The following is a 62515-nucleotide window of genomic DNA, read 5'->3' on the forward strand; positions in this document are numbered from 1 at the left end:
CCCGACTGCCAGTGCTGGGCTGGATGTTTAAAGGAAAGGTTCCCTCAACCCACCATGCCACTGACGCCACATGGAGTAAATGGATTGCCCTCATCACACAACGTGCCCGTATTGGAAACCCGAATCGCCCTGGGATTTTGGAGATTATTACCAACTGGCCGGAAGGGGAAGACTTTGGCCTTGCCGACGAAGAGGAACAGGAACAGGTGACCCGGGCCGAAGAAGCCCCACCATATAACCAACTGCCAGCAGATGAAACATGCTATGCTCTTTTCACTGATGGTTCCTGCCGCATCGTGGGGATGAACCGGAAGTGGAAAGCAGCCGTATGGAGCCCCACACGACAGGTTGCACAAGCTACCGAAGGAGAAGGTGGATCGAGTCAACTTGCTGAACTCAAAGCTGTTCAGCTGGCCCTGGACATTGCTGAAAGAGAGAAGTGGCCAAAACTCTACCTTTACACTGATTCATGGATGGTAGCCAATGCTCTGTGGGGATGGCTGGAAAGGTGGAAAAAGGCTAACTGGCAACATAGGGGAAAACCAATCTGGGCTGCCAATGAATGGAAAGACATTGCCACCCGGGTAGAGAAGTTGCCTGTGAAAGTCCGTCACGTAGATGCCCATGTCCCCAAGAGTCGGGCTAATGAGGAACACCGACACAATGAGCAGGTAGATCAGGCTGCACAGATAGAGGTGTCGCAGATAGATTTAGACTGGCAGCACAAGGGAGAGTTGTTCCTGGCTCGATGGGCCCATGATGCCTCAGGTCATCAGGGCAGAGATGCCACATATAAGTGGGCACGAGACCGAGGGGTGGATCTAACCATGGACAGTATTTCTCAAGTTATCCATGACTGTGAGACATGCGCTGCCATCAAGCAAGCCAAGCGGGTGAAGCCCCTCTGGTATGGGGGGCGATGGTCCAAATATAAGTATGGAGAGGCCTGGCAGATTGATTACATCACACTGCCTCAAACCCGCCAGGGCAAGCGCTATGTACTGACCATGGTGGAAGCCACCACTGGATGGTTGGAGACCTACCCTGTGCCTCATGCCACTGCTCGGAACACCATCCTGGGCCTGGAAAAACAAGTTCTTTGGAGGCATGGTACCCCTGAGAGAATTGAGTCAGACAATGGGACTCATTTCAAGAACAGCCTTATAAACACCTGGGCTAGAGAACACGGCATTGAGTGGGTGTACCATATCCCCTACCATGCACCAGCTGCAGGGAAAGTTGAACGGTGCAATGGCCTGCTTAAAACCACCTTGAAGGCACTGGGTGAGGGAACTTTCAAGAACTGGGAGATTAATCTACCAAAGGCCACCTGGTTAGTGAACACCCGAGGTTCCACTAACCGAGCAGGCCCTGCCCAATCTGAGCCCTTGGGAATATCGAATGGAGATAAGGTTCCAGTGGTACACATGAGAGGTATGCTAGGAAAAACTGTTTGGGTGAATCCTGCCTCCAGCAAAGACAATCCCATCCATGGAGTTGTATTCGCTCAAGGACCAGGTTGCACCTGGTGGGTGATGCAAAAGAATGGAGAGACCAGATGCATACCCCAAGGAGACCTTGTTTTAGGGTGAAATACCTATAGTACTGTGCCTATGTCTCTAACTGCATGTATGTATATATAATGTAACAGTTTAATTTGATATAGCATATTAGTATGGGAGAAATTCAGGGGTGGATAATGTTGGGGGTTGAATGCTTCGCTTTTCTTTCTGTGGAATTTCTCCCATTGTTATGCTAATTAATTGTGGCTACACCTTAAAACGACAGATAATGTTCTCTCGTAGGGGGGTGGCTGGAGGGGGAGGGGGGGGGGAACCGGAAAAGGAAAGGTGGGATAGGGGGGTCTGGAGCGGGGGACGCTCTCTTGCTTGGCTCCTGGAGTGGGAAGACAACCTGGGCTCTGCTCTGGCATCTTCCCCTGTCATCCCAGCGCTGAGATCCACGCTCCCTGCCTTTGGACATCGCTCCGCGGCTCTCCCAGCTCACCCTACTACCTCCGGACACTCTGCTGAGCACCACGACCGACACCGTGAGGGGGGAGTCACTTTCCCCATCCCCTCTCTCCCCTGGGCCGTGGCCGCCATCACCCAGCCCTCTTCAACTGCGCAGGACCTGCCCTGCCCCCACAGCACCGGTAACAGCACAGGGAGACGGCCTGCGGCCAGAAGGGACTGGAGTGGAGCTAGACTGTTTCTGTTGCCAATTTTTATAGCTGTTGTTGTTTTTTTTCTGCTTTGTTAAATACCAGTAAAGAACTGTTATTCTCATCCCCATATTTCCTGCCTGAAGGTGTCTGAATTGGACCTAAAATAATTAAAAGGGAGGGGGATTGCACTCTGCATCGCAGAAAAGGGGCTCCTGCCTTCCCTTAGACCATACCTGTCTTTCAAACCGAGACAGGCTGCTGTAGTCAGTAAGTCAGGAATTTCTCTGAATCCTTCAGAGAGATCAGAATGCAGGGATTGAGTTAAAGCCTTTAGATGCATTGAAGTATGTTAATCCTCTCACACATAAGGCAGAGGTGAAGATTTAGGTTGTAACATGAAGGAGCAAGTAAGTTAACAGATGGAATGAGTAAGTGAGTAGATGGAATGAGTAAGTGAATAGATGGAGCGAGTAAGTAAGTAAGTAAATGGAATAAGTTTTCAGTGCTTTTAGTGAGTAAAAGGACTTAGATGCCTGAGAAGTAGTACATGTTCGTGTGAAGGTTGAAAAACATACTAGTGTTTCCTTAAAGGCTCCAAGAACGTAGCTTCAGATGTAATGGAGTTAGAGTTAAGAATATTGCTTACATTTTTCTTTTAGAACAAGATAGGCCATGAATGTAGTGTATACATAGCCTGGCGAGCCAAGAAACTACAATTCTAATAGGTTAAGAAGTAGTGATCCTAGTCTGGTCCAAATCTGTGTCTTAGCTTGCTTGTAAGTTTCTATAAAAGAACATGCTCGGAGAAAGCCATTGCTTTTTGCTCCATTGCTTTTGCTTTGCTTTTGTTCCTGCTCTCGCCGCTGTCATCAACACCCAAGAAGAAGATAGGAGCTGATCGGTTCCTCCGGCCCTGCTGGAACCACGGGGAGCTTCTGCTTCTGTTTGGGACTCTGAGCTAGAACTTAGCATGGACTTTGTTGTCTGTGACTTTTGCTTTTGAGACTGATGTGCTCCTACAATAAATAACTTTACAGCAACTATTAGCTGCTTCACTTTTTAAAGAAGAATATAACGTGACAGTGTGGGTGCCCCAGAGGCACCCAGAGGTCCTTCCAAAACCTCACATTTGTAAATAAATAGATCACCAGTAATTTTGAGTGTGTATTGGAGGGTTACCTCACACTGCTGCTCAGCACTGAATAAACATACACTTTCTAACTTTAAATTATTAGAGAGACTTTTGTCCATCACAGTTAAGTATCGCTATTAGACCAATACTTGATATTTTGGTAAATCAGTCTGTGGGAAGAATCCTTGGGCAAAAACATGCTCATTTGAAAAAAAAAAGCAAACTGCTCTTTAATTTTTCTTAAAAGTGAAATGCAAAGACCCTTATCTTCTATAGTTAAATAAGGAAGATGCCATTTCCATGTGCAATAAAGCCCAGGAAGTCCTTCATGGGCTAGTTGAAGTGACTGCCAATTCAGTTTCAGAGCCAGCATCCCAAATAGGCAAAACAACCACACTGATTTAAGATAATGAATATAAACTTTAATATTTTTCCTCTGATAGCAAATAAAACAGTAAATTACAGCTGAAATAAGACATTTCTTTAACTTGACTCTGTCATATTTATCTGAACTGTATGTTCATACAACAGTTAAAGAATTGCTTTAATTTCTCTGAGTGTGGGAGGAGGTGCTGGGAGACAGCAATAGCTGGAGGTGAACCCTACCTTACTGTAGAATCATAGTAAATATCTCTGTCTTGTAAAATTATTTTAACACTTTCATAAAGTGACAAGCAATTGGAAAATACTTTAGGTATCTGTACATTAAATCAGACTCAGGACAGGAATGTTAATTCTCTATATTCATTTCCCAAATGGGGACTTTGGGGGGGGTGTGAAAGGTACACTCCACATACATTGAATGATTTGAGAACCTATCTTAAAATAGTTAAAAAAAAAAGAAAGAAGAAAAAAATAATCAAATATTTGTGGTGGAATAATTGTTAGACAAGGGGACACAACAGTTCTGCACTAGAAAGAGTTAAATGTTCTGGGGTAGTCCTATATACACCTAGATATAGAAAAAGAAACAGTCTTTCAAAAGACGTCTATACCACTCTGTATAAATATACCACTCTGCACCCAGATGAAGACAGTAGCTGTATTTTAAGCACAGTTCTTGATATTAGAAGGTTCTGTAGGAATTTTTTCAACACTTTAAACAGTTCAAAACCTGCTTGCACTCCTTACTGCTGAACTGGTTTAAAACATGCCTTCACTAGGCTTATCTGACAATTTTATTCACTCCTTATTGCTTGTCCATACACAATTCATTACTGAAATTATTCACTAATTTAAATAAAAGTTCTTCTTCTGTTTTAACAAGACTACATTTAATGTACACTTGTATTTAATGCAGATTCTTTTAATGAAGTTACCAAAGGAAAACATTAAGGTTTCAGGACAAAATAAGAATGATGCTCCACAAACTTATATGTTTTGTATAAAAACACCCAGAATTCCTCCCTATACACTTTCAGAAACCTATCTGAAAAATAGAATTAATCCCTCATTCACAGCCTTCTAAAAGCAGATGCCACTTCATTCATGTTCTGATAAATGCAATGATCAGTTACAAAATAATGGAGAAAATCTTGATCATTTCAGAAATAAAATTTCCAATTAACTGGCAGGTAAAAAGCCCATTCACATATACATAGAGAGGGTTCGATCTATACAACCACATTTTTAGCCTATTCAGGTTATCTTTTCAGTGTTATTTTCAGTCTGACCTGACAATCTTTGGCTTGAGTTGTCATGACGTTGTTTCCAGAATTACGGACATGCGCCTTCCAAATAAAATTTAGTAATTCATCTACCTTCTTCACAGGCGTGAGAACATGAATTCAAGAGAGAACTTAGCTTGCTAGTAAGTGCTCTGAAATAATCCTTTTCAGAAAATGGATTGTAGAGTTTAACCAAAGCCCTAGTTGGTGTATTTATATCTACACCTGTGTAATACACACCTACCTGTCCATCTGTATATGTATCAATATACATTTATGTTTACCGTGGATTATGTCCTCTTTTTAGTTTCCTAAAAATTAGTCCTATCAGCATATACAACTTTAATTCAATTTTAATGAATTATTTAAAATTATATTTTCCTTAAGAAAACAGCTTTAAACAGTATAATCATGTTTTCACAGAAGATGCTATCTGAATTTTCAAATGATGACAGAATAGTCTTTACCTGTTTAAAGAATTTTCAAATTAATATGTTCCCAGCTATTATATGCTTTCATATAATTATTAGCTGTTCAAAAATAATTATTTCTCTGTTAAATATACTTTAATTCCCAAAACTATTTCAGTCATGAGAAGCTGGAAAAAAAGAATAAACAAAATCAACAGTAACAGCATCACTTATAGCAATAGGGCTTGATTTGGGAGCCGAACACACACCATATAGTAAAGGAAGTCTTATGTACACAAGTAGTTAAGTACATTCCCAACTATGTGCAGTCAATCACACCTATCAAGGTCAGTGTAACTTAAAACTTTTATTAGCATAAACAGAAAAAATTACTGTATTTTCATCTATTATATAGGAATAAAATCACATATAAACACATTAATATATTGCAGAGATTGACTGATAGTATGGGTTTATTTACAAGCTTGATTGGCATATATAAAGCTTGATTGCCGCAATATTCACAAGCTACTTTCAAATATAACTCAATTTCAGATTTCAAAGAGCAATATATATATATTTTTGCTGTATTCATGCTAAATTGTATCAGATACTATGGGCAAAAGAAATGCAGTAATCACACAATAAGAATTTTAAAAGTCAAGTAGGCAAGAGAAAACTCTTGGTTTTGGATCTGCCCACATTCTGGATCTGCAGCTGTGTGAAAATGGTCTGTGAGCCAGGTGCAAACGTGCACGGCAAGGACAGCACTGTCACACAATGTGAATACCCCAGATTTCTTTATCAATAACACTCAAGAGTAGCAGAATGTGCAAAGTTTGCAACAGAGATCAATTTTGAGAGGAGAAGGGTCTTTCTTGAGAGAGAAGAAAAATCACAGGAGTCCACCCTAGACTACATCTCCATTTCATTGTATCCTTTTACAGAGAAAACCAATGATTCTGACCACTTGAATTACAAGGATACACAGAACCTATTTCACATCTTCTCTCTGAGGCTGAGGAATGTCTTGTAGTGAAAAGGAAAGGAGAAATACTGGGAATGCAAATGAACTGAAACAAAAGCAGCTAATACATACCTCCTTTCCTTAAAAGCAGTGCTAAGAATTTAGTGTGAAATACATTTAGGCTTGGTCCACAGTAATAATTAATTAATTAATTAATTACAATAAACACAGCTTAATTTTTTCCATCCTTCCCAGTAAAGGATATTTTTTGGGCTTAGTCTTTCAGCATTTTGCCAGCAGTATGCTCAATGGTAGTTTTTTAACAATGAAAGATGTAGCATATTATTACAAAGCGTTCGGGGAAAACTTAGCCATGATTATCAAGTTGCAACAGACAGATATTCATAGGCTTGAGGAAGTGGTGCACAGCCCTTGGACTTTATCAGGAAAGCTGGAGATAGGCTCCCCCTTACACCTTCAGTGTTGCCGAGCTCTGTAGAAGTGAAGGCGGCCTTCAAGTATCCCTTCTGCAAACAGCTTGGAAATTAGGCATGTCACACTGCAGCTCTATATCGACCTTCCTCTGATGGTCGTGCCGTCCTGTTTATCACCACCACAGCTCCTTTGACTCCGTTGTCAACTTTCAGCCTGTGGTTCTAATAAAGAAAAGGCTCTAGAAGCAAAAGCCAGTGCAGTGCTGCACCTTCAGCTTGCCACACAATAGCCATGTCGGACTCAGTGGCACCCTCTGTAGATCTGTTCTCCACTGCATCTACCATGGCGCTCTCTGGATCTCAACGTCTAAAGCAAGGGCAATTGTTTTCACATGTAATGCTGGGAGAAGACAAGGGAGCAGCACAAGCAGCTCTCGTTTAACTTTGTCCCTCTGCCTGCTAATGTAAATTTGGCAAGGGCAGAACAGTGGTAACTATGGTCCTCTGGAAGCCGATGAGCTCGGCAGCTTCGTTCTTTGCCTTCTGTAACCTGTCACGCTTTCATCCTCCCCAAGGGAAATCCCTGCCTTACGTCTCGCACAAAACACTGTGCTGGCAGCGAAGCCAGCTCTGGGACACCACTTCATCCCAAAGGTTCTCGGGCCAGTCGCTTGCCTTCTCAGTGCTACATCGCCCAGTGTTCGGCCTCACATGTCTTCTGAAGCTATACAGAAACCTTTCTGGCCATGTCTCGAGCAGTGAACTGGATCATGACAACAAGCTTTTGCGGAGCCTGCCCGTGAAATGTGTGAAGGAAAACTTGTACTTGCACCACATTGAAGGGGCACTCCTCTTACTTTTATGACCTGCGAAGCGCTCTCAGATCCCTGCTCTCTCGGCAAGGTCCTTGTCATGGCGAAATGCCACCATGCACATTACAGCTGCCCCCTGATCTGGCAGTGTTCCTCCTCTTTCCCCCTCCCCGCCCCAATCACCAGCCAGGATGTAGCCCACCAACCTCTCAACATTACAATGGGGAAAATTCCACTGAGACAACCAACCCCCAACAACGACATAATATGAAGAATCAAGTGGAAGAGAACCAAGCTTGTGTGCACTGTGGACCAAATTGCAAGAGACCAGAAACAGCTTGTTCACTCTTGGAGTCATCTGAGAATGCTCTTGTGGCTTGAGAAAGTGGCGCACTGCCCTTGGACTTTGCCAGGAAAGGTGGAGAGATGCTCGGGAACATGAAGGAAATGTTTATATCCTGGAACATTTTTCCATGTGAGACATATCTCCGGGGCTCTAGTCCTTGCAAGGCTGTAATTTGTGCCAACATCCTTCAAGCTGAAAAGAAGCTTGCAAAGAAGGGCCACGATTTGGTGGCGCTTTGCAGGTGGCAAAAGAAAGAGAAGCACCCCTTGAATGCCGTGCAAACACAAGTTTCCAAGGCAAGCTCTGTGCAAGCTTGGTGTGTAGGCGCAGTTCTGTTATGCAAGTTGTAGCTGAGAAGCAGTTCTGTCTCACTCCCGATGACAAGACAGGCAGAATGGCATGGTATGCAGGGTTGAGAAGAAAAGCGCACTTCCCAGGAGTGTTTGGGCAGACGCAAAAGCTAGGAAGCAGAGTGCTCTCTGTGAGGGAAGTAGACGAAGCTTCGCCTCCGGGAGAATGAAAGCGCAGCAGGACACAAACGGAGGAGAGAGAAGCCACAGAGCAACAGGCTGGTGTGCACAGCGTACTGGCTCTAAGTGGCAAGTGGCAAGGGGGCAGTTCAGCAAGAGCTACCTTTACTGCTACCTATTCCTCTTGCAGCGTTGTGTGGAAAACATTGCTCTTGCCAATGTTAGGCTCCGAGATGCAGAGAACATGTATGTAGGCACAGTGGAGAAAGAAAGAGCACAGTTGCGGGGTGCCTTTGATGTGACTTATGCAGGCAAAGGAGAAGGTGGTGCCCTGCACTGGCTTTTACTTGCAGTTTCTTGCTAGGACAGCAGCTGCTGAAAGTTGGCAACTGAGCTGGGAGAGCACAGAATGTAGAAGGCATGCCTCGGCAAGAAAGGCGACACGGAGAGGCAGTGTTCTATGCGCTGTTTCAGAGCTCTTTGGACAACATCTACTTTCAGAATGTTTTCTCTGTTCTGCAAAAATCTACAAGACTGAAGGTGTAAAAGAAGAAGCTGACCGCCGTGGGCAGAGGTGGCCAACAGATGCGCTTTACTTTTCCAAGCAGCAAGAGCATTCTCAGATGACGCCACTTTTGAAGGAGCTTTTGTTGCACACTGACGATTTGGTTCGCTGCTCAAATGAGCCCGATGCTCTGCCGCTTTCACTCCCTGGCGGCAACAATTGCCGAAGCGGCCACACAGAGTGAGCAGTGTGCCAGCAGCGAAGCACTCGAGAGTGCTGCTTCTGCCGAAGCACGTCTGGGGCGTGCACCTTTCTTCTCAGAGCTCCGTGCAACAGTCTGCCTCTCTCATAGTGGGAAATGAAAAGGAAAGCTTTTCGCCTACACCTTGCATAGAGAACTGTTGCCAGGACGAGAAGGTCCTGTGGCCAGAGCTCGCCCCCGCCGCGAGGAAGCTGCTATTAGCACCGCATTGCAGGGGCACTTCTCACTCCTTGACTACATGCTCAGCACTCTCCGAATTCGCCGCTAGCTCCACGGTCCTTCTCAGCTGCAAGTAGCAGCGCTCACAGTACATAGAGCTTCGCAAGGACTGAAGACCTGGAGGGACATATCGCACACGAAAATGTGCCAGGACAGAGCCGTGTTCTACATTGTCCCTTCTCGTCGGCCAGCTTGTGCTGCTGCTGCTGTGAGGAAATCCTTCCTTGAAAGACAAGCAAGAACGTCTCTCCCAGGGCATTGCACTGAGTGAGAGCTCCCTAGGGACTTTTGGATGTAAAACTTTTTCCACCTCCAAAAATACATAGATAAGTCTTTAAAGTTTTGGTTTTAATAAGAAAAGTCAGGTATACGTATTGATGTTCTAAAGGCTGCGAGTTTCAATCTGAAATTAACAGCTTTTTTCTGGTTTTTTTTAAATTGTTTTGGTTTAATTTGATTTTTTAAAAAAATGTCTTGATTTAATTTTGTTGATTTCAGCCATCTTTACAGTACCTCTTCACTTTCCTTCCATCTAAAAAACTTAGCTCTTGCTTCATTGACTTCAGAATATTTCTTTTTTCCTTTGACTCCAGGAAGGATTGAAAAGTCTGTAAGTCCTATCTGAGCATTGAAAGAGTTAAGATTTTGAACAGGGAAAAAAAAAAAAACCAAGGCTACAATGCTGGAGCTTTGCTAGGATCTCTGAAACCAGCCATACTGGAAGTGGGGTGAGGGGAAGAAATGCGATTGGGATCTTAAATTAGCCTGGGATTTTCCGGCCACTCTCCATGACCAACCCCTCCTCCCTGCCAGGCCATGCCAGCTCCCCAGACAGGGGTGCCTGGCCCTGCCCTCTGCCAGGCCCACAAGCCTGCAGTGAGACCAGGCCGGGGCCATGTTACCTGTACTGCTGCCGGAAAGACAAAGAGACTCAGTTCAGGATTACTTCCTACAAAATGTCTGTTCATGGAGTAAAGTAACTTTCTCCAATTGGCTGTTGAAGATGTCCCAACCCCCCACAGAGGAAGCCCCCTTAGAAAGAACTTCTCTCAGAGTTTATTCTTCCCAAGTCAAACTAGCACATAACTAAAGGCAATCTAATTCTAAGGTAATTAGATGTGTAGGAAATCCATACATTACATTTCAGGTTAAGTGGGATAATTGGCTCAGAAGAAAATGGAATTGAGAATTTGGAAAGAATCCAAAGTGAGCTGATGGCACAATCCGAGATTCCCTTGGGTTCCAAATCCTTTCATTTGTGTTTTTGTGGGCTTTTTTTGAAGGCAGTGAATAGTTGAAGCCATGATTTAGCTGCAGTGAGACCTGCTCTGCTGTAAAAGCATTATTGTCTCAGTGAGCATGGACAAGAGTTAGAGTGTCGTCTTTTAAGATTCCCTGCACTCCACTTATGGTGGCAAAAGCAGTGCCTTGACTGTAATCATAAAAGCGCTTCGCTGCCGGCACACTGCTGGCTTTGTGGCGTCCCTGCAGCGGCTTCTGGCCGCCGGGGAGTGAAAGCGGCTCCACGCTTGGGCGAGGGAGAGGGCAGTGAACGAAGCGGCACTAGTCCCGTGCTTGTGTGCACCACGTTACAGGCTACTAGGAGAGGAAGGTGGTTGACTCTCGCTTGCCTTCCCAAGTGCCCTTAGCAGTCGGAAGGAGCAAGCTGAAGCACTGCTGCTTGTGCTGCTCCTTGGTTCCCTTGCAGCCCGCTGTGAAAGCATTGGCGGTCGCTTCTAGGCGCCGAGTTGCACACAGCACCACGGTAAGTGCCGCGGAGAAGGGAAATCCAGAGTGCAGCGAGGAGCTGGACGTGGCTTACGTGCAGTAAGGAGAAGGTGAACCTAGGCACTGCCTCTTCAATCTGGCCGCCTCTGCTCGGGTAGCAACTTTTGCAAGTCGGCAAAGGGAGCCGCGAGTATGTAGAACGGAGTGCAGCGAGACGCCGAGTGTTATGCGCCCTTTCAGGGCTGCTGCCAGGGGGCTACTTTAAGAACGCTTTTTTCTCGCTCGCGTCCTTCTCGCTTCGCTCTAGCTGCATGGAGTACAGCACAGTGAAGGTGTGGGGAAGGGCACTGCCCCAACTTTTGCCCTGGCCTGCCTGTGCTGCGCCTTTAGCTGCACACGAGAACAACGGCATTTCTTACCCGCAAGGTAAAAAAGGCTTTAATGTAGCCTTAGGAATATCAAGTGACTAGGCATTAAGTTGAGCGGCCACCTATGAGGGAGTCTTTAGAGGTTTCCTCCCCCATGGCGCAGGTGTATTCTCATTCTCGTGCTGAACTGAAAAGTCCGGGCATGGCAAGTCTGACCTGCCTTGTGCAGAGACGAACACAAATGTGGGGCTATGATCCTCTGTGTTCGGAGCTCTGCTTCCGGGTGTGTGGGCCGCCATGAGCCCGCAGCAGCCGCCGAGGACAGTGTGGATTGTGGATGAGGCTGGGCTGGCCCCCCGCCCCCCCGTTGGTCTGACAGCGGCTGGAGTGGCGTCGGAGCGGCATCGCCTGAGGGCCCCATGGGGGGCGGGAAGAGAGCCGGGAGTGACCCCGAGCGACACCGGAAGCGATATCCGTAGGGCCCGGAAGGCCAGCGTTGCCATCGAGTTTGGCCGGTAGGAGGCGTCTAAGGTGCTTTGAAAGGTGGAGCTTCTTTGCTCTAGGACAGTCTGGGAGAGCTGAGGGTGTCCAATCTGGAGAACAGAAGGCTCCAGGGAGATCTTCGAGCCCCTTGCAGTGCCTGCTGGGGCTCCAAGATAGCTGGGGAGGGACTTTGGAAAAGGGTCTGGACTCGCAGGACAAGGGAGAATAGCTTCAAACTGCCAGAGGGCTGGGGTAGATGGGATATTGGAAAGGAATTCTTCCTTGGGTGGGTGCTGAGGCCTGGCACATGTTGCTCAAAGAGGCTGTGTAGGAGCCCCATGGCAGGAAGTGTCCAGGGCCAGGCTGGAGCGGACATGGAGCAACCTGGGCTAGTGGAAAAGTGTCCCTGCCCGTGTCAGGATGTGGGAAGAAGATAATATGTCTCTAAGGTCGCTTCCAGTCCAAACCATTCTGGGATTCTAGGATTCATGGAAGGCCCTTTTCCAAGTGAAGTGTTGTATCTCTTGGCTCCCAGCTTGTAGTTGCCAGTTCTTCTGGAAGCAGGCGTGGCGAAGCAGCTGTGATGAGCCATGGGTTCTCAATAGGACGAGTGTGATATATTTGCAGAGAGGAAGGCTGCAGACAGATCTTCAAGGTCCAGGTAAAACAAGCAAAGGATTGAATAAAAGGCAAAGGTTGGTTGTGTTAGTCAGTTTGCTGGCTGTTGAAATGGCCCCAGGTCATTTTCAACATTTCTAATTTGGATTTGTTTGAGTAAAAAATGAATGTGTTACCTCCAGCGTAGGCTCTCCAATGCATCTCCATGTGCTCCCATCTCTTTGTTGTATATCGGGTTCTATTAACTGAAGACAGAATCATAACACAGTAGTAAAACATTTAGAGGTGTAGTTAGCCAGCTTCAGGAGTTTTCAACTCTGCTGTTGACTTTTCTGGTAACTGTAGGCAAGGCAACACAATCCAGTTACTCCACTTTTCCTCTCTGAGGAAAAGATGATCTTTTTTTTTTTTTTCTCATTTTGAAAATAGCCTTGAATGAAGAGAGTTATGCATGTGGCATGTGGGATTCATTATTTTACCTTTCTCTTCTGCTGTCTTTCGCGTACTAGTCTTTTTAAATTTTTTTTGTCGCTCTTCTCCATTCAGTAGGTTTGAAAGAATTCTAATTGTTGAGATGATGGTTATTTGAAGGCTCACTTAGCCCACCTTTTGGGTGAAGGAAAGAAGAAGACAAGGTCCTCTAGGAAGAGTAAAAAGCATACTTTCAAGAGACATTCAGAGATGTCTGCTGATGCCACGCAATTACCGTGTAATCAGCAGAAATGTGTTGGAAAAACACCCATCAGTGACTTCACAAGAAAGCCACACTCAAGACAGGTAAAGAACAGAAGCATAAAACCCCAAAGGTATGAAATGGACAGATTTTCATTGGGAATGAACAACTCCTGAATTCTTGGTTCTAGAACTAGGGGCTTGTAATAAATAGACTGTCTCCTTGCCAAACGTAAACTTGGTGTCATGAACTGCTCACTGCCCGTTGAAGTGCAGGGCTAGTAAACTAATATTTGCCATGGCAGGCATATTGTATGGCTTTCCTGTTAAAAAGAAATTGGTTTTGCTCATAGCAATCTAGATATGTACCCAGTCTGACACCTATTTTTTTAGGCTATATTTCCAAGTAAATGGCTTCCATGATGATGCAGTAAGTTTATGTCATGAACAGGAATGAAGTGATTGCATGCATCCTTTTTTACCCTAAGCCAGCTGCTGAGTAATGAGACAGAGACTCTCACTGACGCCAAGGAGTGCCCGTGCTTTTGGGAAAAGCACTGGGCAGATAAAGCCTATTTCCACATTTCTTGCTAGCGTCTCCTTCAAAGTTCATGGGTTTGTTCATCTTTTAGAGCTGTTCTAGATGTTCTTTGTAGTTTACATGTACTAAATGTAGCAGGTATTGCTTTCATGCCGTCCTACTAGATTTGAAGTTGGGATCTACTCAGGCTTCAGTGTCTCAGAAGAATCAACGATGATTCTTTGAATTCTATTCTTGAACGTGAGAATGCTACTTATGTAGTTAATGAATTAATTAAATCGAATTCACGTGAATGGAAAAATTGTCTTGTTCATGTAGATTTTAACTTGGGAAATTGATATTTGAGTTCTACTTTTCATTGTTGTTGCTTTTCTGTATTCTTTGCACAGATAGCAGATGTACTGACCAAGTATTGTGTGAAACTGGAGGAAATGTCCTTCCTCTTGGCAGCTGATGTTCACAAGCTCATTAACGCTAAGGCCATGGTAAATGTTTTACCTGGGGCAAGATAGCAGTCTGAATATTCCTAGAATGTCTCTCTTTCCCCAGATGAAATTCATTTTTTCTGCCTATCAATCACTGAAATATAGAAGAAATTTCTACTTGGCAGGGTATTGGTTATCATTTGTGTTCTTTTCTCCCCTCATTTTCTGTAGAAGAGACAATTTTTTGTTTGTTTTTGCATGTTGTATGCTGCTTCTACTTCTGGTTTTATTTTTTAATACACAGAATATAAACGGAGCACTGCTGGATAATGAGAGGGCAACTGCCAAGCTACTCTTGAATCGAATGAAATCAGAGCTTGAGAAAGAAAAATGGCATCAACTGAAATGGCAAGGGACTGGAAGCTCATGCAAAAGAAGTGTGGAGTTCAGAGTTTCAGGTCAGAAATTTGGCAGTCTTCTTTTGGACAGTGAGCAACACCAAGAGGCTAGTGTTCACTTTTGGTTTCTATCAAAGTAATACTTGATCATTTTTTCTTTCTACGTGATACCACGTATGATATCACATATATCATGTGATTCCATTCTACATATCTACTTTCCATCCTGCAGAGAATTTATGGCAAGTGAAGAAATACAGAATCCCTCAACTGTGAATATGGAAATGGAAAAGTTGGTAAAGGAGCAGATGGTACTCAGTGAAGAGAGACTGAAGGTTTTGCAATATATCGGGTATGGCAAAAGAGGGTATAGCATAAAGGAAAACAATTGTTGCTGGAGTTAATGAAGGACTTGGCTAAAAAATGCACTTTGCTTCCTGTTAATGTGTGATTGCTAAATGCAGCAGTAAGGCAGGGTCTACATCTATTTCTGTACAGCCCTTTTGAATGGAAAAAATGCATTCTTGATTTTCAGTGCCCCAGCTACACTTAATAGGTGGCGATCAGGCTCTAAAAATGGAGGAATGCAGAAGTAAATCTTGAAACATAGCAGAAATGGGTAAAGATGGGTGGAGAGCTAGAAGTTGGTGTTTTTATCAAGGCATTTTTTTCTCCATGGCGTAGGATTTTATTTGCGGAATAAATGAAGAGAGGAGTCTGGATAGAAATCTAACGTTGCTACGTTTGAATATCCATCCTGAACACAAGACACATTGGTGTGGGTGCAATGCATTACGATCTTTACAGGGAGGTTTTTTACGGTGGATGGAGGAACCAGGTAGATGACAGTTAGTTCCTTATCGGGCAGTAAACAGTTGGCCTTGAACAACAACAATCTCAGGTTTATTTTCATTGCCAAGATGGCTGTAAATAAAAGAAAGCCCAGCAGTATGGATATTTGGATTCATAATTTTATATTTGAAGTACTGACTGGTTTGTATTTTAGGATACCTGACTCTTGTTTCCTGCTTTGATAGCACCCTGTTGCCTCCAACACGTGCCAAATCTGATGGAAACGAATGGTGCAGAACTCTGGAGAATTGAAACAAAAGTCTAGGTAGGTCGGGAAATCCTAAGAACAGTCTGGAATTCAAGCAATATTTTCTTTTCTCCTGGGCAACGATGAGGCAGACGGTTGCTTTGAGAGTGCATGTTTACTCTATTCTTTGTTCTGTGTGTTGCCACATACCTTCTCAGTTGCTTGGAGGTGGCAGTAAGAGCCAAAGAAGCTGCCTGTGGCATGGCTTTCCTTTGGCCAGTACAAACACCTGTGCATGGGGAGATCTAGCAGGAACTGGCTCGGTTAGAATGAATCTGGGGGAAATCAAAAGTTAATTTTGACGTGGATCCCTTCTCAATCATACAAAAATACTCCTTTTTAACTCTTGGAGAAGAAGAGGGGAAGTATGAGAAGAAGAGGGGAAGTATTGGAGATACTTCCTTTCTCTGTGTCCTTGCAGCATGCCTTCCCTCTCTGTGTCTGCCTTCTCTTGCTCCAGAGCACATCCAGATGGGATGTTTGTAGCCTGTTGTAAGGGTCGGTCCGAAGTTCCCCTCGATTTTGCCTCCCGACCGTCGCAAGGAGACCTCGAGGACCCCCACCCAGGCTGACTCCGAACAATGGTTTACTGGCCTGGCCAGGTGGATGTTCTGACTGTGTGCTGGTGTATTGTGTTCACTGGACCGTGCTGTCGTGGCACCAACCAGAGACTGTGTTGCATCAACTGAGGACTGCTTGTCCGTACCTGTCTCCTGCAGCACCACACAATGGTCCATAAATCTTCCCACCTTTTGGCCAGAGGCCACTCGCTTTGGAGAAGGACGATAAAAGAGCGACCCTCAGGAAAGAACCCTTTGAGATCTCTCCACTGATGAAGACCCCTGAGATCTCCCCACGGACGAGGACTCGTCTATCGGATGACCCGCGAGGACGTCCGTCTCGTCTGTTGGTAGCTATTCTCCCATCCCTTCCTTTCCTTCCCCTTTCCTTATCCTGTACCTCTCCCCTTTACCGTAACTGAATTGTTGGCATTTGATGAAATGCATTGCTGTTGTTGACTAAACTGATTTTCTGTTGTTGAATAAACTGATTTTGTCCCCTGCATTTTGCCTGTTTGCACCTTTGAGATCAAAAGAACCATCACGACCCCCGCTCTGCATTAATAGCGGATCGTGACACCTGTATGGTAGCAAAGAAGTTGGTAGCGATTGTTAAGTACCTTGCTACTTTGAAGCATAATGATAAACAGCTGTGTATGAAAATGTCTTGATTTCTTTGGCTGGTAGTGTCTGGTGTCTGTAGGCACTGCTGGCATCTGTTCCGTGTGCTGAGATTCAGCACATGGCCTCTGTCATGTTTCCATGTCACACTGCACTATGAAAGATGGGAATTTTGACTGTGGTCTGTTCCGTATCATTCAGACAGCCCTAATGTGGAGTGCGTGGAGAAAATGAGCATCCAGTATGAGCTGGTCAAGGGCAAATGTCAGGAGAAAGGGCAGATGTGCAAGTTGAGTGCCACAGCTTTTGGCTGTGATAGCCGTGGTCCAAATGTGTCATTAAAGTGCATCTGAAGATGCACCAGACACTGAGATAACAAGTGGAATTCCTTTTTAACCTCCGCCTTACTCTGTTCAAAAAGTAAGCCATCCGTTTGGTTTCACAGTAGTAGTTGGTATTTGTGCTTGAAATGTGGAAAAGCCGTAACAAATGCCAGTAATGAAGGGAGTGCTGTCCTACATGAATGTGGAAGATGCAAGGAGCCTCAGCCCTTGTGCTAAATCTGTCTTATCTTGGGAAAGAAATTCCACCTCTGCCTCAATTTCTCCCTTTGTGTCCAACCAGATGGTATTGTTTAGTAATCTAATACGGCATGCAGGAGGCTGAATCTATCTCTGTCCATCACAAGAAAAGAAACACTACGTTTAGCCAGGCTCTCTGAAAGCCACACAGTATTTCTTCTGTGCATGTCAATAATTTGTTCTTCTTTTCCTTCAGATGACCCTGTTGGATGTGAACATTTGCACAGCAGAAGATGCTGAAGTTGTGCACTCCAACATGCTTCAGATGACTGAGAAACGAAAATGCAGGTTTGAAGAAGAAGTGGAGCACGTGGATGTACGTTTCTTTTATTTGATGACATATATCTTCATCACTCCTTGGGATTAGTCTGTTCTTCCTGTGCTCCCACCTGCAATGCCTTCTGCGTGGTAGGCTATTGATGTCGCCTTAGAAAGAGGTCCATAGTGTGACAAAACACTCCAGAGAAACAGTTTGGTGTGGAAGAGTTTCATGTGGAAGTGTTCATAATTCTTGTGTTTATTATTTGTAATAGAAATAGATTGTATTTTTATGATCATTTCTATCTGAAATACATAGGATAGCGATGAATGACGTATGGCCCAGTCTGCTTAAGATCAGACTTCAGGAAGAGCTGGAAATGATCTCCCAAATGTCTTCCAATCTTTTCTATACATAAAAAAAGTCGGGCAGTTGTTTCTAAAGGGATAAATTATAGAATGTGATTTGGTGCTTTATGGTGCCAGAATAAACAGAAGTTTTGAGAATCCGCATTCTTACCAGTTTACTTGGAGACTGATTTTTTTTTAATCTCCGGATAGAAGACGCCATGTTGGATACCAGTCGTAAAATTCCAGGCAGCCTTTTATCATGTTACATATCCTCTTACTCATTCATTTCACCTTCCAGCAGTTTAGAAAGAACTTGTTCACTTGAATGTTTTTCTTTGGAGTGATTTGAAGGAGACGGCTAAATGGCCATAATCCAGGTAGAAACATAAAAACAAGGGTGTGCTATAAAGACAGGACTTCTTAATGCAAAGAGCCCTCTGAAATTCAAAATACCTGCTATAAAATTAAAAATGTAATCTTTGACTTTTAGATGGGAATTTCTCCTCTTCAGTTTCATTCTGTCAGGTGCATTTTTGCTAACTGCTTGATTCACGCTGAATGGACAGTCCTGTCTTATTGTTGGTATGGCAACAGCGATAGAGATCACTGCTGCTTTCTGTAGAAAGTGGCTGCAAGTTGCTATGACGAGATCTTGTGCAGGTCTAGAGTCTGATTGGATGTGAGGTTCTCATTGTTTCAGAACACCAACTTGGGGTGGCAGTGTCAGAGGTGTTCATTATCTAGGAAGATTTTCATAGGCGATGAGTTTTGCTGAGGTAGCTTTCTCTTCTGGGTGTAGAAGATATGTGCATAATTAACTTCCTTGAATCCTAAAGAGTTGGGGAGATTTTAGTATCTACGAAACCATTTTTACTAGCTTTTTTATGTGGCCTTAGATGATGAAAGTGATCTGGATACAATCTTAGAAAAAAGGCAAACGGTGAGCTGTGAGGAAGAGCTGAAGGAGTATTTGGAGAACACCCTTTCTTCTTGAGATCAACTTAGAACAAGGTATGAATTTGGTATGTTTTGTAAACTTAAAAGGTAGAGCATCTTTGAACATTGGTTGTACTACTTAGGCCTTGTTTTAATGCTGTTGTGTGAAGGTATGGAAAAAGAGTGCTTTTCACTTCATGTAAGAATATAGAACAATGTCCCTACTGAACAAGGTTAAGGCAAATAATGCCCACGGTTTAGGAATGGGACAAAGGAAGACTGCTATCATTCAAAAACCATAGCACATCAGTATTACTGTGCATACCGTCACATCCATGCCTTATTCAGAAGGTAAAAGTAGTAGTGCAGATTCTTGGATCACCGGAATCAGAAGTTGGTCTGCACCATCATCTCTTCACTCATAGATTTGATCTCATTCAAAGTTCTAGGAACTCAGACGTTTAAGACAGCCAAGCACTGGCAACTTTAAAAACCATCTAAAAATGGGTACAATACCGCTCTCCTTCCTGAAGATCTTAGCAGCAGCTCTGAAGCCATAGAGGAAGCAGCACTGTTCACACAGCCAGGAGGTCTTTCCTACCTGCTCGATCAGAGGCACATTAGAAGAGCAGTATGGACCTGAGGGGCAGATGCACATACCTTCACACACCTCGCAGTGGGACTGTGGTTAGAGCTGGAGGTTTGATACTCTTCCTAATAATTTGAGCCGTTAAAACAAAGCCAGAGGTAACAGACCAAGCGAAAATACAATGCCAGGTTGCGGAAAGAGAATGTTACCTATCTGAACTCGTACAAAAATTCCCCATCATTCTCTTTGTTTAGGAGACCAAGCCAATGTCCGTGTAAATGAAAACAAGTGTGAATATTGATTTTTCTTGAATCAAGACTCAGCTTTATGTCCAAGTCAAAGGCAAATAAACCAGAAAGGCTCCGCTGAGCACAGTGCAGAACTAACATGGAAGACAGTCATTTGACCTCTTATGTAAGCAGTGTTGGTGTGGTTCCCCATCCAAAAGGAAGGATGTCAAATGCTTCTTTGGAAATATTTTAACTTCTCTGCGTTTCTTTCTTTGTAATGAACTAATCTCTAACAAGCCAGGACGTGATTGTGTTCAGTAGAAACAGATCAATGGCAACATTTAGCCTAAAGGTTTTATGAGATTGATCAGGAAGTTCGATTTCGATTTAAAGGCACTGTAGTCATATTTAATTTTATTTCTCTCCGCACTTGAGTCTCTTAAACAGGGACCTTCAATTGGACAGGACCGGGACACTGAAGCAAATTGTAATGGATGACGTAATGGCTTACCCAGAAGCATTTTGTGGGAATTGATTTCTTCTAGGTATCCATCAGCCAGCATTTTAGTGTGAAGGGAATCTTCAAACAGGTAAAACAAAAATTCCCGTTGGTTTCAAACCTGACTGCTATATTAATTTTTCACTTTGGAGAAAATTTTCATGACCTTTAAAATTCAGACTGTATCAAGTATTGTTTCAGCCATTGAAGAAAGTGCTTTTGATGGAGATAGGAGAGGGAAACCAAAACATTTCTCAGAGCCACACTTTGAGCTCTGTCCTTGTTACAAACGGCACTTGAGCAAGTGCATTTGCCTTTGGAACAGAAAACGACAAGGTAACAGGCTTATCAATACGGATTTGAGTGTTCCAGGTTCTTTAGATAGTAAGTGGTCTATTCAAGATGATCTCTTCCTGAAATAGATCCATTTTGAGAAGGGATATGGATTTCTTAGAAGAAGGCAAATCCCTATGTTAAAACGGTGTGGTGGGTGTTTTTTGTTGTTGTTGTTTTGCTTTTAGAACTTGCAAGGCACAATCGACTTCATAGTTCGAGATGCAGATAAGACCACGACATTCCAAACAGGTGTTTCTTTTTGGTTGTTTTTCAACCTGTCTATCTTTGGATTGTGACCAGTAGAACTGTGCTTGAACTGGAAAGAAGTAGCGGAGGTTTCAGAAGTGGAGCATGCGGTGGAACAGTAAGCTGAGAGCATTGTGCAAGGAGAGGAAAGAGGGGAAAATGGTAAGAGTTTCCTGAGTCGGAAGGGACCCCTAGGGATCGTCAAAGTCCAACTCCTGGCCCTGCACAGACACTCCAACAGTCCCACCCTCTGCATCCCTGAGAGCATTGGCCAAACGCTCCTGGATCTCTGGCGGCCTTGGGGCTGTGCCCGTTGCCTGGAGAACCTATTCAGTGCCCGACCAGCCTCTGAGGAAAAAAACCTTTCCCTGATAGCCAGCCTAATCGTCCCCTGACACAGCTCCTGGCATTCCCTTGGCTCCTGTCCCTGGTCGCAGAGAGCAGAGAGCAAAGCTGTCCCTGTGCTGCCCTTGGGAGGAGCTGAGAGGTCCCAAGTGAGGTGTGAGCTCAGTGTCCTCTCTGCAGCTGAACCAAATGCCCTCAGCCACTCTTTGTATGGCTTTCCCTCCAGCCTCTTCGCTATCCCTGTGTCCTTCCTTTGGACATTTCTCCAATAGCCTGAGGTCTTTCTGACGCTGTGGCATCCAAAATTGCCCCCAGGGCTTGAAGAGAGCGCAGTCCCAGCCCAGAGCAGAGCGGGACAATCGCCTCTCTCGAGCGAGCGGTGCCAGAAGATAGGGACAGTTGTCAAAAAATCAGCTGGAGAAAGAAATCTAACAGAGAAACAGGTGATCTTGGCACAGGAAATGGAAGAAGCAGAGGAAGAAGAAGATGAGGAGAGGATTCCTTGTAAAAGTGAAGAAAATGAGCGTGCAGAACAGGGACTAAGCATTATGCAGGTAAGTGAGCAAGAGAATAAGTTTGAAAGTGAAGGCAGTTTTGTCCAAAAGAAGGAGGAATAGGAAGTCTTTTTGCTGAGAATGAATAGAAAGGTTTTTTGCATTTAGTTTGTATACGAAGCGCACAGGGCTCTAGATCCTTTTGTGGGAAAATGGAGTGTGTAAAGTTGCCAATCATTTTGGAGCGAATTTGGAGGTTTTTGGGGTCCCAGGTGAATTTTGGGTTGAATTCTGGGGATTTGGGAGTGCCCAGGTGAATTGGGGGGGGCGGGGCGGGGCGGGGATTTGGGGAGATCCAGGTGAGTTTTGAGGGGTCCCAGGTTGATTTTGGGGGAGAATTTGTGGAATTTTGGGGGATCCCGGGTAGCGTGGTTTGGGGTGAATTTGTGGAATGTGGGGAGTCCCAGTTGAATTTTAGGGGGAATTTGTGGAATTCTAGGGATCTCAGGGGAATTTTGGGGTGAATTTGGTGAATTTTAGGGTATACGTGTGAATTTTAGGGTTCTCAGGTGAGTTTTGGGCATGCCAGGCCTATTTTGGGGTGAATTCTGTCGATTTTGGGGTATCCAGGTGAGCATTTGGAAGTCGTGGGAGAATTTTGGGATGAATTTGGGGGGATGCAGGTGGATTTTCCGGGGAATTTTGGTGATTTTTGGGAGTCCCAGATGGGTCTGGGAGTGAATTTGGTGGATTTGGGGGTATCTGGGAGGGTTTTGAGGGGGATTGGAGACATTTTGGAGTGAATTTGGGAGGTGTTGGGGGGACTGGGTCTTGGGGGTGATTTGAGGGGTTTTGGGGGTTGCAGGTGGGATTTTGGGGTGAAGCCCTGGGATTTGGGGGTCCCCCGTGAATTTTGGGGTGAATTTGTGGACTTTTGGGAGTTGCCAGGTGAGTGCTGAGCATCCCAGGGGGGACTTCGGGGTGAATTTTGGGGATTTGGGGTTTCCCAGGTGAATTTCTGAGGTGGAAAGGTTCAAAAAGGGTTTTTTTGAAAACAAGTTAAAGCCAGAAGGTTATTGAAAATGAATAGATGGGATGCAAGTAGGTAATATGCAGACAATACACAGCGAGACAAATCATGGGAAAAATACAGTGGTAACACATGAGTGTGTGAGGATGGGATCAGTATAGCTAAGGCTCAGTTGAAGCTGAATTTGGAAAAGCATGCCAAAACTAAGAATAATAAAGGCACCTACGGGTATTTCAGTGGGAAAAGGAACATCTTCTTTTCATCAAAAGAAACCTATCACACCTCCCCTATTCCCTCCCCCCCCCCCCCACCCCCATAAGCCAGACAGGACTAGTGACAACAGACAAGGAGAAGGCTGAGGTACTCAACAAGCGTTGGTCTCAATTTTTACTGCCAGTCACTATTTCCACATCTCTCAGGTTATTGGACTAGTGGACTTGATTCTAACCCATAGTAGCAGGTCAGCTTTCAGACCACTTGAGGAACCTGAGCATGCAAGACCATGGCACCCACCCAGAGGCATGTCAGGGCCCTGAGAGAACTGGCAGCTGTAGTTGCTAAGGTGCTTTCTCCATCATATTTGAGAAATCAAGGCAACCAGCTGAAGTCTCCAGACACTGTGTTGTATTGACTCCAGTCCTCTTGGTCTTTTTTGTAAATCTTAGAGCTCTGAGTCAATTTCTGCAGAGGATTCCCAATGCAGTTTCAAAAATGGAATCTTTGTTACTGGTCCTCATGTTGATCTTGGATATTTCCATTTTCTGCACTCCTTTATTTTCGAAACATTTGTAGTGACTGAAAAGAAAGCTGAGACGAGGCATTATGCTCTTTCCAGTGATAGAAGTGGACCAGTATTCTTTTCAGACAAATATATTTTTGCTGTGTCTAAGCACATGTGCATACCTGTGTTTGATTTATGTGTCCAGGTTTTGGCAATGGGGCAGCCACAGGGCCGTCCTGTGACAATGGCCCAGGTGCTGCCCTGTCCTGCTTTCTTCCAACTGGCTCCACTTCAGGATGTCCTCCCTGCTGAGAGAAGAGGCTGGGACAGCACCTTTAGAAATGTGACTTTCTGGGGTTTTTTTGTTTTGTTTTGTTTTGTTATTTTTAAAGTTACTAAAAACCTTCACCCTGATTTTTTGTGTTGGGTTTGGGGTTTTTTTTCAGCTTTGGGTGGGTTTTTTGGTGGGCTTTTTTGGGGGCTTTTTTTGTCTCTTTGGGGATTATTGGTTGGGGGGTTTTGTGTGTTTGTTTGGTCTGCTTTTTTTGTTTGTTTGTTTTTTTTATTACGGTTTTGTAGAGTTTTTTAAGCAAATTGATTGGAAAACTGAATAGTCCTCCACGATAGTCTCCTGGATTCACCTGAGACTCTTCCTAGGCATCTCCCTGATCCTTTTTGCAATGAGTCTCACATCATTCTCCTGAAGAAACTGTCTGCTTATGGTTTGCATGGGTGGGCTGTTTGCTGGGTGACAAACTGGGTGATGGCCAGGCCCACAGAGTGGTGGGAAATAGAGTTCATCCAGCTGGTCCCCAAGGCTCAGTCTTGGGCCCAGTCCTGTTTAATATCTTGCTCAGTGATCTGGACAAGGGGATAGAGTACACGCCCAGGAAGTTCACAGATGATGCAAAGTTGGCTGGTAGTGTTTTTTTCTTCTAGAGGACAGCAGGCTCTGCTTCTTCTTCCTCCTGTTCTGAGGTCGCTGCTCCCTCTTCATCCCTCATTAAGTGTGCTGATTTTGTCACTTGGATGAGAAAACAAACAATTTTAGCAACAATACTGGTGGCAGGGTACAAGAAAGGAAGAGTTCACACGAATCCCCCCCCCCCCCCCCAACAACAGAAAATACCTGATGGCTCCTCTGCCCAGCTTACTGACTACACCGGAACCCATTGTCCCCCAAAGATACTCCCTTCTCCCTGCCCCCAGCCATGATGTGAGACGGAATAGAATAACTAAGATTAAGATTCTCCCTATGGAACTCCATCATACTTCGATTCTGGGAAAAAAAAATTCTTGAAGTTCTATCATTTCAGATCATTTGAATTTGAATTTGCATACTAAAAAGTCTAGCCAGAAACTCATGACAATATTAATAGCCCATTCTAGAATGTCCGAGATGATAGACACTTCTTTCAAGAGAATGTGATACCTCACGTGACTTCTCCAGAATTTAAATGAACAGCGGGAGTAGTCTACAAGATTCTTGCTGCCATCTGGATTTCCTGGTATTTGGCTGGTCTATGTAAGCCAACCAGCTATTCAGCAGAGGGAATATTAGTGTGATACTTGATGGTATGTGAGATGGAACACAGTAATTTATGGCTATTTGCATAGTGATGAAGCTGTAAAGAAAGCTCCGTAATGCTCAGACAAGGAGGCTGCTGGACTTCAAGCAGCAAAGGCCCAAAACGAACCAGTGAAAAGGTGTCATTGAAAAAAAAAAAAAAAAGCCAGGTGGGGAGCAAAGTGATACTTAAGGGCAGTTTACTGAAAGAGGAAATCTAGTGAAAAAAAAAAGTCCAAGAGTGAGGGAATAACAGGGAAAATGAAACTAAGGAAGGAAATCAATCTCAGCTAATCATTTCAGAAGCTAACAAGTTGTCATTGCAATGATGCATAAAGTGAGAAATAATAAATATGTCTGCGCCAAAATCTGAAATATGAACTTTATTGCATTCTGTCTTTCACGGAATCATACAACAGTCTGTGATTAAAGATCATCTAGTCCAACTTGCTTGCCAGGTAGATCTTACAGTAGATCAAATTGCTCAAGGACGAAGTCGCTTGCGAGCGGCGCAGTGCAGCGAAGAGCACACGAGCAGCCAAAGAGCTCCTTCACAATCGCTTTCACTTCTCAGTGCTCGTGCTGCTTGGAAAAGCAGCACACAGCCGTTGCACGCCAGGGCAAAAGCTGGGGCAGTGCCCTGGCTCACTCCTTCGCTGTGCTGTACTCCATGCAGCTAGAGCGAAGCGAGAAGGACGCGAGGAAGAAAAAAGCGTTCTTAAAGTAGCCCCCTGGCAGCAGCCCTGAAAGGGCACATAACACTCGGCGTCTCGCTGCCCTCCGTTCTACATACTCACGGCTCCCTTTGCCGACTTGCAAAAGTTGCTACCAGAGCAGAGGCGGCCAGATTGAAGAGGCAGTGCCTAGGTTCACCTTCTCCTTACTGCACGTAAGCCACATCCAGCTCCTCGCTGCACTCTGGATTTCCCTTCTCCGCGGCACTTACCGTGGTGCTGTGTGCAACTCGGCGCCTAGAAGCGACCGCCAATGCTTTCACAGCGGGCTGCAAGGGAACCAAGGAGCAGCACAAGCAGCAGTGCTTCAGCTTGCTCCTTCCGACTGCTAAGGGCACTTGGGAAGGCAAGCGAGAGTCAACCACCTTCCTCTCCTAGTAGCCTGTAACGTGGTGCACACAAGCACGGGACTAGTGCCGTTTCGTTCACCGCCCTCGCCCACGCCTGGCGCCGCTTTCACTTGCCGGCGGCCAGAAGCCGCCACAAGGGCGCCACACAACCACAAGTGCGCCGGCAGCCAAGAGCTCGAGAACGCTGCTTCTGCCCAAGCCCGCCTAGGGCGTGCACCTTTGTTCACAGAGCTCCGTGCAACAGTCTGCCTCTCTCGCAGTTCGAATGGAAAACGAAAGCTTTTCGCCTACGCCCTTCACAGAGATCCGTTGCCAGGACGAGAATGTCTTGTGGCCGGAGCTCGCCCCCCGCCGCGAGGAAGCTGCTATTAGCACCGCATTGCAGGGACATGTCTCGCTTCTTGACTTCGTGCTTAGCGCTCTCCGAATTGGCCGCTAGCTCCACGGTCCTTCTCAGCTGCAAGTAGCAGCGCTCACAGTACATACAGCTTCGTAAGGACCGAAGACCTGGAGGGACATATCGCACACAAAAATGTGCCTGGACAGTGCCGTTCTACACTGATTAGTGACACAGATAGACAGAGAGTTCTACACTGCCCCTTCTCGTCGGCCATCTTGTGCTGTGCTGCCTCTGCTGTGACGAATCGGTCCTTGAAAGGCGAGCGACAGCGCCTCTCCAGGCACTGAAGAGAGTTCCCTAGGGACTTTTGGATGTAAAACTTTTTCCACCTCCAAAAATACATGGGTCAGTCCTGCAAGTTTTGGTTTTATTAAGAATAGTTTCGTCCAAGTATTGCTGTTCTAAACACCCATGGTTTCAGTCTTCACTTAACTGCTTGTTTCTGTCTTTTTGCCTAGTGGCAATCTAATTCTAAGGTAACTAGATGTGTTGGAAATCCATAAATTTCATCTCAAGTTAGGTGGGATAATTGTCTCGGAAGAAAATGGAATTGAGAATTTGGAAAGAATCCAGAGTGAGCTGATGTCACAATCCGAGATTCCCTTGGGTTCCAAATCCTTTCATTTGTGTTTTTGTGGGCTTTTTGAAGGCGGTGTACAGTTGAAGCCATGATTTAGCTGCGGTGAGACCTGCTCTGCTGTAAAAGCATTATTTTCTCAGTGAGCATGGACAACAGTTAGAGTGTCGTCTTTTAAGATTCCCTGAACTCCATGGTGGCAAAAGCAGTGCCTTGACTGTAATCATAAAAGTGATTACAGCTTCATTGCTTTGACATCATGTAGGATGCTTCCTCCATCTGCTGTGGTCAGCATTAAGTAACAGATTTCTCAGTTTCTAGGAAGAGTCTAGCAAACAATCACCTTGCTCCTTCTCTTGCATTTATTCATCACTGCTATGCTGCTATACAGACAGGTAGTCTGTTTATGATTCAACAGTTCAATGGGACATCAAGTAAATAACAAAGCAAAACTAACTACCGAAAGCACTATAAGGGCCAGAGATTAGCTTGGATCAAAACAGGTATTCTCCTAGCATTGTTTACAAACGAGTCAGCATGTGAAACAGAAGGCACAATGTAGTTTATGCCTTGTTTTGGGCATGCCCGGAAGAAGGAAATTCTGATTTCACATACGGGAAAAGAAAGGTTGACATTTGAATGAGATTGTTCATACCCCAGTAAAGGTTGCTTTGAAAGGTTGTGGAAGTCTTGTTAGGAAACATGGCTTACAAGTCCTTTCCACCAGGAGACAACAGCTGCAGAACATCTGGGTGTGCCAGTGTTGAGAGCACCAGCAAAGATCAAAGTGGAGAAGTTGGTGAACAATGGCAGTGGCCTGGCGGAGGGCAAGTGGGGTGCTGGCTGTGGGAGCAGGGGAGTCCTGACTGATTTAGGAGGCGTGTGATGGTCTGTGCCAGCAAGCGGAGTAGTGCTGTGGCCTTGGCACACTGTGAATACTGGAATTCAGTGGGGTCACTGGGCAGGCTGAGTGTGTGAGCTGCTGGAGGGACCCAGGTTGCCCACATGTAAACATCCAATCTCACTCTTGCCAGCCACAGAAAGGAGCAGGATGTGGCTGCTGGCCATGCCTGTCACGTATATGTAGTGTATATGTGTGCTATCCCAGCCTGCTGGGAACACTTCTTCTTTGGGACTGCTTGGGCTGAGGGAGAGAAAGCAGTGGTAGTTTCTGAGGTTTCGAGTTTGCTCGAGTTTCTCAGGCTGTTTCTGGAGCCACCCAGAGTTCTCTTCCTGGAAGCATTTCAAGTCCTGCTAATTTTCAAAATTCAAACAGACACAGCCCTAAGCTAGTTGATCTGACTTCAGAGCTATTCTTACGCTGAGCTGTTGGATGATCTGATCTCCTGAGATGTCTTCCATCTCAGTTTATGACCTGGTTCTTGTGAAAAGTAGGATCTTTTAGCCTGGAGAAGAGAGGTTTTTGGAGAGACAGTATTGTGGCCTTTGAAAATGTAAAGAGGGTATAAGACAAATGGAGAAAGACTTTTTAGGAAAGTTTGCAGAGACAGGACAAGGGGCCATGCTTTCAAACTGAGACTAGGTTTAGATTGGCTAAAAGGAAAAACTTTTCGACAATGAAGCTGGTGAGACACTCAAACGGGTGTTCCAGAGAAGTTGTGGATGCCCCATCATTGAGAGTGCTCCTTATCAGTTTGGCTAGTCTTGAGCAATTTGATCTACTGTAAGATCTACCTGGCAAGCAAGTTGGACTAGATGATCTTTAATCACAGACTGTTGTATGATTCCGTGAAAGACAGAATGCAATAAAGTTCATATTTCAGATTTTGGCGCAGACATATTTATTATTTCTCACTTTATGCATCATTGCAATGACAACTTGTTAGCTTCTGAAATGATTAGCTGAGATTGATTTCCTTCCTTAGTTTCATTTTCCCTGTTATTCCCTCACTCTTGGACTTTTTTTTTTCACTAGATTTCCTCTTTCAGTAAACTGCCCTTAAGTATCACTTTGCTCCCCACCTGGCTTTTTTTTTTTTTTTTCAATGACACCTTTTCACTGGTTCGTTTTGGGCCTTTGCTGCTTGAAGTCCAGCAGCCTCCTTGTCTGAGCATTACGGAGCTTTCTTTACAGCTTCATCACTATGCAAATAGCCATAAATTACTGTGTTCCATCTCACATACCATCAAGTATCACACTAATATTCCCTCTGCTGAATAGCTGGTTGGCTTACATAGACCAGCCAAATACCAGGAAATCCAGATGGCAGCAAGAATCTTGTAGACTACTCCCGCTGTTCATTTAAATTCTGGAGAAGTCACGTGAGGTATCACATTCTCTTGAAAGAAGTGTCTATCATCTCGGACATTCTAGAATGGGCTATTAATATTGTCATGAGTTTCTGGCTAGACTTTTTAGTATGCAAATTCAAATTCAAATGATCTGAAATGATAGAACTTCAAGAATTTTTTTTTCCCAGAATCGAAGTATGATGGAGTTCCATAGGGAGAATCTTAATCTTAGTTATTCTATTCCGTCTCACATCATGGCTGGGGGCAGGGAGAAGGGAGTATCTTTGGGGGACAATGGGTTCCGGTGTAGTCAGTAAGCTGGGCAGAGGAGCCATCAGGTATTTTCTGTTGTTGGGGGGGGGGGGGGATTCGTGTGAACTCTTCCTTTCTTGTACCCTGCCACCAGTATTGTTGCTAAAATTGTTTGTTTTCTCATCCAAGTGACAAAATCAGCACACTTAATGAGGGATGAAGAGGGAGCAGCGACCTCAGAACAGGAGGAAGAAGAAGCAGAGCCTGCTGTCCTCTAGAAGAAAAAAACACTACCAGCCAACTTTGCATCATCTGTGAACTTCCTGGGCGTGTACTCTATCCCCTTGTCCAGATCACTGAGCAAGATATTAAACAGGACTGGGCCCAAGACTGAGCCTTGGGGACCAGCTGGATGAACTCTATTTCCCACCACTCTGTGGGCCTGGCCATCACCCAGTTTGTCACCCAGCAAACAGCCCACCCATGCAAACCATAAGCAGACAGTTTCTTCAGGAGAATGATGTGAGACTCATTGCAAAAAGGATCAGGGAGATGCCTAGGAAGAGTCTCAGGTGAATCCAGGAGACTATCGTGGAGGACTATTCAGTTTTCCAATCAATTTGCTTAAAAAACTCTACAAAACCGTAATAAAAAAAACAAACAAACAAAAAAAGCAGACCAAACAAACACACAAAACCCCCCAACCAATAATCCCCAAAGAGACAAAAAAAGCCCCCAAAAAAGCCCACCAAAAAACCCACCCAAAGCTGAAAAAAAACCCCAAACCCAACACAAAAAATCAGGGTGAAGGTTTTTAGTAACTTTAAAAATAACAAAACAAAACAAAACAAAAAAACCCCAGAAAGTCACATTTCTAAAGGTGCTGTCCCAGCCTCTTCTCTCAGCAGGGAGGACATCCTGAAGTGGAGCCAGTTGGAAGAAAGCAGGACAGGGCAGCACCTGGGCCATTGTCACAGGACGGCCCTGTGGCTGCCCCATTGCCAAAACCTGGACACATAAATCAAACACAGGTATGCACATGTGCTTAGACACAGCAAAAATATATTTGTCTGAAAAGAATACTGGTCCACTTCTATCACTGGAAAGAGCATAATGCCTCGTCTCAGCTTTCTTTTCAGTCACTACAAATGTTTCGAAAATAAAGGAGTGCAGAAAATGGAAATATCCAAGATCAACATGAGGACCAGTAACAAAGATTCCATTTTTGAAACTGCATTGGGAATCCTCTGCAGAAATTGACTCAGAGCTCTAAGATTTACAAAAAAGACCAAGAGGACTGGAGTCAATACAACACAGTGTCTGGAGACTTCAGCTGGTTGCCTTGATTTCTCAAATATGATGGAGAAAGCACCTTAGCAACTACAGCTGCCAGTTCTCTCAGGGCCCTGACATGCCTCTGGGTGGGTGCCATGGTCTTGCATGCTCAGGTTCCTCAAGTGGTCTGAAAGCTGACCTGCTACTATGGGTTAGAATCAAGTCCACTAGTCCAATAACCTGAGAGATGTGGAAATAGTGACTGGCAGTAAAAATTGAGACCAACGCTTGTTGAGTACCTCAGCCTTCTCCTTGTCTGTTGTCACTAGTCCTGTCTGGCTTATGGGGGTGGGGGGGGGGGGAGGGAATAGGGGAGGTGTGATAGGTTTCTTTTGATGAAAAGAAGATGTTCCTTTTCCCACTGAAATACCCGTAGGTGCCTTTATTATTCTTAGTTTTGGCATGCTTTTCCAAATTCAGCTTCAACTGAGCCTTAGCTATACTGATCCCATCCTCACACACTCATGTGTTACCACTGTATTTTTCCCATGATTTGTCTCGCTGTGTATTGTCTGCATATTACCTACTTGCATCCCATCTATTCATTTTCAATAACCTTCTGGCTTTAACTTGTTTTCAAAAAAACCCTTTTTGAACCTTTCCACCTCAGAAATTCACCTGGGAAACCCCAAATCCCCAAAATTCACCCCGAAGTCCCCCCTGGGATGCTCAGCACTCACCTGGCAACTCCCAAAAGTCCACAAATTCACCCCAAAATTCACGGGGGACCCCCAAATCCCAGGGCTTCACCCCAAAATCCCACCTGCAACCCCCAAAACCCCTCAAATCACCCCCAAGACCCAGTCCCCCCAACACCTCCCAAATTCACTCCAAAATGTCTCCAATCCCCCTCAAAACCCTCCCAGATACCCCCAAATCCACCAAATTCACTCCCAGACCCATCTGGGACTCCCAAAAATCACCAAAATTCCCCGGAAAATCCACCTGCATCCCCCCAAATTCATCCCAAAATTCTCCCACGACTTCCAAATGCTCACCTGGATACCCCAAAATCGACAGAATTCACCCCAAAATAGGCCTGGCATGCCCAAAACTCACCTGAGAACCCTAAAATTCACACGTATACCCTAAAATTCACCAAATTCACCCCAAAATTCCCCTGAGATCCCTAGAATTCCACAAATTCCCCCTAAAATTCAACTGGGACTCCCCACATTCCACAAATTCACCCCAAACCACGCTACCCGGGATCCCCCAAAATTCCACAAATTCTCCCCCAAAATCAACCTGGGACCCCTCAAAACTCACCTGGATCTCCCCAAATCCCCGCCCCGCCCCGCCCCCCCCAATTCACCTGGGCACTCCCAAATCCCCAGAATTCAACCCAAAATTCACCTGGGACCCCAAAAACCTCCAAATTCGCTCCAAAATGATTGGCAACTTTACACACTCCATTTTCCCACAAAAGGATCTAGAGCCCTGTGCGCTTCGTATACAAACTAAATGCAAAAAACCTTTCTATTCATTCTCAGCAAAAAGACTTCCTATTCCTCCTTCTTTTGGACAAAACTGCCTTCACTTTCAAACTTATTCTCTTGCTCACTTACCTGCATAATGCTTAGTCCCTGTTCTGCACGCTCATTTTCTTCACTTTTACAAGGAATCCTCTCCTCATCTTCTTCTTCCTCTGCTTCTTCCATTTCCTGTGCCAAGATCACCTGTTTCTCTGTTAGATTTCTTTCTCCAGCTGATTTTTTGACAACTGTCCCTATCTTCTGGCACCGCTCGCTCGAGAGAGGCGATTGTCCCGCTCTGCTCTGGGCTGGGACTGCGCTCTCTTCAAGCCCTGGGGGCAATTTTGGATGCCACAGCGTCAGAAAGACCTCAGGCTATTGGAGAAATGTCCAAAGGAAGGACACAGGGATAGCGAAGAGGCTGGAGGGAAAGCCATACAAAGAGTGGCTGAGGGCATTTGGTTCAGCTGCAGAGAGGACACTGAGCTCACACCTCACTTGGGACCTCTCAGCTCCTCCCAAGGGCAGCACAGGGACAGCTTTGCTCTCTGCTCTCTGCGACCAGGGACAGGAGCCAAGGGAATGCCAGGAGCTGTGTCAGGGGACGATTAGGCTGGCTATCAGGGAAAGGTTTTTTTCCTCAGAGGCTGGTCGGGCACTGAATAGGTTCTCCAGGCAACGGGCACAGCCCCAAGGCCGCCAGAGATCCAGGAGCGTTTGGCCAATGCTCTCAGGGATGCAGAGGGTGGGACTGTTGGAGTGTCTGTGCAGGGCCAGGAGTTGGACTTTGACGATCCCTAGGGGTCCCTTCCGACTCAGGAAACTCTTACCATTTTCCCCTCTTTCCTCTCCTTGCACAATGCTCTCAGCTTACTGTTCCACCGCATGCTCCACTTCTGAAACCTCCGCTACTTCTTTCCAGTTCAAGCACAGTTCTACTGGTCACAATCCAAAGATAGACAGGTTGAAAAACAACCAAAAAGAAACACCTGTTTGGAATGTCGTGGTCTTATCTGCATCTCGAACTATGAAGTCGATTGTGCCTTGCAAGTTCTAAAAGCAAAACAACAACAACAAAAAACACCCACCACACCGTTTTAACATAGGGATTTGCCTTCTTCTAAGAAATCCATATCCCTTCTCAAAATGGATCTATTTCAGGAAGAGATCATCTTGAATAGACCACTTACTATCTAAAGAACCTGGAACACTCAAATCCGTATTGATAAGCCTGTTACCTTGTCGTTTTCTGTTCCAAAGGCAAATGCACTTGCTCAAGTGCCGTTTGTAACAAGGACAGAGCTCAAAGTGTGGCTCTGAGAAATGTTTTGGTTTCCCTCTCCTATCTCCATCAAAAGCACTTTCTTCAATGGCTGAAACAATACTTGATACAGTCTGAATTTTAAAGGTCATGAAAATTTTCTCCAAAGTGAAAAATTAATATAGCAGTCAGGTTTGAAACCAACGGGAATTTTTGTTTTACCTGTTTGAAGATTCCCTTCACACTAAAATGCTGGCTGATGGATACCTAGAAGAAATCAATTCCCACAAAATGCTTCTGGGTAAGCCATTACGTCATCCATTACAATTTGCTTCAGTGTCCCGGTCCTGTCCAATTGAAGGTCCCTGTTTAAGAGACTCAAGTGCGGAGAGAAATAAAATTAAATATGACTACAGTGCCTTTAAATCGAAATCGAACTTCCTGATCAATCTCATAAAACCTTTAGGCTAAATGTTGCCATTGATCTGTTTCTACTGAACACAATCACGTCCTGGCTTGTTAGAGATTAGTTCATTACAAAGAAAGAAACGCAGAGAAGTTAAAATATTTCCAAAGAAGCATTTGACATCCTTCCTTTTGGATGGGGAACCACACCAACACTGCTTACATAAGAGGTCAAATGACTGTCTTCCATGTTAGTTCTGCACTGTGCTCAGCGGAGCCTTTCTGGTTTATTTGCCTTTGACTTGGACATAAAGCTGAGTCTTGATTCAAGAAAAATCAATATTCACACTTGTTTTCATTTACACGGACATTGGCTTGGTCTCCTAAACAAAGAGAATGATGGGGAATTTTTGTACGAGTTCAGATAGGTAACATTCTCTTTCCGCAACCTGGCATTGTATTTTCGCTTGGTCTGTTACCTCTGGCTTTGTTTTAACGGCTCAAATTATTAGGAAGAGTATCAAACCTCCAGCTCTAACCACAGTCCCACTGCGAGGTGTGTGAAGGTATGTGCATCTGCCCCTCAGGTCCATACTGCTCTTCTAATGTGCCTCTGATCGAGCAGGTAGGAAAGACCTCCTGGCTGTGTGAACAGTGCTGCTTCCTCTATGGCTTCAGAGCTGCTGCTAAGATCTTCAGGAAGGAGAGCGGTATTGTACCCATTTTTAGATGGTTTTTAAAGTTGCCAGTGCTTGGCTGTCTTAAACGTCTGAGTTCCTAGAACTTTGAATGAGATCAAATCTATGAGTGAAGAGATGATGGTGCAGACCAACTTCTGATTCCGGTGATCCAAGAATCTGCACTACTACTTTTACCTTCTGAATAAGGCATGGATGTGACGGTATGCACAGTAATACTGATGTGCTATGGTTTTTGAATGATAGCAGTCTTCCTTTGTCCCATTCCTAAACCGTGGGCATTATTTGCCTTAACCTTGTTCAGTAGGGACATTGTTCTATATTCTTACATGAAGTGAAAAGCACTCTTTTTCCATACCTTCACACAACAGCATTAAAACAAGGCCTAAGTAGTACAACCAATGTTCAAAGATGCTCTACCTTTTAAGTTTACAAAACATACCAAATTCATACCTTGTTCTAAGTTGATCTCAAGAAGAAAGGGTGTTCTCCAAATACTCCTTCAGCTCTTCCTCACAGCTCACCGTTTGCCTTTTTTCTAAGATTGTATCCAGATCACTTTCATCATCTAAGGCCACATAAAAAAGCTAGTAAAAATGGTTTCGTAGATACTAAAATCTCCCCAACTCTTTAGGATTCAAGGAAGTTAATTATGCACATATCTTCTACACCCAGAAGAGAAAGCTACCTCAGCAAAACTCATCGCCTATGAAAATCTTCCTAGATAATGAACACCTCTGACACTGCCACCCCAAGTTGGTGTTCTGAAACAATGAGAACCTCACATCCAATCAGACTCTAGACCTGCACAAGATCTCGTCATAGCAACTTGCAGCCACTTTCTACAGAAAGCAGCAGTGATCTCTATCGCTGTTGCCATACCAACAATAAGACAGGACTGTCCATTCAGCGTGAATCAAGCAGTTAGCAAAAATGCACCTGACAGAATGAAACTGAAGAGGAGAAATTCCCATCTAAAAGTCAAAGATTACATTTTTAATTTTATAGCAGGTATTTTGAATTTCAGAGGGCTCTTTGCATTAAGAAGTCCTGTCTTTATAGCACACCCTTGTTTTTATGTTTCTACCTGGATTATGGCCATTTAGCCGTCTCCTTCAAATCACTCCAAAGAAAAACATTCAAGTGAACAAGTTCTTTCTAAACTGCTGGAAGGTGAAATGAATGAGTAAGAGGATATGTAACATGATAAAAGGCTGCCTGGAATTTTACGACTGGTATCCAACATGGCGTCTTCTATCCGGAGATTAAAAAAAAATCAGTCTCCAAGTAAACTGGTAAGAATGCGGATTCTCAAAACTCCTGTTTATTCTGGCACCATAAAGCACCAAATCACATTCTATAATTTATCCCTTTAGAAACAACTGCCCGACTTTTTTTATGTATAGAAAAGATTGGAAGACATTTGGGAGATCATTTCCAGCTCTTCCTGAAGTCTGATCTTAAGCAGACTGGGCCATACGTCATTCATCGCTATCCTATGTATTTCAGATAGAAATGATCATAAAAATACAATCTATTTCTATTACAAATAATAAACACAAGAATTATGAACACTTCCACATGAAACTCTTCCACACCAAACTGTTTCTCTGGAGTGTTTTGTCACACTATGGACCTCTTTCTAAGGCGACATCAATAGCCTACCACGCAGAAGGCATTGCAGGTGGGAGCACAGGAAGAACAGACTAATCCCAAGGAGTGATGAAGATATATGTCATCAAATAAAAGAAACGTACATCCACGTGCTCCACTTCTTCTTCAAACCTGCATTTTCGTTTCTCAGTCATCTGAAGCATGTTGGAGTGCACAACTTCAGCATCTTCTGCTGTGCAAATGTTCACATCCAACAGGGTCATCTGAAGGAAAAGAAGAACAAATTATTGACATGCACAGAAGAAATACTGTGTGGCTTTCAGAGAGCCTGGCTAAACGTAGTGTTTCTTTTCTTGTGATGGACAGAGATAGATTCAGCCTCCTGCATGCCGTATTAGATTACTAAACAATACCATCTGGTTGGACACAAAGGGAGAAATTGAGGCAGAGGTGGAATTTCTTTCCCAAGATAAGACAGATTTAGCACAAGGGCTGAGGCTCCTTGCATCTTCCACATTCATGTAGGACAGCACTCCCTTCATTACTGGCATTTGTTACGGCTTTTCCACATTTCAAGCACAAATACCAACTACTACTGTGAAACCAAACGGATGGCTTACTTTTTGAACAGAGTAAGGCGGAGGTTAAAAAGGAATTCCACTTGTTATCTCAGTGTCTGGTGCATCCTCAGACGCACTTTACTCTAATGACACATTGGACCACGGCTATCACAGCCAAAAGCTGTGGCACTCAACTTGCACATCTGCCCTTTCTCCTGACATTTGCCCTCGACCAGCTCATACTGGATGCTCATTTTCTCCACGCACTCCACATTAGGGCTGTCTGAATGATACGGAACAGACCACAGTCAAAATTCCCATCTTTCACAGTGCAGTGTGACATGGAAACATGACAGAGGCCATGTGCTGAATCTCAGCACACGGAACACATGCCAGCAGTGCCTACAGACACCAGACACTACCAGCCAAAGAAATCAAGACATTTTCATACACAGCTGTTCATCATTATGCTTCAAAGTAGCAAGGTACTTAACAATCGCTACCAACTTCTTTGCTACCATACAGGCTACAAACATCCCAACTGGATGTGCTCTGGAGCAAGAGAAGGCAGACACAGAGCGGGAAGGCATGCTGCAAGGACACAGAGAAAGGAAGTATCTCCAATACTTCCCCTCTTCTTCTCATACTTCCCCTCTTCTTCTCCAAGAGTTAAAAAGGAGTATTTTTGTATGATTGAGAAGGGATCCACGTCAAAATTAACTTTTGATTTCCCCCAGATTCATTCTAACCGAGCCAGTTCCTGTTAGATCTCCCCATGCACAGGTGTTTGTACTGGCCAAAGGAAAGCCATGCCACAGGCAGCTTCTTTGGCTCTTACTGCCACCTCCAAGCAACTGAGAAGGTATGTGGCAACACACGGAACAAAGAATAGAGCAAACATGCACTCTCAAAACAACCGTCTGCCTCATCGTTGCCCAGGAGAAAAGAAAATATTGCTTGAATTCCAGACTGTTCTTAGGATTTCCCGACCTACCTAGACTTTTGTTTCAATTCTCCAGAGTTCTGCACCATTCGTTTCCATCAGATTTGGCACGTGTTGGAGGCAACAGGGTGCTATCAAAGCAGGAAACAAGAGTCAGGTATCCTAAAATACAAACCAGTCAGTACTTCAAATATAAAATTATGAATCCAAATATCCATACTGCTGGGCTTTCTTTTATTTACAGCCATCTTGGCAATGAAAATAAACCTGAGATTGTTGTTGTTCAAGGCCAACTGTTTACTGCCCGATAAGGAACTAACTGTCATCTACCTGGTTCCTCCATCCACCGTAAAAAACCTCCCTGTAAAGATCGTAATGCATTGCACCCACACCAATGTGTCTTGTGTTCAGGATGGATATTCAAACGTAGCAACGTTAGATTTCTATCCAGACTCCTCTCTTCATTTATTCCGCAAATAAAATCCCACGCCATGGAGAAAAAAATGCCTTGACAAAAGCACCAATTTCAAGCTCTCCACCCATCTTTACCCATTTCTGCTACGTTTCAAGATTTACTTCTGCATTCCTCCATTTTTAGAGCCTGATCGCCACCTATTAAGTGTAGCTGGGGCACTGAAAATCAAGAATGCATTTTTTCCATTCAAAAGGGCTGTACAGAAATAGTTGTAGACCCTGCCTTACTGCTGCATTTAGCAATCACACATTGACAGGAAGCAAAGTGCATTTTTTAGCCAAGTCCTTCATTAACTCCAGCAACAATTGTTTTCCTTTATGCTATACCCTCTTTTGCCATACCCGATATATTGCAAAACCTTCAGTCTCTCTTCACTGAGTACCATCTGCTCCTTTATCAACTTTTCCATTTCCATATTCACAGTTGAGGGATTCTGTATTTCTTCACTTGCCATAAATTCTCTGCAGGATGGAAAGTAGATATGTAGAATGGAATCACATGATATATGTGATATCATACGTGGTATCACGTAGAAAGAAAAAATGATCAAGTATTACTTTGATAGAAACCAAAAGTGAACACTAGCCTCTTGGTGTTGCTCACTGTCCAAAAGAAGACTGCCAAATTTCTGACCTGAAACTCTGAACTCCACACTTCTTTTGCATGAGCTTCCAGTCCCTTGCCATTTCAGTTGATGCCGTTTTTCTTTCTCAAGCTCTGATTTCATTCGATTCAAGAGTAGCTTGGCAGTTGCCCTCTCATTATCCAGCAGTGCTCCGTTTATATTCTGTGTATTAAAAAATAAAACCAGAAGTAGAAGCAGCATACAACATGCAAAAACAAACAAAAAATTGTCTCTTCTACAGAAAATGAGGGGAGAAAAGAACACAAATGATAACCAATACCCTGCCAAGTAGAAATTTCTTCTATATTTCAGTGATTGATAGGCAGAAAAAATGAATTTCATCTGGGGAAAGAGAGACATTCTAGGAATATTCAGACTGCTGTCTTGCCCCAGGTAAAACATTTACCATGGCCTTAGCGTTAATGAGCTTGTGAACATCAGCTGCCAAGAGGAAGGACATTTCCTCCAGTTTCACACAATACTTGGTCAGTACATCTGCTATCTGTGCAAAGAATACAGAAAAGCAACAACAATGAAAAGTAGAACTCAAATATCAATTTCCCAAGTTAAAATCTACATGAACAAGACAATTTTTCCATTCACGTGAATTCGATTTAATTAATTCATTAACTACATAAGTAGCATTCTCACGTTCAAGAGTAGAATTCAAAGAATCGACGTTGCTTCTTCTGAGACATTGAAGCCTGAGTAGATCCCAACTTCAAATCTAGTAGGACGGCATGAAAGCAATACCTGCTACATTTAGTACATGTAAACTACAAAGAACATCTAGAACAGCTCTAAAAGATGCACAAACCCATGAACTTTGAAGGAGACGCTAGCAAGAAATGTGGAAATAGGCTTTATCTGCCCAGTGCTTTTCCCAAAAGCACGGGCACTCCTTGGCGTCAGTGAGAGTCTCTGTCTCATTACTCAGCAGCTGGCTTAGGGTAAAAAAGGATGCATGCAATCACTTCATTCCTGTTCATGACATAAACTTACTGCATCATCATGGAAGCCATTTACTTGGAAATATAGCCTAAAAAATAGGTGTCAGACTGGGTACATATCTAGATTGCTATGAGCAAAACCAATTTCTTTTTAACAGGAAAGCCATACAATATGCCTGCCATGGCAAATATTAGTCTACTAGCCCTGCACTTCAACGGGCAGTGAGCAGTTCATGACACCAAGTTTACGTTTGGCAAGGAGACAGTCTATTTATTACAAGCCCCTAGTTCTAGAACCAAGAATTCAGGAGTTGTTCATTCCCAATGAAAATCTGTCCATTTCATACCTTTGGGGTTTTATGCTTCTGTTCTTTACCTGTCTTGAGTGTGGCTTTCTTGTGAAGTCACTGATGGGTGTTTTTCCAACACATTTCTGCTGATTACACGGTAATTGCGTGGCATCAGCAGACATCTCTGAATGTCTCTTGAAAGTATGCTTTTTACTCTTCCTAGAGGACCTTGTCTTCTTCTTTCTTTCACCCAAAAGGTGGGCTAAGTGAGCCTTCAAAGAACCATCATCTCAACAATTAGAATTCTTTCAAACCTACTGAATGGAGAACAGCGACAAAAAAATTTTAAAAAGACTAGTACGCGAAAGACAGCAGAAGAGAAAGGTAAAATAATGAATCCCACATGCCACGTGCATAACTCTCTTCATTCAAGGCTATTTTCAAAATGAGAAAAAAAAAAAAAAGATCATCTTTTCCTCAGAGAGGAAAAGTGGAGTAACTGGATTGTGTTGCCTTGCCTACAGTTACCAGAAAAGTCAACAGCAGAGTTGAAAACTCCTGAAGCTGGCTAACTACACCTCTAAATGTTTTACTACTGTGTTATGATTCTGTCTTCAGTTAATAGAACCCGATATACAACAAAGAGATGGGAGCACATGGAGATGCATTGGAGAGCCTACGCTGGAGGTAACACATTCATTTTTTACTCAAACAAATCCAAATTAGAAATGTTGAAAATGACCTGGGGCCATTTCAACAGCCAGCAAACTGACTAACACAACCAACCTTTGCCTTTTATTCAATCCTTTGCTTGTTTTACCTGGACCTTGAAGATCTGTCTGCAGCCTTCCTCTCTGCAAATATATCACACTCGTCCTATTGAGAACCCATGGCTCATCACAGCTGCTTCGCCACGCCTGCTTCCAGAAGAACTGGCAACTACAAGCTGGGAGCCAAGAGATACAACACTTCACTTGGAAAAGGGCCTTCCATGAATCCTAGAATCCCAGAATGGTTTGGACTGGAAGCGACCTTAGAGACATATTATCTTCTTCCCACATCCTGACACGGGCAGGGACACTTTTCCACTAGTCCAGGTTGCTCCATGTCCGCTCCAGCCTGGCCCTGGACACTTCCTGCCATGGGGCTCCTACACAGCCTCTTTGAGCAACATGTGCCAGGCCTCAGCACCCACACAAGGAAGAATTCCTTTCCAATATCCCGTCTACCCCAGCCCTCTGGCAGTTTGAAGCTATTCCCCCTTGTCCTGCGAGTCCAGACCCTTTTCCAAAGTCCTTCCCCAGCTATCTTGGAGCCCCAGCAGGCACTGCAAGGGGCTCGAAGATCTCCCTGGAGCCTTCTGTTCCCCAGATTGGACACCCTCAGCTCTCCCAGACTGTCCTAGAGCAAAGAAGCTCCACCTTTCAAAGCACCTTAGACGCCTCCTACCGGCCAAACTCGATGGCAACGCTGGCCTTCCGGGCCCTACGGATATCGCTTCCGGTGTCGCTCGGAGTCACTCCTGGCTCTCTTCCCGCCCCCCATGGGGCCCTCAGGCGATGCCGCTCCTACGCCACTTCTGCCGCTGTCAGACCAACGGGGGGGCGGGGGGCCAGCCCAGACTCATCCACAATCCACACTGTCCTCGGCGGCTGCTGCGGGCTCATGGCGGCCCACACACCCGGAAGCAGAGCTCCGAACACAGAGGATCATAGCCCCACATTTGTGTTCGTCTCTGCACAAGGCAGGCCAGTCTTGCCATGCCCGGACTATTCAGTTCAGCACGAGAATGAGAATACACCTGCGCCATGGGGGAGGAAACCTCTAAAGACTCCCTCATAGGTGGCCGCTCAACTTCATGCCTAGTCACTTGATATTCCTAAGGCTACACTAAAGCCTTTTTTACCATGCGGGTAAGAAATGCCGTTGTTCTGGTGTGCAGCTAAAGGCGCAGCACAGGCAGGCCAGGGCAAAAGTTGGGGCAGTGCCCTTCCCCACACCTTCACTGTGCTGTACTCCATGCAGCTAGAGCGAAGCGAGAAGGACGCGAGGAAGAAAAAAGCGTTCTTAAAGTAGCCCCCTGGCAGCAGCCCTGAAAGGGCGCATAACACTCGGCGTCTCGCTGCCCTCCGTTCTACATACTCGCGGCTCCCTTTGCCGACTTGCAAAAGTTGCTACCAGAGCAGAGGCGGCCGGATTGAAGAGGCAGTGCCTAGGTTCACCTTCTACTTCATGCACGTAAGCCACGTCCAGCTCCTCGCTGCACTCTGGATTTCCCTTCTCCGCGGCACTTACCGTGGTGCTGTGAGCAACTCGGCGCCTAGAAGCGACAACCAATGCTTTCACGGCGGGCTGCAAGGGAACCAAGGAGCAGCACAAGCAGCAGTGCTTCAGCTTGCTCCTTCCGACTGCTAAGGGCACTTGGGAAGGCAAGCGAGAGTCAACCACCTTCCTCTCCTAGTAGCCTGTAACGTGGTGCACACAAGCACGGGACTAGTGCCGCTTCGTTCACAGCCCTCGCCCAAGCGTGGCGCCGCTTTCACTAGCCGGCGGCCAGAAGCCGCCGCAAGGGCGCCACACAACCACAAGTGCGCCGGCAGCCAAGAGCTCGAGAACGCTGCTTCTGCCCAAGCCCGCCTAGGGCGTGCACCTTTGTTCACAGAGCTCCGTGCAACAGTCTGCCTCTCTCGCAGTTCGAATGGAAAACGAAAGCTTTTCGCCTACGCCCTTCACAGAGATCCGTTGCCAGGACGAGAATGTCTTGTGGCCGGAGCTCGCCCCCGCCGCGAGGAAGCTGCTATTAGCACCGCATTGCAGGGACACGTCTCGCTTCTTGACTTCGTGCTTAGCGCTCTCCGAATTGGCCGCTAGCTCCACGGTCCTTCTCAGCTGCAAGTAGCAGCGCTCGCAGTACACAGAGCTTCGCAAGGCCCGAAGACCCGGAGGGAAGTATCGCACAGGAAAACGTGCAAGGACAGAGCCGTGTTCTACATTGTCCCTTCTCGTCATCCAGTTTGTGCCTCTGCTGCTTCTGCTGTTAGGAATCGCTCCTTGAAAGACGAGCGAGAGCGTCTTTGTGGATGCATTGCACTGAGTCGAGTGCTGGCTCGGGACTTTGCACTCGGAGCCAAGGCAAGAGGGCGTGCTTGCCCGCAGAACTGAGAACACGCTGTTGGGCAGAGCTGAAATTGACCGCTGGAGTTCAGCTCTCTCCGGACGGCAGAAGGCGAAGAACGAAGCCGCTTGCGAGCGGCGCAGTGCAGCGAAGAGCACACGAGCAGCCAAAGAGCTCCTTCACAATCGCTTTCACTTCTCAGTGCTCTTGCTGCTTGGAAAAGCAGCACACAGCCGTTGCACGCCAGGGCAAAAGCTGGGGCAGTGCCCTGGCTCACTCCTTCGCTGTGCTGTACTCCATGCAGCTAGAGCGAAGCGAGAAGGACGCGAGGAAGAAAAAAGCGTTCTTAAAGTAGCCCCCTGGCAGCAGCCCTGAAAGGGCGCATAACACTCGGCGTCTCGCTGCCCTCCGTTCTACATACTCGCGGCTCCCTTTGCCGACTTGCAAAAGTTGCTACCAGAGCAGAGGCGGCCGGATTGAAGAGGCAGTGCCTAGGTTCACCTTCTCCTTACTGCACGTAAGCCACGTCCAGCTCCTCGCTGCACTCTGGATTTCCCTTCTCCGCGGCACTTACCGTGGTGCTGTGAGCAACTCGGCGCCTAGAAGCGACCGCCAATGTTTCACAGCGGGCTGCAAGGGAACCAAGGAGCAGCACAAGCAGCAGTGCTTCAGCTTGCTCCTTCCGACTGCTAAGGGCACTTGGGACGGAAAGCGAGAGACAACTACCTTCCTCTCCTAGTAGCCTGTAACGTGGTGCACACAAGCACGGGACTAGTGCCGCTTCGTTCACCGCCCTCGCCCAAGCGTGGCGCCGCTTTCACTTGCCGGCGGCCAGAAGCCGCTGCAAGGGCGCCACACAACCACAAGTGCGCCGGCAGCCAAGAGCTAGAGAACGCTGCTTCTGCCCAAGCCCGCCTAGGGCGTGCACCTTTGTTCTCAGAGCTCCGTGCAACAGTCTGCCTCTCTCGCAGTTCGAATGGAAAACGAAAGCTTTTCGCCTACGCCCTTCACAGAGATCCGTTGCCAGGACGAGAATGCCTTGTGGCCGGAGCTCCCCCCCGCCGCGAGGAAGCTGCTATTAGCACCGCGTTGCAGGGACACGTCTCGCTTCTTGACTACGTGCTCAGCGCTCTCCGAATTCGCCGCTAGCTCCACGGTCTTTCTCAGCTGCAAGTAGCAGCGCTCACAGTACATAGAGCTTCGCAAGGACCGAAGACCCGGAGGGAAGTATCGCACACGAAAATGTGCCAGGATAGAGACGTTCTACACTGAGTAGAGACACAAACAGACAGAGAGTTCTACACTGCCCCTTCTCGTCGGCCATCTTGTGCTCTGCTGCCTCTGCTGTGACGAATAGGTCCTTGAAAGGCGAGCGACAGCGGCTCTCCAGGCACTGAAAAGAGTTCCCTAGGGACTTTTCGATGTAAAACTTTTTCCACCTCCAAAAATACATGGGTAAGTCCTAAAAGTTTTGGTTTTCTTAAGAATAGTTTCGCCCAAGTTTTGCTGTTCTAAACACCCATGGTTTCAGTCTTCACTTAACTGCTTGTTTCTGTCTTTTTGGCTAGTGGCAATCTAATTCTAAGGTAACTAGATGTGTTGGAAATCCATAAATTACATCTCAAGTTAGATGGGAAAATTGGCTCGGAAGAAAATGGAATTGAGAATTTGGAAAGAATCCAGAGTGAGCTGATGTCACAATCCGAGATTCCCTTGGGTTCCAAATCCTTTCATTTGTGTTTTTGTGGGCTTTTTGAAGGCGGTGTACAGTTGAAGCCATGATTTAGCTGCGGTGAGACCTGCTCTGCTGTAAAAGCATTATTTTCTCAGTGAGCATGGACAACAGTTAGAGTGTCGTCTTTTAAGATTCCCTGCACTCCACTTATGGTGGCAAAAGCAGTGCCTTGACTGTAATCATAAAAGTGATTACAGCTTCATTGCTTTGACATCATGTAGGATGCTTCCTCCATCTGCTGTGGTCAGCATTAAGTAACAGATTTCTCAGTTTCTAGGAAGAGTCTAGCAAACAATCACCTTGCTCCTTCTCTTGCATTTATTCATCACTGCTATGCTGCTATACAGACAGGTAGTCTGTTTATGATTCAACAATTCAATGGGACATCAAGTAAATAACAAAGCAAAACTAACTACCGAAAGCACTATAAGGGCCAGAGATTAGCTTGGATCAAAACAGGTATTCTCCTAGCATTGTTTACAAACGAGTCAGCATGTGAAACAGAAGGCACAATGTAGTTTGTGCCTTGTTTTGGGCATGCCCGGAAGAAGGAAATTCTGATTTCACATACGGGAAAAGAAATGTTGACATTTGAATGAGATTGTTCATACCCCAGTAAAGGTTGCTTTGAAAGGTTGTGGAAGTCCTGTTAGGAAACATGGCTTTACAAGTCCTTTCCACCAGGAGACAACAGCTGCAGAACATCTGGGTGTGCCAGTGTTGAGAGCACCAGCAAAGATCAAAGTGGAGAAGTTGGTGAACAATGGCAGTGGCCTGGCGGAGGGCAAGTGGGGTGCTGGCTGTGGGACCAGGGGAGTCCTGACTGATTTAGGAGGCGTGTGATGGTCTGTGCCAGCAAGCAGAATAGTGCTGTGGCCTTGGCACACTGCTAATACTGGAATTCAGTGGGGTCACTGGGCAGGCTGAGTGTGTGAGCTGCTGGAGGGACCCAGGTTGCCCACATGTAAACATCCAGTCTCACTCTTGCCAGCCACAGAAAGGAGCAGGATGTGGCTGCTGGCGATGCCTGTCACGTATATGTAGTGTATATGTGTGCTATCCCAGCCTGCTGGGAACACTTCTTCTTTGGGACTGCTTGGGCTGAGGGAGAGAAAGCAGTGGTAGTTTCTGAGGTTTCGAGTTTGCTCGAGTTTCTCAGGCTGTTTCTGGAGCCACCCAGAGTTCTCTTCCTTGAAGCATTTCAAGTCCTGCTAATTTTCAAAATTCAAACAGACACAGCCCTAAGCTAGTTGATCTGACTTCAGAGCTATTCTTACGCTGAGCTGTTGGATGATCTGATCTCCTGAGATGTCTTCCATCTCAGTTTATGACCTGGTTCTTGTGAAAAGTAGGATCTTTTAGCCTGGAGAAGAGAGGTTTCTGGAGAGACAGTATTGTGGCCTTTGAATATGTAAAGAGGGTATAAGACAAATGGAGAAAGACTTTTTAGGAAAGTTTGCAGAGACAGGATAAGGGGCCATGCTTTCAAACTGAGACTAGGTTTAGATTGGCTAAAAGGAAAAACTTTTCGACAATGAAGCTGGTGAGACACTCAAACGGGTGTTCCAGAGAAGTTGTGGATGCCCCATCATTGAGAGTGCTCCTTATCAGTTTGGCTAGTCTTGAGCAATTTGATCTACTGTAAGATCTACCTGGCAAGGAAGTTGGACTACATGATCTTTAATCACAGACTGTTGTATGATTCCGTGGAAGACAGAATGCAATAAAGTTCATATTTCACATTTTGGCGCAGACATATTTATTTTTTCTCACTTTATGCATCATTGCAATGACAACTTGTTAGCTTCTGAAATGATTAGCTGAGATTGATTTCCTTCCTTAGTTTCATTTTCTCTGTTATTCCTTCACTCTTGGACTTTTTTTTTCACTAGATTCCCTCTTTCAGTAAACTGCCCTTAAGTATCACTTTGCTCCCCACCTGGCTTTTTTTTTTTTTTTTTCAATGACACCTTTTCACTGGTTCGTTTTGGGCCTTTGCTGCTTGAAGTCCAGCAGCCTCCTTGTCTGAGCATTACGGAGCTTTCTTTACAGCTTCATCACTATGCAAAAAGCCATAAATTACTGTGTTCCATCTCACATACCATCAAGTATCACACTAATATTCCCTCTGCTGAATAGCTGGTTGGTTTACATAGACCAGCCAAATACCAGGAAATCCAGATGGCAGCAAGAATCTTGTAGACTACTCCCGCTGTTCATTTAAATTCTGGAGAAGTCACGTGAGGTATCACATTCTCTTGAAAGAAGTGTCTATCATCTCGGACATTCTAGAATGGGCTATTAATATTGTCATGAGTTTCTGGCTAGACTTTTTAGTATGCAAATTCAAATTCAAATGATCTGAAATGATAGAACTTCAAGAAATTTTTTTTCCCAGAATCGAAGTATGATGGAGTTCCATAGGGAGAATCTTAATCTTAGTTATTCTATTCCATCTCACATCATGGCTGGGGGAAGGGAGAAGGGAGTATCTTTGGGGGACAATGGGTTCCGGTGTAGTCAGTAAGCTGGGCAGAGGAGCCATCAGGTATTTTCTGTTGTTGGGCGGGGGGGGGGGGGGGATTCGTGTGAACTCTTCCTTTCTTGTACCCTGCCACTAGTATTGTTGCTAAAATTGTTTGTTTTCTCATCCAAGTGACAAAATCAGCACACTTAATGAGGGATGAAGAGGGAGCAGCGACCTCAGAACAGGAGGAAGAAGAAGCAGAGCCTGCTGTCCTCCAGAAGAAAAAAACACTACCAGCCAATTTTGCATCATCTGTGAACTTCCTGGGCGTGTACTCTATCCCCTTGTCCAGAACACTGAGCAAGATATTAAACAGGACTGGGCCCAAGACTGAGCCTTGGGGACCAGCTGGATGAACTCTATTTCCCACCACTCTGTGGGCCTGGCCATCACCCAGTTTGTCACCCAGCAAACAGCCCACCCATGCAAACCATAAGCAGACAGTTTCATCAGGAGAATGATGGGAGACTCATTGCAAAAAGGATCAGGGAGATGCCTAGGAAGAGTCTCAGGTGAATCCAGGAGACTATAGTGGAGGAAGGACGCGAGGAAGAAGAAGGCGTTCTTAAAGTAGCACCCTGGCAGCAGCCCTGAAAGGGCGCATAACACACGGCGTCTCGCTGCCCTCCGTTCTACATACTCGCAGCTCCCTCTGCCGACTTGCAAAAGTTGCTACCAGAGCAGAGGCGGCCAGATTGAAGAGGCAGTGCCTAGGTTCACCTTCTCCTTACTGCACGTAAGCCACGTCCAGCTCCTCGCTGCACTCTGGATTTCCCTTCTCCGCGGCACTTACAGTGGTGCTGTGTGCAACTCGGCGCCTAGAAGCGACCGCCAATGCTTTCACAGCGGGCTGCAAGGGAACCAAGGAGCAGCACAAGCAGCAGTGCTTCAGCTTGCTCCTTCCGACTGCTAAGGGCACTTGGGAAGGCAAGCGAGAGTCAACCACCTTCCTCTCCTAGTAGCCTGTAACGTGGTGCACACAAGCACGGGACGAGTGCCGCTTCGTTCACCGCCCTCGCCCAAGCGTGGAGCCGCTTTCACTTGCCGGCGGCCAGAAGCCGCTGCAAGGGCGCCACACAACCACAAGTGCGCCGGCAGCCAAGAGCTAGAGAACGCTGCTTCTGCCCAAGCCCGCCTAGGGCGTGCACCTTTGTTCTCAGAGCTCCGTGCAACAGTCTGCCTCTCTCGCAGTTCGAATGGAAAACGAAAGCTTTTCGCCTACGCCCTTCACAGAGATCCGTTGCCAGGACGAGAATGCCTTGTGGCCGGAGCTCGCCCCCGCCGCGAGGAAGCTGCTATTAGCACCGCGTTGCAGGGACACGTCTCGCTTCTTGACTACGTGCTCAGCGCTCTCCGAATTCGCCTCTAGCTCCACGGTCCTTCTCAGCTGCGAGTAGCAGCGCTCGCAGTACACAGAGCTTCGCAAGGACCGAAGACCCGGAGGGAAGTATGGCACACGGAAATGTGCCAGGACAGAGACGTGTTCTACGTTGTCCCTTGTCGTCATGCAGTTTGTGCCTCTGCTGCTTCTGCTGTTAGGAATCGCTCCTTGAAAGACGAGCGAGAGCGTCCTTCTGGGTGCATTGCACTGAGTCGAGTGCTCGCTCGGGACTTTGCTCTCGGGGCCAAGGCAAGAGGGCGTGCTTGCCCGCAGAACTGAGAACACGCTGTTGGGCAGAGCTGCAAGTGACCGCCGGAGTTCAGCTCTCGCCGGACGGCAGAAGGCGAAGAACGAAGCCGCTTGCGAGCGGCGCAGTGCAGCGAAGAGCTCTCCGAATTCGCCGCTAGCTCCACGGTCCTTCTCAGCTGCGAGTAGCAGCGCTCGCAGTACACAGAGCCTCGCAAGGCCCGAAGACCCGGAGGGAAGTATCGCACACGAAAATGTGCCAGGACAGAGACGTGTTCTACGTTGTCCCTTCTCGTCATGCAGTTTGTGCCTCTGCTGCTTCTGCTGTTAGGAATCGCTCCTTGAAAGGCGAGCGAGAGCGTCCTTCCGGGTGCATTGCACTGAGTCGAGTGCTCGCTCGGGACTTTGCTCTCGGGGCCAAGGCAAGAGGGCGTGCTTGCCCGCAGAACTGAGAACACGCTGTTGGGCAGAGCTGCAGCTGACCGCCGGAGTTCAGCTCTCGCCGGACGGCAGAAGGCGAAGAACGAAGCCGCTTGCGAGCGGCGCAGTGCAGCGAAGAGCTCTCCGAATTCGCCGCTAGCTCCACGGTCCTTCTCAGCTGCGAGTAGCAGCGCTCGCAGTACACAGAGCCTCGCAAGGCCCGAAGACCCGGAGGGAAGTATCGCACACGCAAATGTGCCAGGACAGAGACGTGTTCTACGTTGTCCCTTCTCGTCATGCAGTTTGTGCCTCTGCTGCTTCTGCTGTTAGGAATCGCTCCTTGAAAGGCGAGCGAGAGCGTCCTTCTGGGTGCATTGCACTGAGTCGAGTGCTCGCTCGGGACTTTGCTCTCGGGGCCAAGGCAAGAGGGCGTGCTTGCCCGCAGAACTGAGAACACGCTGTTGGGCAGAGCAGCATCTGACCGCCGGAGTTCAGCTCTCGCCGGACGGCAGAAGGCGAAGAACGAAGCCGCTTGCGAGCGGCGCAGTGCAGCGAAGAGCTCTCCGAATTCGCCGCTAGCTCCACGGTCCTTCCCAGCTGCGAGTAGCAGCGCTCGCAGTACACAGAGCCTCGCAAGGCCCGAAGACCCGGAGGGAAGTATCGCACACGAAAATGTGCCAGGACAGAGATGTGTTCTACGTTGTCCCTTCTCGTCATGCAGTTTGTGCCTCTGCTGCTTCTGCTGTTAGGAATCGCTCCTTGAAAGGCGAGCGAGAGCGTCCTTCCGGGTGCATTGCACTGAGTCGAGTGCTCGCTCGGGACTTTGCTCTCGGGGCCAAGGCAAGAGGGCGTGCTTGCCCGCAGAACTGAGAACACGCTGTTGGGCAGAGCTGCAGCTGACCGCCGGAGTTCAGCTCTCGCCGGACGGCAGAAGGCGAAGAACGAAGCCGCTTGCGAGCGGCGCAGTGCAGCGAAGAGCTCTCCGAATTGGCCGCTAGCTCCACGGTCCTTCTCAGCTGCGAGTAGCAGCGCTCGCAGTACACAGAGCCTCGCAAGGCCCGAAGACCCGGAGGCAAGTATCGCACACGAAAATGTGCCAGGACAGAGACGTGTTCTACGTTGTCCCTTCTCGTCATGCAGTTTGTGCCTCTGCTGCTTCTGCTGTTAGGAATCGCTCCTTGAAAGGCGAGCGAGAGCGTCCTTCCGGGTGCATTGCACTGAGTCGAGTGCTCGCTCGGGACTTTGCACTCGGGGCCAAGGCAAGAGGGCGTGCTTGCCCGCAGAACTGAGAACACGCTGTTGGGCAGAGCTGCAGCTGACCGCTGGAGTTCAGCTCTCGCCGGACGGCAGAAGGCGAAGAACGAAGCCGCTTGCGAGCGGCGCAGTGCAGCGAAGAGCTCTCCGAATTCGCCGCTAGCTCCACGGTCCTTCTCAGCTGCGAGTAGCAGCGCTCGCAGTACACAGAGCCTCGCAAGGCCCGAAGACCCGGAGGGAAGTATCGCACACGAAAATGTGCCAGGACGGAGACGTGTTCTACGTTGTCCCTTCTCGTCATGCAGTTTGTGCCTCTGCTGCTTCTGCTGTTAGGAATCGCTCCTTGAAAGGCGAGCGAGAGCGTCCTTCTGGGTGCATTGCACTGAGTCGAGTGCTCGCTCGGGACTTTGCACTCGGGGCCAAGGCAAGAGGGCGTGCTTGCCCGCAGAACTGAGAACACGCTGTTGGGCAGAGCTGCAGCTGACCGCCGGAGTTCAGGTCTCGCCGGACGGCAGAAGGCGAAGAATGAAGCCGCTTGCGAGCGGCGCAGTGCAGCGAAGAGCTCTCCGAATTCGCCGCTAGCTCCACGGTCCTTCTCAGCTGCGAGTAGCAGCGCTCGCAGTACACAGAGCCTCGCAAGGCCCGAAGACCCGGAGGGAAGTATCGCACACGCAAATGTGCCAGGACAGAGACGTGTTCTACGTTGTCCCTTCTCGTCATGCAGTTTGTGCCTCTGCTGCTTCTGCTGTTAGGAATCGCTCCTTGAAAGGCGAGCGAGAGCGTCCTTCCGGGTGCATTGCACTGAGTCGAGTGCTCGCTCGGGACTTTGCACTCGGGGCCAAGGCAAGAGGGCGTGCTTGCCCGCAGAACTGAGAACACGCTGTTGGGCAGAGCTGCAGCTGACCGCCGGAGTTCAGCTCTCGCCGGACGGCAGAAGGCGAAGAACGAAGCCGCTTGCGAGCGGCGCAGGGCAGCGAAGAGCTCTCCGAATTGGCCGCTAGCTCCACGGTCCTTCCCAGCTGCGAGTAGCAGCGCTCGCAGTACACAGAGCCTCGCAAGGCCCGAAGACCCGGAGGCAAGTATTGCACACGAAAATGTGCCAGGACGGAGACGTGTTCTACGTTGTCCCTTCTCGTCATGCAGTTTGTGCCTCTGCTGCTTCTGCTGTTAGGAATCGCTCCTTGAAAGGCGAGCGAGAGCGTCCTTCCGGGTGCATTGCACTGAGTCGAGTGCTCGCTCGGGACTTTGCACTCGGGGCCAAGGCAAGAGGGCGTGCTTGCCCGCAGAACTGAGAACACGCTGTTGGGCAGAGCTGCAGCTGACCGCCGGAGTTCAGCTCTCGCCGGACGGCAGAAGGCGAAGAACGAAGCCGCTTGCGAGCGGCGCAGTGCAGCGAAGAGCTCTCCGAATTCGCCGCTAGCTCCACGGTCCTTCTCAGCTGCGAGTAGCAGCGCTCGCAGTACACAGAGCCTCGCAAGGCCCGAAGACCCGGAGGGAAGTATCGCACACGCAAATGTGCCAGGACAGAGACGTGTTCTACGTTGTCCCTTCTCGTCATGCAGTTTGTGCCTCTGCTGCTTCTGCTGTTAGGAATCGCTCCTTGAAAGGCGAGCGAGAGCGTCCTTCCGGGTGCATTGCACTGAGTCGAGTGCTCGCTCGGGACTTTGCACTCGGGGCCAAGGCAAGAGGGCGTGCTTGCCCGCAGAACTGAGAACACGCTGTTGGGCAGAGCTGCAGCTGACCGCCGGAGTTCAGCTCTCGCCGGACGGCAGAAGGCGAAGAACGAAGCCGCTTGCGAGCGGCGCAGTGCAGCGAAGAGCTCTCCGAATTCGCCGCTAGCTCCACGGTCCTTCCCAGCTGCGAGTAGCAGCGCTCGCAGTACACAGAGCCTCGCAAGGCCCGAAGACCCGGAGGCAAGTATCGCACACGCAAATGTGCCAGGACAGAGACGTGTTCTACGTTGTCCCTTCTCGTCATGCAGTTTGTGCCTCTGCTGCTTCTGCTGTTAGGAATCGCTCCTTGAAAGGCGAGCGAGAGCGTCCTTCCGGGTGCATTGCACTGAGTCGAGTGCTCGCTCGGGACTTTGCACTCGGGGCCAAGGCAAGAGGGCGTGCTTGCCCGCAGAACTGAGAACACGCTGTTGGGCAGAGCTGCAGCTGACCGCTGGAGTTCAGCTCTCGCCGGACGGCAGAAGGCGAAGAACGAAGCCGCTTGCGAGCGGCGCAGTGCAGCGAAGAGCTCTCCGAATTCGCCGCTAGCTCCACGGTCCTTCTCAGCTGCGAGTAGCAGCGCTCGCAGTACACAGAGCCTCGCAAGGCCCGAAGACCCGGAGGCAAGTATCGCACACGAAAATGTGCCAGGACGGAGACGTGTTCTACGTTGTCCCCTCTCGTCATGCAGTTTGTGCCTCTGCTGCTTCTGCTGTTAGGAATCGCTCCTTGAAAGGCGAGCGAGAGCGTCCTTCCGGGTGCATTGCACTGAGTCGAGTGCTCGCTCGGGACTTTGCACTCGGGGCCAAGGCAAGAGGGCGTGCTTGCCCGCAGAACTGAGAACACGCTGTTGGGCAGAGCTGCAGCTGACCGCCGGAGTTCAGCTCTCGCCGGACGGCAGTAGGCGAAGAACGAAGCCGCTTGCGAGCGGCGCAGTGCAGCGAAGAGCTCTCCGAATTCGCCGCTAGCTCCACGGTCCTTCTCAGCTGCGAGTAGCAGCGCTCGCAGTACACAGAGCCTCGCAAGGCCCGAAGACCCGGAGGCAAGTATCGCACACGAAAATGTGCCAGGACAGAGACGTGTTCTACGTTGTCCCTTCTCGTCATGCAGTTTGTGCCTCTGCTGCTTCTGCTGTTAGGAATCGCTCCTTGAAAGGCGAGCGAGAGCGTCCTTCCGGGTGCATTGCACTGAGTCGAGTGCTCGCTCGGGACTTTGCACTCGGGGCCAAGGCAAGAGGGCGTGCTTGCCCGCAGAACTGAGAACACGCTGTTGGGCAGAGCTGCAGCTGACCGCCGGAGTTCAGCTCTCGCCGGACGGCAGAAGGCGAAGAACGAAGCCGCTTGCGAGCGGCGCAGTGCAGCGAAGAGCTCTCCGAATTCGCCGCTAGCTCCACGGTCCTTCTCAGCTGCGAGTAGCAGCGCTCGCAGTACACAGAGCCTCGCAAGGCCCGAAGACCCGGAGGGAAGTATCGCACACGCAAATGTGCCAGGACAGAGACGTGTTCTACGTTGTCCCTTCTCGTCATGCAGTTTGTGCCTCTGCTGCTTCTGCTGTTAGGAATCGCTCCTTGAAAGGCGAGCGAGAGCGTCCTTCCGGGTGCATTGCACTGAGTCGAGTGCTCGCTCGGGACTTTGCACTCGGGGCCAAGGCAAGAGGGCGTGCTTGCCCACAGAACTGAGAACACGCTGTTGGGCAGAGCTGCAAGTGACCGCCGGAGTTCAGCTCTCGCCGGACGGCAGAAGGCGAAGAACGAAGCCGCTTGCGAGTGGCGCAGTGCAGCGAAGAGCTCTCCGAATTCGCCGCTAGCTCCACGGTCCTTCTCAGCTGCGAGTAGCAGCGCTCGCAGTACACAGAGCCTCGCAAGGCCCGAAGACCCGGAGGGAAGTATCGCACACGCAAATGTGCCAGGACAGAGACGTGTTCTACGTTGTCCCTTCTCGTCATGCAGTTTGTGCCTCTGCTGCTTCTGCTGTTAGGAATCGCTCCTTGAAAGGCGAGCGAGAGCGTCCTTCCGGGTGCATTGCACTGAGTCGAGTGCTCGCTCGGGACTTTGCACTCGGGGCCAAGGCAAGAGGGCGTGCTTGCCCGCAGAACTGAGAACACGCTGTTGGGCAGAGCTGCAGCTGACCGCCGGAGTTCAGCTCTCGCCGGACGGCAGAAGGCGAAGAACGAAGCCGCTTGCGAGCGGCGCAGTGCAGCGAAGAGCTCTCCGAATTCGCCGCTAGCTCCACGGTCCTTCTCAGCTGCGAGTAGCAGCGCTCGCAGTACACAGAGCCTCGCAAGGCCCGAAGACCCGGAGGGAAGTATCGCACAGGAAAATGTGCCAGGACGGAGACGTGTTCTACGTTGTCCCTTCTCGTCATGCAGTTTGTGCCTCTGCTGCTTCTGCTGTTAGGAATCGCTCCTTGAAAGGCGAGCGAGAGCGTCCTTCTGGGTGCATTGCACTGAGTCGAGTGCTCGCTCGGGACTTTGCACTCGGGGCCAAGGCAAGAGGGCGTGCTTGCCCGCAGAACTGAGAACACGCTGTTGGGCAGAGCTGCAGCTGACCGCTGGAGTTCAGCTCTCGCCGGACGGCAGAAGGCGAAGAACGAAGCCGCTTGCGAGCGGCGCAGTGCAGCGAAGAGCTCTCCGAATTCGCCGCTAGCTCCACGGTCCTTCACAGCTGCGAGTAGCAGCGCTCGCAGTACACAGAGCCTCGCAAGGCCCGAAGACCCGGAGGGAAGTATCGCACACGAAAATGTGCCAGGACAGAGACGTGTTCTACGTTGTCCCTTCTCGTCATGCAGTTTGTGCCTCTGCTGCTTCTGCTGTTAGGAATCGCTCCTTGAAAGGCGAGCGAGAGCGTCCTTCCGGGTGCATTGCACTGAGTCGAGTGCTCGCTCGGGACTTTGCTCTCGGGGCCAAGGCAAGAGGGCGTGCTTGCCCGCAGAACTGAGAACACGCTGTTGGGCAGAGCTGCAAGTGACCGCCGGAGTTCAGCTCTCGCCGGACGGCAGAAGGCGAAGAACGAAGCCGCTTGCGAGCGGCGCAGTGCAGCGAAGAGCTCTCCGAATTGGCCGCTAGCTCCACGGTCCTTCTCAGCTGCGAGTAGCAGCGCTCGCAGTACACAGAGCCTCGCAAGGCCCGAAGACCCGGAGGCAAGTATCGCACACGAAAATGTGCCAGGACAGAGACGTGTTCTACGTTGTCCCTTCTCGTCATGCAGTTTGTGCCTCTGCTGCTTCTGCTGTTAGGAATCGCTCCTTGAAAGGCGAGCGAGAGCGTCCTTCCGGGTGCATTGCACTGAGTCGAGTGCTCGCTCGGGACTTTGCTCTCGGGGCCAAGGCAAGAGGGCGTGCTTGCCCGCAGAACTGAGAACACGCTGTTGGGCAGAGCTGCAGCTGACCGCCAGAGTTCAGCTCTCGCCGGACGGCAGAAGGCGAAGAACGAAGCCGCTTGCGAGCGGCGCAGTGCAGCGAAGAGCTCTCCGAATTCGCCGCTAGCTCCACGGTCCTTCTCAGCTGCGAGTAGCAGCGCTCGCAGTACACAGAGCCTCGCAAGGCCCGAAGACCCGGAGGGAAGTATCGCACACGAAAATGTGCCAGGACGGAGACGTGTTCTACGTTGTCCCTTCTCGTCATGCAGTTTGTGCCTCTGCTGCTTCTGCTGTTAGGAATCGCTCCTTGAAAGGCGAGCGAGAGCGTCCTTCTGGGTGCATTGCACTGAGTCGAGTGCTCGCTCGGGACTTTGCACTCGGGGCCAAGGCAAGAGGGCGTGCTTGCCCGCAGAACTGAGAACACGCTGTTGGGCAGAGCTGCAGCTGACCGCCGGAGTTCAGGTCTCGCCGGACGGCAGAAGGCGAAGAATGAAGCCGCTTGCGAGCGGCGCAGTGCAGCGAAGAGCTCTCCGAATTCGCCGCTAGCTCCACGGTCCTTCTCAGCTGCGAGTAGCAGCGCTCGCAGTACACAGAGCCTCGCAAGGCCCGAAGACCCGGAGGGAAGTATCGCACACGCAAATGTGCCAGGACAGAGACGTGTTCTACGTTGTCCCTTCTCGTCATGCAGTTTGTGCCTCTGCTGCTTCTGCTGTTAGGAATCGCTCCTTGAAAGGCGAGCGAGAGCGTCCTTCCGGGTGCATTGCACTGAGTCGAGTGCTCGCTCGGGACTTTGCACTCGGGGCCAAGGCAAGAGGGCGTGCTTGCCCGCAGAACTGAGAACACGCTGTTGGGCAGAGCTGCAGCTGACCGCCGGAGTTCAGCTCTCGCCGGACGGCAGAAGGCGAAGAACGAAGCCGCTTGCGAGCGGCGCAGTGCAGCGAAGAGCTCTCCGAATTCGCCGCTAGCTCCACGGTCCTTCTCAGCTGCGAGTAGCAGCGCTCGCAGTACACAGAGCCTCGCAAGGCCCGAAGACCCGGAGGGAAGTATCGCACAGGAAAATGTGCCAGGACGGAGACGTGTTCTACGTTGTCCCTTCTCGTCATGCAGTTTGTGCCTCTGCTGCTTCTGCTGTTAGGAATCGCTCCTTGAAAGGCGAGCGAGAGCGTCCTTCTGGGTGCATTGCACTGAGTCGAGTGCTCGCTCGGGACTTTGCACTCGGGGCCAAGGCAAGAGGGCGTGCTTGCCCGCAGAACTGAGAACACGCTGTTGGGCAGAGCTGCAGCTGACCGCTGGAGTTCAGCTCTCGCCGGACGGCAGAAGGCGAAGAACGAAGCCGCTTGCGAGCGGCGCAGTGCAGCGAAGAGCTCTCCGAATTCGCCGCTAGCTCCACGGTCCTTCACAGCTGCGAGTAGCAGCGCTCGCAGTACACAGAGCCTCGCAAGGCCCGAAGACCCGGAGGGAAGTATCGCACACGAAAATGTGCCAGGACAGAGACGTGTTCTACGTTGTCCCTTCTCGTCATGCAGTTTGTGCCTCTGCTGCTTCTGCTGTTAGGAATCGCTCCTTGAAAGGCGAGCGAGAGCGTCCTTCCGGGTGCATTGCACTGAGTCGAGTGCTCGCTCGGGACTTTGCTCTCGGGGCCAAGGCAAGAGGGCGTGCTTGCCCGCAGAACTGAGAACACGCTGTTGGGCAGAGCTGCAAGTGACCGCCGGAGTTCAGCTCTCGCCGGACGGCAGAAGGCGAAGAACGAAGCCGCTTGCGAGCGGCGCAGTGCAGCGAAGAGCTCTCCGAATTGGCCGCTAGCTCCACGGTCCTTCTCAGCTGCGAGTAGCAGCGCTCGCAGTACACAGAGCCTCGCAAGGCCCGAAGACCCGGAGGCAAGTATCGCACACGAAAATGTGCCAGGACAGAGACGTGTTCTACGTTGTCCCTTCTCGTCATGCAGTTTGTGCCTCTGCTGCTTCTGCTGTTAGGAATCGCTCCTTGAAAGGCGAGCGAGAGCGTCCTTCCGGGTGCATTGCACTGAGTCGAGTGCTCGCTCGGGACTTTGCTCTCGGGGCCAAGGCAAGAGGGCGTGCTTGCCCGCAGAACTGAGAACACGCTGTTGGGCAGAGCTGCAGCTGACCGCCAGAGTTCAGCTCTCGCCGGACGGCAGAAGGCGAAGAACGAAGCCGCTTGCGAGCGGCGCAGTGCAGCGAAGAGCTCTCCGAATTCGCCGCTAGCTCCACGGTCCTTCTCAGCTGCGAGTAGCAGCGCTCGCAGTACACAGAGCCTCGCAAGGCCCGAAGACCCGGAGGGAAGTATCGCACAGGAAAATGTGCCAGGACGGAGACGTGTTCTACGTTGTCCCTTCTCGTCATGCAGTTTGTGCCTCTGCTGCTTCTGCTGTTAGGAATCGCTCCTTGAAAGGCGAGCGAGAGCGTCCTTCTGGGTGCATTGCACTGAGTCGAGTGCTCGCTCGGGACTTTGCACTCGGGGCCAAGGCAAGAGGGCGTGCTTGCCCGCAGAACTGAGAACACGCTGTTGGGCAGAGCTGCAGCTGACCGCTGGAGTTCAGCTCTCGCCGGACGGCAGAAGGCGAAGAACGAAGCCGCTTGCGAGCGGCGCAGTGCAGCGAAGAGCTCTCCGAATTCGCCGCTAGCTCCACGGTCCTTCTCAGCTGCGAGTAGCAGCGCTCGCAGTACACAGAGCCTCGCAAGGCCCGAAGACCCGGAGGGAAGTATCGCACACGAAAATGTGCCAGGACAGAGACGTGTTCTACGTTGTCCCTTCTCGTCATGCAGTTTGTGCCTCTGCTGCTTCTGCTGTTAGGAATCGCTCCTTGAAAGGCGAGCGAGAGCGTCCTTCCGGGTGCATTGCACTGAGTCGAGTGCTCGCTCGGGACTTTGCTCTCGGGGCCAAGGCAAGAGGGCGTGCTTGCCCGCAGAACTGAGAACACGCTGTTGGGCAGAGCTGCAGCTGACCGCCGGAGTTCAGCTCTCGCCGGACGGCAGAAGGCGAAGAACGAAGCCGCTTGCGAGCGGCGCAGTGCAGCGAAGAGCTCTCCGAATTCGCCGCTAGCTCCACGGTCCTTCTCAGCTGCGAGTAGCAGCGCTCGCAGTACACAGAGCCTCGCAAGGCCCGAAGACCCGGAGGCAAGTATCGCACACGAAAATGTGCCAGGACAGAGACGTGTTCTACGTTGTCCCTTCTCGTCATGCAGTTTGTGCCTCTGCTGCTTCTGCTGTTAGGAATCGCTCCTTGAAAGGCGAGCGAGAGCGTCCTTCCGGGTGCATTGCACTGAGTCGAGTGCTCGCTCGGGACTTTGCTCTCGGGGCCAAGGCAAGAGGGCGTGCTTGCCCGCAGAACTGAGAACACGCTGTTGGGCAGAGCTGCAGCTGACCGCCGGAGTTCAGCTCTCGCCGGACGGCAGAAGGCGAAGAACGAAGCCGCTTGCGAGCGGCGCAGTGCAGCGAAGAGCTCTCCGAATTCGCCGCTAGCTCCACGGTCCTTCTCAGCTGCGAGTAGCAGCGCTCGCAGTACACAGAGCCTCGCAAGGCCCGAAGACCCGGAGGCAAGTATCGCACACGCAAATGTGCCAGGACAGAGACGTGTTCTACGTTGTCCCTTCTCGTCATGCAGTTTGTGCCTCTGCTGCTTCTGCTGTTAGGAATCGCTCCTTGAAAGGCGAGCGAGAGCGTCCTTCCGGGTGCATTGCACTGAGTCGAGTGCTCGCTCGGGACTTTGCTCTCGGGGCCAAGGCAAGAGGGCGTGCTTGCCCGCAGAACTGAGAACACGCTGTTGGGCAGAGCTGCAGCTGACCGCCGGAGTTCAGCTCTCGCCGGACGGCAGAAGGCGAAGAACGAAGCCGCTTGCGAGCGGCGCAGTGCAGCGAAGAGCTCTCCGAATTCGCCGCTAGCTCCACGGTCCTTCTCAGCTGCGAGTAGCAGCGCTCGCAGTACACAGAGCCTCGCAAGGCCCGAAGACCCGGAGGCAAGTATCGCACACGCAAATGTGCCAGGACAGAGACGTGTTCTACGTTGTCCCTTCTCGTCATGCAGTTTGTGCCTCTGCTGCTTCTGCTGTTAGGAATCGCTCCTTGAAAGGCGAGCGAGAGCGTCCTTCCGGGTGCATTGCACTGAGTCGAGTGCTCGCTCGGGACTTTGCTCTCGGGGCCAAGGCAAGAGGGCGTGCTTGCCCGCAGAACTGAGAACACGCTGTTGGGCAGAGCTGCAGCTGACCGCCGGAGTTCAGCTCTCGCCGGACGGCAGAAGGCGAAGAACGAAGCCGCTTGCGAGCGGCGCAGTGCAGCGAAGAGCTCTCCGAATTCGCCGCTAGCTCCACGGTCCTTCTCAGCTGCGAGTAGCAGCGCTCGCAGTACACAGAGCCTCGCAAGGCCCGAAGACCCGGAGGCAAGTATCGCACACGAAAATGTGCCAGGACAGAGACGTGTTCTACGTTGTCCCTTCTCGTCATGCAGTTTGTGCCTCTGCTGCTTCTGCTGTTAGGAATCGCTCCTTGAAAGGCGAGCGAGAGCGTCCTTCCCGGGTGCATTGCACTGAGTCGAGTGCTCGCTCGGGACTTTGCACTCGGGGCCAAGGCAAGAGGGCGTGCTTGCCCGCAGAACTGAGAACACGCTGTTGGGCAGAGCTGCAGCTGACCGCCGGAGTTCAGCTCTCGCCGGACGGCAGAAGGCGAAGAACGAAGCCGCTTGCGAGCGGCGCAGTGCAGCGAAGAGCTCTCCGAATTCGCCACTAGCTCCACGGTCCTTCTCAGCTGCGAGTAGCAGCGCTCGCAGTACACAGAGCCTCGCAAGGCCCGAAGACCCGGAGGGAAGTATCGCACACGCAAATGTGCCAGGACAGAGACGTGTTCTACGTTGTCCCTTCTCGTCATGCAGTTTGTGCCTCTGCTGCTTCTGCTGTTAGGAATCGCTCCTTGAAAGGCGAGCGAGAGCGTCCTTCCGGGTGCATTGCACTGAGTCGAGTGCTCGCTCGGGACTTTGCACTCGGGGCCAAGGCAAGAGGGCGTGCTTGCCCGCAGAACTGAGAACACGCTGTTGGGCAGAGCTGCAGCTGACCGCCGGAGTTCAGCTCTCGCCGGACGGCAGAAGGCGAAGAACGAAGCCGCTTGCGAGCGGCGCAGTGCAGCGAAGAGCTCTCCGAATTCGCCGCTAGCTCCACGGTCCTTCTCAGCTGCGAGTAGCAGCGCTCGCAGTACACAGAGCCTCGCAAGGCCCGAAGACCCGGAGGGAATTATCGCACACGAAAATGTGCCAGGACAGAGACGTGTTCTACGTTGTCCCTTCTCGTCATGCAGTTTGTGCCTCTGCTGCTTCTGCTGTTAGGAATCGCTCCTTGAAAGGCGAGCGAGAGCGTCCTTCCGGGTGCATTGCACTGAGTCGAGTGCTCGCTCGGGACTTTGCACTCGGGGCCAAGGCAAGAGGGCGTGCTTGCCCGCAGAACTGAGAACACGCTGTTGGGCAGAGTTGCAGCTGACCGCCGGAGTTCAGCTCTCGCCGGACGGCAGAAGGCGAAGAACGAAGCCGCTTGCGAGCGGCGCAGTGCAGCGAAGAGCTCTCCGAATTCGCCGCTAGCTCCACGGTCCTTCTCAGCTGCGAGTAGCAGCGCTCGCAGTACACAGAGCCTCGCAAGGCCCGAAGACCCGGAGGGAAGTATCGCACACGCAAATGTGCCAGGACAGAGACGTGTTCTACGTTGTCCCTTCTCGTCATGCAGTTTGTGCCTCTGCTGCTTCTGCTGTTAGGAATCGCTCCTTGAAAGGCGAGCGAGAGCGTCCTTCCGGGTGCATTGCACTGAGTCGAGTGCTCGCTCGGGACTTTGCACTCGGGGCCAAGGCAAGAGGGCGTGCTTGCCCGCAGAACTGAGAACACGCTGTTGAGCAGAGCTGCAGCTGACCGCCGGAGTTCAGCTCTCGCCGGACGGCAGAAGGCGAAGAACGAAGCCGCTTGCGAGCGGCGCAGTGCAGCGAAGAGCTCTCCGAATTCGCCGCTAGCTCCACGGTCCTTCTCAGCTGCGAGTAGCAGCGCTCGCAGTACACAGAGCCTCGCAAGGCCCGAAGACCCGGAGGGAAGTATCGCACACGCAAATGTGCCAGGACAGAGACGTGTTCTACGTTGTCCCTTCTCGTCATGCAGTTTGTGCCTCTGCTGCTTCTGCTGTTAGGAATCGCTCCTTGAAAGGCGAGCGAGAGCGTCCTTCCGGGTGCATTGCACTGAGTCGAGTGCTCGCTCGGGACTTTGCACTCGGGGCCAAGGCAAGAGGGCGTGCTTGCCCGCAGAACTGAGAACACGCTGTTGGGCAGAGCTGCAGCTGACCGCCGGAGTTCAGCTCTCGCCGGACGGCAGAAGGCGAAGAACGAAGCCGCTTGCGAGCGGCGCAGTGCAGCGAAGAGCTCTCCGAATTCGCCGCTAGCTCCACGGTCCTTCTCAGCTGCGAGTAGCAGCGCTCGCAGTACACAGAGCCTCGCAAGGCCCGAAGACCCGGAGGA

At 48.7% G+C, this 62515-nt stretch overlaps 1 long non-coding RNA gene across 1 annotated transcript; it reads right to left on the reverse strand.

Moving 5' to 3' along the window:
* Positions 1-36530: 36530 nt before the first annotated feature.
* LOC148221990 (uncharacterized) lies at positions 36531-40517 on the reverse strand. The gene is made up of 5 exons (XR_015807068.1): positions 40371-40517; positions 39053-39206; positions 38761-38880; positions 37996-38075; positions 36531-36704 (listed from the first exon to the last, which is right to left on the reverse strand). It is a non-coding gene; the product is annotated as an uncharacterized LOC148221990 (long non-coding RNA).
* Positions 40518-62515: the final 21998 nt, after the last annotated feature.

The sequence above is a fragment of the Sturnus vulgaris genome, chromosome 15, assembly GCF_052056855.1.
Source record: "Sturnus vulgaris isolate bStuVul1 chromosome 15, bStuVul1.hap1, whole genome shotgun sequence".
In the NCBI taxonomy this organism is placed as follows: domain Eukaryota; kingdom Metazoa; phylum Chordata; class Aves; order Passeriformes; family Sturnidae; genus Sturnus; species Sturnus vulgaris.